General features: G+C 41.8%; 1 long non-coding RNA gene across 1 annotated transcript; it reads left to right on the top strand.

Annotated features, from left to right (window-relative positions):
• Positions 1 to 38,848: 38,848 nt before the first annotated feature.
• LOC117867718 lies at positions 38,849 to 66,909 on the top strand. The gene is made up of 3 exons (XR_004643482.1): positions 38,849 to 38,976; positions 65,135 to 65,218; positions 66,565 to 66,909. It is a non-coding gene; the product is annotated as an uncharacterized LOC117867718 (long non-coding RNA).
• Positions 66,910 to 72,089: the final 5,180 nt, after the last annotated feature.

Genomic DNA, 72,089 nt, shown 5'->3' with positions numbered 1-72,089 from the left:
ATGTAGGCACCTAACTCCTTCTGTGTATCCAGGCCTTAGTCTCCCTGTCCCTCAGTTCCTAATCTGTAAAATAGGGAATATAGCACTTCCCTTTCTCACAAGGGTGTTGTGAGAATAAATAAGTTAAAGATTGTGATACTATAGGAATGGGGCCATATAAGTAAGTATCTTAGATAGATAGACCATCACAGTCAGAGAGAGTCAACAGACTAGTTGGAGAGGGAACCTAGAAAGGACCCAGAGGATTTGCTCTGAACTTGAAGAAACTTAGTGAAAACTTGCTAGCAAAAAAGTTGAGTATTTTCTCTCTCCTTCCCTCCCAATAAATAAAGTACAATCTATAAATTGTAGCATGAAGTAATTTAACACAGCTTTGCCCAGGACATGTTTTAACCTGTTACCATCTAAAAGATTTAGAGAAACAAAGGATTATTGTTGGGAATGTTAATTTTGGTTTCTGCTAGCCAAGCACAAATCAAAGCTTTCTTTGTTAGGTAGGTCATACCTCTTCATCTGCGAGCAAAGCCAACTGTGCTGTAGAAACAGAAAGCTGCACTTGAACTCAAAGGAGTCCAAAAACAATCAGATTTCCAATGCAAATGTTGAAAACTATGGGTCAGATCCTGAGTGTAACTCAGCGTAGCTCAGCTGAAGTCAATGGAGCGCTGCCAATTTATGCCAGCTGAAGATCTAGCCCCCAGTGATAAGAGTATAAATACAGCCTGATTAACATGATGGCATGGAAAAATAAGCATTCATATGTTCACCAGTGATAATTCCTGTGCATTCTCTACAGTAAATATCAAGGCTATAGAACTAGAAGATCTTGTGTGTCCTACAGTGTTAATTATAGACCTCAACTTTCTGGTAAGGTATTTTTAAGGATTTAAATATCTTTTATATGTTTTCATTTCCATACAGACAATACACATAGGCATCTACTTAGATTCTCCGAAAAATAAGCAGCTATACTATGTTAGTACTGACAACACCAAATATCCCCAAATCATGACGCAGGACCCCCAAAATCATGAGAATGGCTTAAAAATCACGAGACTTAAAATAATAAACATAGTGTACTTTTATTTCAGCTCTTGACTTTGGAGTCATTAGGGCTCATGTTTAAGAGCAAAAGCTGACAGATGACAATTCCATTTTGCAGTTTCAACATTTGTATTTTTTCCACCTCGGAATGAATTCAACCCCCCTGGAATGTTTTTTCCAAAAAACAGAATTGTCCATTTTCAGATCAAAACCATATGTCTGCGTAGGCCTGCGAGACTCCAATTCAAGTCCCTGCTCTACCTGATTCAGAGCACAGTTTTTCCATCAATCTATCTGAATCAGACACAGTAGAAATGTAAGTCTCTCACAGCCCAGTGCCCTAACCACCAGGCTATAGAACACATGTGCATGCAGATACTGTCTCAAAAAATGTCACTGAAACTGACATCTTGTCTAAAATGTTCTGACCAGCTTTATTGCACATGCTAGAAATTCACTATTTTTTTTTAATGAAGCAGAAATCATAATAACACAATCCAACACATAAGGCTTTAAGAAACCAAACATCAAGAGACGTATTATAAAAATGTAAGAGTTGGCAACACTGGAAGTATATTCCTTTAATTTGATTCAAATAACCCTTCATTCACCACCCTGTAATGATAGATTAGTGTTCTTTCAACATCAAGACTCTTTTCCTCATAAGAAACCTTCAGGTGCTGATTGTTTTATTTTTAAAAATAATGGCGATGAAAACCCAGATGTTAAAATAATTGATAAACATAGATATAATAAATATACATTAGGCACACACTGTCACGATCAGAGTTAGAGCACCATTTGTAATGTGCATTTTGAGGCATGTAATTACGAACTGGATATAGTAGATGAAGTGCTTAGAGATAGTTGCTCTACGCTTTACCTAATTACATGCTGTAATCATGGATATTGCTGGGTATCTACTTTAAAAAAAATGATAGTGCACAATTTAATACACCTATGCTACTGCTGCCTTATCACTGTTATATGTGTGAAGCACCAACACATTTTAATTTTAGATATACTGAACAATTCACCACTCTACATTTTAAAAAAAGGAGAGATCTAGGATGTTTTCTAATGTAACAAAATATGCTTCACACTGTTATTCACATGGCTGACACAGAAGCTTTTAATTAGACAATTCATCATGCTATAGTATGAGACTCGTATTTTTGGAAGTTGCTACAGACTCTAAGTGCTAAAATCACAGTCCTATCTGGCCTGCCTCCTATCCCACAGAGGTGGTGAGGCACATGATAAGCCCCACTGGAATGTCATGGCTAATAACAAAATCTCTATTTGAATGAGGGGCATATAATTCCCCCCGTGCTGCTTTAAAAACAGACTTGTTTTAAACAAGGGAAAGGAAGTGGGGATGTCTTCCTCCCAGTACACAGAGTCAGTGTTGTGAAAGGTGTCCCTCATCACATAGAACCTATGATAAGCAAGGGGGCCAAGCAGGGGCTGGCCCATGTGTGGGAGAGGGAGTAGGAGCAGTTTATGGGTTTCAACATTCTTGAGAAAGGAGAGTGTTTCCAGCTGGTTTGATAAGAAGGTGGGACCTATGGTTCAGGTGCTGGTCTGGGACTCCAGCAATCAGGCTTCAAGTTCCAGCTTTGCTACAAGCTTCCTTTATGATTTTGTCAAAGTCATTTAAGTCCTATGCCTGGGTTTCACTGGTAAAATGGGGATAATACTTTTCTCGCTCACAGAGGTGTTGAAGGATACATTCGTTGATTTCTGGGTGGTGCAAAACTCAGCCATTCCAACACACACTGCTGCTAACACTGCAATGTACAGAGCAAACATGGTAGGACAGTAACACTAGCACTAAGCTGGTAAGATGGTCTTACTATGACAAGGCTTTAATATTCAAGATGTACTTCAGGGCAAGAGTTATATCAGATCACCACAGAGTGCAACAAACCTTTTTTTCCTCGGGGGAGTCAAATGTGGCAGCTCTTATTCAGGCACAACTTCTATTTGATTCAATGGAAGTTTTGCCTTACCGAGAAGTGAGTTATCACTGCTGAGTGTGGTTCTATTTCAATGGGATGTGCTGTAATTTTGTCCTGACCGAGAATGAACCCGCACAGGCTATGGAGAAATGGCAGTGATAACATTGAAAATTGGGGAAATGATCATCAGTGCTAGAGAAGCAGAGAAGAATTTGGAAAAAAGCTGAAAATTGCCTCATATGTAGAAATCTAAATGCTTATCTTACCTGTGCACCCTGCCCTGCTCCGATTATCTTCAGTGGGTGCTGGAGCAGGGCATTTGTGTAAGCTAATGGGTCTGGAGTGCATGGTTCACTAAAAGAACTTCCACTAAGCATCTGCCAAAATGGTTGCTATTTTGCTTTTGGATCCCAAAGCAGCACGGCCTTTGCAGGACAGCAAATATCAGTGCTGCGTGCTAATTAGGAGTCCTACAAATAGAGGTCACAAAAACAAAAGCAAAGCTTTTCCGGGGGAAGACAAACTTGTGATTTGTGAATGAAAAGCCAGGAAGTTTGAAAAGTGAAATGGACATAAATTAAATCAGTCTATTCTTACAAACTGGAGCAGTGAAAACTACTTGGTGTGCAGTACTTGAAGTGGAGAGAAGATTTTGTTAACTCTTTGCTCTTCGTTCAGATCTGATAACAACTGCTATGAAAGACTGCTATAAAAGCCTTCTCAAATGCTAAATGCCAGGGAGAAGAATTAGTTTAGATGATGACTGCAATAAATAGGACCAATTGTGGTACAGAAGAACCAGACAAAAGGAGATGTGATAACCTGTTGGTCCTCCATTAGTCATCAAGGCAAACTTTGGTATCTGCCGTAATCTCAGCTTCCTATCCAGTACTATTTATCATTCATACTTCTAACCTTTTCACTTCCTTGACCCTTTTTGCTCAAATGTATTTGCTATTATTATAGGAAAATCATGTTTTCAGTTTAACTGAAGTCTTTCACACTTTCACATCCTTTGTGAATGAATGGTTGGGGTTGGCTTGTAATTTTTCAAACCATTCTGAATCTCCCCACTAAGCAAAATCCAAAGAGGGAATCATTCTCCCTAAGGGTACAGAATAACATACTAATTTTGCTAATAGACCCTTATCAGCAGTAAAAAATTATTCTGGAAAATAATTACCATCCTGTGATACCTTATTTACGCTAGGCAGTGTAGCCCCAATAGGACTATTTACATGCATAAAGTTACACACATGATTTAATATCTTTCCCTAATCAGGGCATAATTTATCATCACAAGATCTCTTGTTACAATTACTGGGTGAAATTTTAATCTCTCCTGTGAAGTCATTGAAAGTTTTCTTTTCTTATTTAAATTGTTCTAAATCTGAAGTCCACTGTGATGTAGTTACTCTGGATTTACACCACTGGAACTAAAATCAGACTCTGGCCCATTGTGTATGTCCATACACTTTTTTAAAAAAAAGAAACTAAAAAATAAATTGTTGACTTTTATCCAAAAGTGAGTAGTGAATGCTGTGGTTAGACAGTAGGGCACAACAGGGTTTGTGGTTATTGTGCAATAACAACATACACTTAGGCTGTAAAGAGGTGTGAGGTGAAGCAAAAGCACCTTTGACCATCAAAGGCATGTGATTATTGCACATTATGCAGTAAGTAGTGCTGTCTGCCAAGTGCACTAAAATCCCGCTGAAAACAATGTGGGTTAAGGGTGCTCAACAAGTCATAGGAACCACTCCTTGAAAGTTCAAGCCCTAGAATGCTATCTTTTATAGTTAATAAAAACCAGCTCTGCTTACTCCTTTCCAAGCAAGCTATCTATCCTCAACCACCACTGAAAATGTCATCAAAAGTCTGCCTCCAGTTCTTCCAAACTTAGTAGTTCCTTGCTTTCATTACTGGTGTAGCAAGATATTCGAGGGAATAAAACCTACAAATACAATTACTTTTTTCACCGTTTACTATATTATAAGATTTGTTTTGCAAAAAATATTGCCCAGATATTAGGTATCACTCTTCTTCCTCTGTCTTTCCTTTCTCTATCTTTTAGTAGCAAAATTAAAATATATTCTAATTGAAACTATAAACATAAAGCCTAGTAACAGACTTGTAAAAAAAATATTTACCTCCCCTCAGCAATAATCCGGTTCTCTCATTGGCATAAAATATTTGGCCTCCAGCCTCATAATATTATCTACTTTATCGCTCTAAAACTGAGAAACTCTCTGACTAGCTCAAACACCTGTCAGGGATGGTCTAGATAATACTTAGTCCTGCCACGAGTGCAGGGGACTGGACTAGATGACCTCTCAAGGTCCTTTCCAGTCTTATGAGTCTATGATTCATTAATACTTAAAATGTCCTCTCAGGGATTGTTTAGTGCCATTTAAAGCATGTGGGGAGCACAGAGTTGCCCATCCCCCACAAGATCCTCTTATCCCCCTCTCAGGCATCCCTAGCAGCCTGACCCTCCCCCCTGGCTCATGAGCCCCTACACCCACCCACCCCCAGGAGCCTCCCTCAGCCCTGAGGAAACTCCCTTACTGTCCCCCTTCAGGAGCCCTTGCTTCTCCCACGCTGGTTTCAGCTCCTTTCACCTCCCTGCTGGTGAGCTTCAGGACTCTCTGTCCCACTTCCTGGTCCTCAGCGCCAAGACCTGGGTGCTATGCCAGCAGTGCTCTCAGTGGCCATCTGACCTTTGTGCAATCAGTGTGTGTCTGTCAGCATCACAGTACATTCACACAATTTATGGGAGCAAAGTGCTGGGGGAGTTCACACAACCCCCCCAGTGCACTACAGCCAGCAAGTAGAAAAAAATGTCCAGGCTGCTTAAAAGATGGCCAGGCCACTCCACATACCTGCTTAAACTGGTTTGGCTGTGGCCTGGGTGCCCCTCCCCTGGGTCCATGGCCTATGCCTCTTAAAATTATTTTGTTTACGTTAAGGAAAATATTACTTAATTAAGGATTACAATTTTCTCTCTTGGGAAAGGAAGGATGGTGCAGTGGTTAGGGTATTTAGAAGACTTGGGTTCAATTTTTGCTCCACCACCAACTTCCTATGTGACATTGTGTAAGTTACTTAGTCTCTCTTTGTCTCAGTTCCCCATCTGTAAAATGGGGAAAATAGCACTTCCTTACCTCACCGGGGTGCTGTGAAGGTTAATACATTCAAATGTGTGGAGTTGTTCCACTACTATGGTAAGAGGAGCCACATTGGTATCTCACAATTTTAAATATTTTTTAAAAATTATATCACAATACTGCTACTCTGCAACCAATATCACGCATACCTGAGGTGCACTGAAGTGTCCCCAGCCAACCAAGACATGTATATATGCATGTACAATTGCTCTACCTGAATCTTGTTATAAAACTAACAATAATAATTAGAAATAAAGAAGGTGGACAAACCCTTCATGTGTAGGTCAGTGTAGGCAACTTGTAGTCATTCTCTTTAAAATTAATACAGATAATTAAATGTGCATGCAAAACAATGTGATCACATCAGTCAAGATATTATTATTATTATAATAAAATAATAATAATAATAATGTGATGACATCAGTCAAGATCTCAGTAAACAGGAATCCACAGCATGATCCCCTTCTCTACCTGCACCATTTTGTGTTTTTAAAGAATCCACCCAGGCAGTCATGCTTCAAACAAAGCTTCCACTGACTTTTCTTTTGGGCCAGATTCTGATCTCAGTTACATGGATGCAAATCTGAAGTAGCTCTGCCAACTTGAGTAGTGTGACTCTATGTTTTATGCTTGTGCAACTGAGATCAGAAACAGAGCTTTTTTGACAGACTCAGTAATGATAACAAAGATCAGCTACTAAGGAAAGCTGCTGTAACTGCCATCTACAGGCATGTGAAGACTGGAAACACCATGGATGGAGAAGAATTTTTAAAATAGAACAAGAGTGCATTACTACTAACTGTGGTACATAACCTTAAATCAGCTTCTGTACCAGATGACTGTAGGATAGCTAATGTGAAGTCAATTTTTAAAAAGGCTCCAGAGGTGATCCTGGCAATTCAGTACAAGGCAAATTGCTTGAAACTATAGTAAAGAACAGAATTATCAGACATCCATGAACATGATTTGTTGGGAAAGAGTCAACATGACTTTTGTAAATGGAAATCATGCCTCACCAGTCTATTATAATTCTTTGAGGGGGATCAACAAACATGTGGACAAGGGTGATCGAGTGGATATAGTAGACTTAGACTTTCAGAAAGCCTTTGACAAGGTCATGCACCAAAGGCTCTTAAGCAAAGAAAGCAATCATGAGATAAGAGAGAAGGTTCTCTCATGGATCAATTGTGAGACTGGAGAGAAGTAAATAGTGATGTCCCTCAGGGATCTGTACTGGGACCAGTGCTGTTCAACATATTCATACATGATCTCGAAAAAGGGGTAAGCAGTGAGGTGGCAAAAATTACAGACAATACAAAATTACTCAAAATAGTTAAGTCCAAAGCAGAGTGGAAAGAGTTTCAAAGAGATCTCACAAAATTTGGTGACTGGGCAACAAAATGGCAGATGAAATTTAATGTTGATAAATGCAGAGCAATGCATATTGGAAAACGTAATCCTAACTATACATATACAATGAAGGGGTCTAAATTATCTGTTACCATTCAAGACAGAGATCTTGGAGTCATTGTAGATAGTTCTCTGAAAACATCCGCTCAATGTGCAGCGGCAGTCAAAAAAGCTAACCAAATGTTAGAAACCATTAGGAAAGGGAGAGATAACAGATAATGCCTCTATATAAACCCATGATATGCCCAAATCTTGAATATTGCGTGCAGATCTGGTCACCCCATCTCAAAATATATATATATTGGAATTGGAAAAGGTACAGAGAAAGGCAACAAAAATGATTAGGGATATGGAACAGCATCCATATGAGGAGAAATTAAAAACACTGGGACTTTTCAGCTTGGAAAAGAGATGACTAAGTAGGGATATGATAGAGGTTTATAAAATCCTGACTGGTGTGAAGAAAGTGAATAAGGAAGTGTTATTTACTCCTTCTCATAACACAAGAACTAGGGGTCACCCAATGAAATTAATAGGCAGCAGGTTTAAAACAAACAAAAGGAAGTACTTCTTCACACAATACAGTCAACCTGTGGAACTCTTTGCCAGGGGAGGTTGTGAAGGCCAAAAACATAGCAATCCCACTCAGAGGAGACAGCTGTCCTTGTACTGGAGAGAAAAAACGTCTCTTCAGAAAAGAATTTATCTTTCTTCCTAATTCCTCTCCATTCTCCATCATCATTGACCACTTCAGCATCCTTCCCATCTCCCACACTCAACGTTGGTGTAATTTTTTGCTTTTCTCTTTCCCCTAATAATCAGTTGTCACTAAAGTCCTGATCCAGGAAAGCACCCCTATTCAGGAAATCTCTTAAACACATGCTTAATACCCATTAGAATTACATGCTTAAGTGCTTTCTTGATTAGGGATGGATTTAAACATGTGAAGGGGACTGTTGGCCCCTTACTAAAACTTAGTGGGGGGGTTTGGTTGGCCCTCTCCCACTACCAAAAGAAAGGGGAAGGGTCAATGGGAAACCAGGACCCTGAGACTGACAGTCCCCACGGGCAATGGGGAGAGACCAACGCTCCAGATCAGCCTGATTGACAGGGCAGGCAGGCTAATGAGGGAGTCAGGAGGCCATGGGGGTCCCGTCCTCGATGTGAGCGGGAGCTGCCTGGGCCAGAGTGGGGCTGAGTTAAGGAGAAAGCAGAAGCCTGAGCTGAGCTGGGGGGCAGAGCTGTGCCAGCCAGAACCAAAGGGGCCAAAGAAGCAGCCCAGGGAGCTGCACTGGAGGCAGAGCAGCAGCAGCAGCACTGAGGTGGGAGCTGGGGCTGGAGCAGTCCGGAGCCAGGTGCGGTGAGCAGCTGAAGAGACAGAGGGGGACACTGGGCAGAGGGCCCAGCTCAGAGAGACGCCCCCAGCCAAGAGGTCATACTTGAAGGGGGATTGTAACCCTGACAGGGGGGTTGACGCTTGGAAGAAGGGTCCTGCCACCTAGAGTCTGAGGGAATGTGCCCACCACCAGAGCAAATGTCCAACCCGCAGCATCCCTGCAGCACAGCCAGGGCCTGGGAGGGAGGCCAGGCATATGTGAGGAACAGACTGAACTTCCCTTACATTCCAGAGACGTCTGTTTGTGATGTCTCTGTGCCATAGGGCGGGGTTATGTGTTTTCCTTTAACCTTTCCCATTTTTCTTTATTTCTTAAATTGATTGCTGTTTAATAAATTGTATTTTCTTGAACTATATGTAATGATCAGTGGGTCAGGGAAGCATCCAGAGCGGAGAGAGTACCCCAGAGTGGGGACAACCTAGCCCTTGTCCTAAGTGACTTTGACAAGATTGGGGTTAAGCCCCCAGGATTCCTGGACCCAGCCTTATCAGGGTTACAAGGACTGCCACACAGGACAGTGGAAGGGGTGTCCTCGAGGCCAGTCAGGTCTCTGGGTAAAGGGAGTGGGAGTGAGGACTCAGATCCTTTCGCTAGCCAATTCCACTGGGGTAGTGTATAAGCCAGAAAAGTTATAGTGGGACCATTCCCCTGCTTACACATGTGCTTAAGTGTATATTCTGAATCAGGACCTAAGCCTGGAAGTTTCTTCCTCTGTTATCACACAGGTTTGCCCTTTCCTCATTTTCCCTTGACATGTAATTTAACTGAATCATCCAGACATAAAAGAAGATTCCTGGCATGGAGCAAATTAAACTAGATGCTTAATTAGAACTAATGGAAACACAGAAAGTAAAATATAAGTACTGGTAAGTGGATTTAAAAAAAAAAACCCAAACCCTAGATCTCCATACAACTGAAAAGGGGAAAAAATGAAAATGAAAGGAAAATAGAAAGCAAGAGTACAACTGCTTTTGATTTAAATGTTAAAAATGGAAAACAGAGAAACAGCTGCCACATTTAGACATGTTTAAAAATAATCCACCTTACCCAGCAGGTATCTTTCTCTGAAATATTTTTCCACCACACACTACAATTTTCTTTCTTTAGATTTTTTAAAAAATGTTGTTTAAGCAGCTCTGAAGTATTTCATGTAAGATACTTCATTTCTTAAACCCTGAAACTGTTGAGAACATTGAACTTGTGAAGGATTTTTTCTCTACTTTCAGCTGAAGATTATGTTGCCAAAACTTTTGGACTGTAATGCTCATATTGACGGCGTCTTGAAAAGCTAGGATTAGAAAGCTTAAAGGATCATTCTTTGAGATCCTACCATTGACCTAACCTTGTGCATATTATTGATTAGAACATTTTTTACTTTTTTATGGCCAATTAGCTTAAACATATTTCATTAAGTGTTCTATCTTTGTGGCAATGTATTGTGAGGCAGCCTTTTGACACAACCATTGAAAGCTGTGCTTTCCAACTGTTCTGAAGTCCCAAAGCAAAACTATTCAATGCCTATACTGTACATGGCTTCCTGCAACATAGAAACTCTTACAGCAGGCTATAGAGCAGGGATCAGCAACATTTGGCACGTGGCCCGCCAGGGTAAGCACCATGGCGGGCTGGGCCGATTTGTTTACCTGCTGCGTCCGCAGGTTCAGCCGATCGCAGCTCCCACTAACCGCAGTTCGCCGTCCCAGGCCAATGGGGTAGCAGCGGTGGGGCTCCAGCAGCAAGTTAAACGGCCTGGGGCGTTTAGTGGCAGCCGAATGCCTGGCCCTTTAAATCACTGCCGGAGCCCCACCACTACTACCCCAGGGCTCTGGAAGGCTCTGGGGATGATTTAAAGGGCCTTAGGCGGTAGGTGCGGCAAGAGCCCTGGACCCTTTAAATCACCGCCTGAGCCCCACCGCCGCTTCCCCAGGGCTCTGGCAGCAATCTAAAGGGCCCAGGGCCCCAGCCGCTGCTGGGAGCCCCAGGCCCTTTAAATTGTCGCTAGGGGAAGCCTATCCGCCCCAGTATGGCACACCGGCTCTTGCCGGTACGCTGTACCGGAGCGTACCGGCTTACTCTCACCTCTGGGTTTGGTGGACAGACAATGTAGTCATTTTTGGTTCTTCAGGTCAGGTTTTCACAGTAGTTGACTATTTTAGCATTAAATGTTAACACATTTCACACTCAATCCTGAGTACACTCATCTGCTGAAGTCAGTAGGAGCTGAGGGCACCCACCTTGCAGGGGATACTCAGCTCCATCAAGGATCAGGACAATTTTTATTTATCAGGTGTTCATCTATGGGCCTTAATCTGCTCCCATGGATTTCAATAAAGAAGAACTGGGCCCTAAAAAGGGCTTCTGTGGCTACTGATCTGGAATGAGGGAGATAACAAATGGAGTGTCCTGGAGATTAATTCAAGCCACCAAGACTGGCCACGGTTCCCAAATAGCATCAGTGGCCCGCAAGAGGATGGTGACCAGCAGCTCTTTCCAATATAGCTATTTACAACAGCTGCCGCAGACAGGTTCACTCTCCAAATAGTTTAAAGCTGCCATACACAATGTTGCCACTATCTCTATGAATAGAAGTCAAAAGGGCCTTTGTAAACCTGCCTGATCACTTGGAGTAGGGTCAGCCAATCAGAGAACCAGAATCAACAACATGTGATTTGTGACCGTTCACAACTCACTGAGCCAATTCAAAATTCCAAAGAAATAATGCAAACATTTGTCAGAGTGTTTCAGCCATCTTAATATAAAGATAGTATTTATTGAACATTTCATTAGAAAACATAGTATAAAATTGTTTCTACTTTACAGAGGTTACCCAAACTGGAGAAGGTAATTTTGGCTAAAAATAGCTGTTACGAATATTTCATCCAGTCTAAGTAAGCTGTTAAGAATCTGCCTTTCTCAGTTTTTACATTCCACATTCCACAAATCCACTCCAATACTGCAAAGATGAATCTTACGCACTGCAGATAGTCTTATTGAAATGAATGGAACTACTCACTGTGTGTAAGGTGAAGCATGTGCTCCAGTCCCTGGAGGATTAGAACCATTGTCAAAGTCAGTATTTCCTAAGACAAATCCGTGGTTTTACATTGTTTTGAAGATAAATATCCTGCTCTGCAAGATTTTCCTCATAGGTTCCCCTCTTCCCCCCCCACACACACACCAATTCCCTTGGGAATAGATTTGACTCCTCTCTGGGATTAAGAATGTATTTCTGGAAAGAGGTTTTAATCCAAACTTGGATCCATAGGGGTAGGTTTTGCCTCAGTCAGTTTTCCAGTGTCCTCAGAAACTCAGGGATATAGCAACAGAGGGTCCTGTGGCACCTTTGAGACTAACAGAAGTACTGGGAGCATAAGATTTTGTGGGTAAGAACCTCACTTCTTCAGATGCAAGTAATGGAAATCTCCAGAGGCAGGTATATATCAGTGTGGAGATAACGAGGTTAGTTCAATCAGGGAGGGTGAAGTGCTCTGCTAGCAGTTGAGGTGTGAACACCAAGGGAGGAGAAACTGTTTCTGTAGTTGGATAGCCATTCACGGTCTTTGTTTAATCCTGATCTGATGGTGTCAAATTTGCAAATGAACTGGAGCTCAGCAGTTTCTCTTTGGAGTCTGGTCCTGAAGTTTTTTTGCTGTAAGATGGCTACCTTTACATCTGCTATTGTGTGGCCAGGGAGGTTGAAGTGTTCTCCTACAGGTTTTTGTATATTGCCATTCCTGATATCTGACTTGTGTCCATTTATCCTCTTGCATAGTGACTGTCCAGTTTGGCCAATGTACATAGCAGAGGGGCATTGCTGGCATATGATGGCATATATAACATTGGTGGACATGCAGGTGAATGAGCCGGTGAGATTTCCATTACTTGCATCTGAAGAAGTGAGGTTCTTACCCACGAAAGCTTATGCTCCCAGTACTTCTGTTAGTCTCAAAGGTGCCACAGGACCCTCTGTTGCTTTTTACAGATTCAGACTAACAAGGCTACCCCTCTGATACTCAGGGATATAGGTCACCTGTGATACTGACTACGATCACTCTTGGACTTGCTTCTGCTCACAAGGAAATCAGTAGTTTTTGCAGGGATTTAAATGGGAGCTGGAGTGGGGCTCTTTGTATCTGTGATTCCCTCTCCATTGTTGGTGTCCTGTACTTGCTGATCTGGGAGGATGGAGGGGGAGTCAGTTCTCTTACTCGGGAGCAGGGTTGATACACATTTTTGAAGATAGGCTATTGATTTACATAGTCTCCCCAGTAATAAGCAATCACACCTTCCTTTGTCCATGGTGGCATATAACCATCTTCATCAGTAGGACTGACATTGAAATGCCAAATGATCCCACTCTTCCCTGTCCCCTTTCAGACGCCACCAGGGTCTACAGCCATAACGCATTGTGTCCTTATTATCCCAATGCAATTGAACAGAGCCAGTATGTGGTCACTACTACTAGCTTTATAAAAAGTAGAAATAAAAACCTCAGCAAAGATCTTCAGAAGTGGGTGCAAAGCTCCAATGCCCATCCATGTTTAGGCACCTAAATCAGCAATGGGATGAAAATGCTGAGCACCCAGCAGCTCCCACTGAAGTGAATGGATGCTTAGCTCTTTTGCAAATCAGGTAGTTTATTCAGGTCTATATGTGGGCTTTAGCTATCCGCTTTGAAAAATCTTGGCCCATCTCTTTCTATACAGGGTTTGGTGGGTGTAAGTGACTTAAAATGCATATGAAAAGTCAGTGGGTAGGCCCATGTCTCATGGACAGCACAACAGATTCCTAATGTAGGCAGAAGGTTCAGTCATATTTATCAGTCCCATTTGCAAAGGGATCATGGTCTCCTGTTGTACCTCTTTTAATGTCTACTGAAGTCAGTGAGACTTAAAGGCATTCAGCATCTCTCGGGTGGTACTCAGCAGCATATGGGCAAAGCAGAATGTAATATATACTTTGCTTATCATCACCCTCTTTCTGTTTGAAGTCCACATGGTTCCAATGTAGCATCAGTTATTTCTCATTTCGTTTTGCAGATTTGTTGGCAGAGAATAAGAAAATAAATGAGAATTAGAAACCTCTCATATTCATACTTAAAGAAAGGGCTTAGATGTGGTCATATCTGAAGCTTGGCATTTGTTCTAGACCTGACTCATTGTGGAGTTACTGCAAGCTTATAGGGATGAGAGTAAATGAATCATTCAGTATTATTTTGTTGATCCAGCTGTGGGGCTGAATTAGACCTCCAGGGAGAGCGAAAATATAATTTTACACCAGACAGAATGACATGCCATTACAAAAAATGTTTAAATCCACCCAGATAACACACATTGTTGAGTGAGAAATTACCTGTGCCTGTGTTGACTGGCTAATTAGTAACCAATAACTAAAATCTAACAAGTAAAGCTGGGTGAATATTGCAAAAAAAAAACAAAACTACCAAAAATATCTGAATGCTCACAGAAAGTGAACTGCAGAGTCACATGTGCAAGTATTTGCAGAAACCACATATTAAATTAATATGGGAGCATTTGTACTAGAAATGTGTCAAAAAGCTAATCATACTGTCTCATTATTACTTTGCGCTCCACCCATCTGTTTTTCATATCCTTCTTTGTCTCTATTCAGTTAGATTGTAATATTTTTGGGGCAAGAACTGTTTTTTCATTATACATCTGTATTGTGTCTTGCACAATGAAGGTACCAATTAGAGATTTAGATCCTACCATAATACACATAATAACCAATGCGTGCAAATCCAAATTGTGTTTAAAAACACTATCATGTGACTTTTTTGGCCAATCAGCACAGCACAGAGAAATTGCCATAATCGATCCATGGAGTTAATAAAACCTGCAAAAAAAATTCATTAAGTAATTTCAGACAAATAAATTCAAGGAAACTGCAATCTGTTCATGGACATTCCATTGGCAGAAAAAGAAGCTAAATTTGTCAGAAAAGTTATGCATTGTGAATTATTCACTCAGCTCTAATCAATAACAAAATAAGTTATCTAATCAATAACAAAATCTAAACAAAATAAGTTGATTTTAGAATGTTTTTTTAAGGGCTGTCAAGAGATTAAATAAATTTATCTCACGATTAATCACACAGTGTAAAAGAATAATAGAATGCCATTTATTTAAATATTTGTTGATGTTTCTACATTTTCAAATATATTGATTTCAATTACAACACAGAATACAAAGTGTACATTGCTCACTTTATATTTATTTTTATTACAAATATTTGCACTGTCAAAACAAAATTTTTCAGTTCACCTAATACAAGTACTACAGTGTAATCTCTTTATCATGAGAGTTGAATTTATAAATGTAGAATTATGTCCAAAAAAAAAAATAACTGCATTCAAAAATAAAACAATGTAAAACTTTGGAGCCTACAAGTCCAGTCAGTCCTACTTCAGTCAATCACTCAGACAAACAAGTTTGGTTACAATTTGCAGGAGATAATGCTACCCACTTCTTGTTTACAATGTCACCTGAAAATGAGAACTGGTGTTCTCATGGCATTTTTGTAGCTGGGGACACAAGATATTTATGTGCTAGATGTGCTAAAGATTCATATGTCCCTTCATGCTTCAACTACCATTCCAGAGGACATGCTTCCATGCTGATGATGGGTTCTGCTAGATAATGATCCAAAGCAGAGTGGACCGACGCATGTTCATTTTCATCATCTGAGTCAGATGCCACCAACAGAAGGTTGATTTTCTTTTTTGGTGGTTTAGGTTCTGTAGTTTCCACATCTGAGTGTTACTCTTTTAAAACTTCTGAAAGCATGCTCCACATCTCATCCCTCTCAGATTTTGGATGGCACTTCAAATTCTTAAACCTTGGATGGAATGCTGTAGCTATTTGTAGAAATCTCACATTGGTATCTTCTTTGTGTTTGTCAAATCTGCTATGAAAGTGTTCTTAACATGAAAATGTGCTGGGTCATTATCTGAGGCTGCTATAACGTGAAATTTATGGCAGAATGTGGGTAAAACAGAACAGGAGACTCACAATTCAGTCACAAATTTAATTAACACATTATTTTTTAATGAGCATCATCATCATGGAAGCATGTCCTCTGTAATGGTGGCCAAAGCATGAAGGGGCTTACAAATGTTTAGCATATCTGGCACATAAATATCTTGCAACGCCAGCTACAAAAGTGCCATGTGAATGTCTGTTCTCATTTTCAGGTGATATTGTAAATAAGAAGCAGGCAGCAGTATCTCCGGTAAATGTAAACAAATGTGTTTGTCTTAGCAATTGGCTGAACAAGAAGTAGGACTGAGGGGACTTGTAGGCTCTAAAGTTTTACATTGTTTTGTTTTTGAGTGCAGTTACATAACAAAAACATCTATATTTGTAAGTTACACTTTCACAATAAAGAGATTTCACTACAGTACTTGTATGAGGTGAATTGAAAAACACTATTTCTTTCATTTATAATTTTTACAGTGCAAATATTTGTAATAAAAATAATAATATAAAGTGAGCACTGTATACTTTGTATTCTGTGTTGTAATAGAAATCAATATATTTGAAAATGTAGAAAAACATCCAAAAATATTTACTAAATTTCAATTGGTATTCTATTGTTTAACAGTGTGATTAATCACAATTAATTTTTTTAATCACAATTAATTTTTTGAGTTAATCACATGAGTTAACTATGATTAATTGACAGCCCTAGGTTTTTTTTTCCTTTTTAGAAATTAAGGATCTCAACATGCAAATACAAGTACTCATGTTAATTGTTCCACTGAATTCAATGGGATTCAGCTACATGTGTAAGAGTTTTCAAGATACATAGATCTCAATCCTGCAATTAGCTTTGCATGGGCAGCTTCCTGCTCCTACATAAAGCCACATAGACTGCAGATAGGTTCATGGGAGTTGGGTCATAGCTAATCAATCAGACTTGAGTAACTAGATATAAGATATTTATCAATAGGGTATGTACTTGTGAACCATATCACACAACCAGGGGAATGCAAGAAAGAAGCTGGCTTTATGATTACTGAAGCTGGAATGTCACTGACTTTGTTTATGCTTACTGTAGTATTTGTGTTGTACTATTACACCATGTAAAGTGACTCTCCCCTTGACTAAGAAAAGCCTTCAGTTTCTCTTATTTTAAGTTCAGAGTCATTTAGAAAATATAAATGATATGCACTGGAAAAGACTTCCTGGATTATTGAGTCTAGTCCTCCACTAACAAAGGCAACCCCATCATATAATCCTGTTCATCATTTTATCAAGCTCTAGCTTAAAACTAGTTAGGTAGATTGTCCCCACTCTTCCTATTGAAAAGCTGTTGTGGAACATCATTTCTCTGATGGTTTGAAACCTTCTTCTAATTTCCAGCCTAAGTTTTTACCCATGGCCAGTTTATAACCATTGTTTTTTGTACTACAAAGTGCTACTCTGGTGGAACTCAACCCCACAACCGTAGCATGCTCGCCCAGCACTGCCCATTCCACTATAAAGCCCAATCCATTCTGCAAAACTGGCAAAACCATTCAGACTTTTGCCAGCACAAGACCCAGAAGATCTCATGAGATATAGGAGAACATTTTCAAAAACACCTACCTGACTTAGAAGCCTAAGTCCCATTTTCAAAAGTCACATAATCACTTAGGGGCCTAAGTCTCATTGAAAGTCAATGGGACTTAGTCTTGTAAACTCTTGGGTTCTTAAATTACATGGGTGCTTTTGAAAATGTAGGCCATCGTCTTCAGATTGGGTCACTGTACCAAGATTCCATACTCCATGTATATGCATGTGTGTGACAGAGACAGACAAGCTGGCTTTGGGGTGGTCACTGACCTCTTGAGAGCATACATTATTACATATCATGTACAGTTATTGCACAAGATATTGTGCATGGTGACAAAGGGACCCACATACTGACGAAGAGGGCTGAGCCCTAAGAAAGGAACAGCAGAGATATAGGCAGGACCTGCGCTTTACATTTATTGTATATATTCAGTTTACCAGACAGTTGAAATGTACAGAGAAGCAGTATGTACCACACATTACATAGGCAAGTACAGCTAGACAGCATAAACAGTGCCTCACATTGTCCTCGTTGTTCTAGAGCATGATAACTGAAGACAAAGCCAGTGAAAAGCTTATGTTCCTTGGACTCAGATCCACTCCCAGTATTGCAAACAACTCAGGGTAGGACTCCAGAGGGACAGTCTTTTATATCAGCCACCAAACTAAGGTTGCAGATGCTTGTCTTGGATGAGTACATCATTCTAAGAAGGTAAAATCCCATGGTCCAAATATTCTGCACGTGTAAATGGATGGAACTTCATTGAAGTCAATGGAACAGTGCCCATTAATACCAGCAGGGAATTTGGCTTCACAGTATGGAAAGAGGAATAGATTACAAGATATTAGAAATATAAAAAAACATCATTTGCTATCAGTGTCTAGCTTTTCAAAATGCATAAGCCTTTCTGAGATGTAAAGTTGTCTCTCCTGATTATGTTCCATTTTGTTCTGTTGAGGTTCTTATACTGCATCCATCAACATAGTACAGAAGTGCCTTCCAACAGTGCGTTGGATGACATAACACTGAGTGACGTATCTGTCATGTGTGGTTCTTTCCCTTTTCCTCTCCCCAAAGGGAGAAATTGCATGTGGATTTATTTTTTTATGTATGCAATACTGTGTATTGTTATTAGTAAAGGCAAGGTTGAAGGAGTGGGTTTTTCACTTGAAATGGAAGGTGGTGACATTTTGGTGTTCATTGATTCTGGGATTTGTGCTACAGTCTTGGATCAAGCCCTGAGAAAGCTTTGTCTCCTGCACAGCCAAGCTTTGCCTGCATGGTGGTCAGCTTCATAGTGTCAGATGAGCAGTGTTGTTGCGCATGGTCATCTTCCCAGAGCTTTAGGTTAACTTTTAGGTACTCTGGGCCTGTATCATTAGGTTCCTTGAAGATCAGAACTGAGATGTTGAATTTGGCATGGCTTTGTATGGGAAGCCAGGGTAGTGAGCAGAGGACAGGTCTGATGTGCTTGCAGAAACCCATGGTACTGAGGAGGTGCACTGCTGCAGTTTGTATGAATTCTAGTTTCCCGAGGGCTGATGGTTTCGGTGCCAAGTAGACTGCATTGTGGTACTCCATTTGGGAGTTAACAGAAGCATGCATTACTGAGGCCCAACCATAATCTCGGAGAATGTGATGCAGTCTCCTAGCAAGCTATAGATGGTAAAATATTTATTATATAAGGTCAAATGCTGAGCTCATTTACACCACCATAAATCTGGAATAAGGCCCGGATTCAGCAAGAGACATAAGTGCTTCTCTAATTTTAAACATGTGAAGCCAATGGGTTGACTTTTGCATAAAGTTAGGGATGTGTTTAAATAATTTGCTGAATCAAGTCCTAACATTGCTGATCACGGAGGAGTTATTCAAGATTTATATTGGTATATCTGAGACCACACTTTGTTCCAAGGTACTAAATAAATACAACTATGAATTAAATAGCGCAGTCAATTTAAAAAAAAATGCTTTTGGTATGAATAGAAAACCACCCCAGACAAAAAATACCTGTGCTCACTGAGGTGCATCAGCTATTCCCAGTGACATAGTCACTAATCATTTCTGGGTAATATGATGCATTGCTAAACAGGGTAGTGCAAAATGATAGCTCCCATCCACATGAATGGATTACTCTGTTAAATTCCTCCCCACCTTCACCGCCCCGCTCCTTACTGAGATTTTGTGTCTAAAAGGAAAATAAGTTTTTCAGGTAAACAGTGACTAAATAATTTAGGGAGAAATGCAGTCTTTCCATATGCAAATCTTAACATTGTATGAGCTTTTACTGGACCCATATAAAAATGTTCTTGGTTTCATGATGATTGTCCAAAAGAAGTAATCTCCAGCACTGCCCAGTTCTGAATAGAGCCATTCCAGGCTGCTTTTGAAAATTCCAGTCAAAGCACATAGTTTTGCAGTAGACTCATCTGAATAGTTTCTTAGCCAAAACAATTTCAGCAAAAAGGCTGGTTCCAGACATACCATATTAAATAACCTCTAAATTGGCAAAGAGTAACGCATACATTCCATTTGAGAGTCTGCCACGGGTCCGGTCAGCTGAGGTAATGTAAGTTTATCTTCACATCTGAAAACTATAAGAGTTTTTCAGAAAATAATTGGCAAAACAGCTCTCTCATAAGATTTTCGGTCAAAGTGTACTTGCAAACATATATATAGATAGATATTTTTAAACAGGAGCAATGTACTTATGACTTTTTAAAGTGAAGATAATAATGAAAAGTGGAATGGATGGTTACACTAAAAAGAGAAAGAAATACTACTAGTTAATTTAATTGGACAGACGAGTTTATACTCATCTTTATAAACATATTCTATGTGTTTAAGCCAACGATCCAAATCTCCTCTCACGTACATTGCCATTTACATCAATGTAACTCCACTGACTCCTGGAGAGTTACTCCTGATTAAGATTTAAATTACCATAAAGACTTATCTACCTGAGGAAATGACTGTGTTTTAAAGCCTGGTGACTAACATGATATTGAGCATGAGTTAGCACTCGGTGCGGACAAGAATTTTTATGTTTAAAATTATATCAGCCAGTTGTGGTTAACCTCAGAGGGGAGAATCAGACCCCAAAGTAATGATAGTCACTGAAAATAAGGAGATTGGTTGTGTTTACTTTAGTTTCAAGTCAGCTGCTAGCAGTGGCACCAGAACAGGGGAGGGCAGGGGGTCATTTTTTGAAAGTGGACAGGCCTGGCCCGTCCACTTTGCACTACAGCGGACCCCTTCCCCTCCTCTTTCCCCTGTGTCCCCATCTCTGGGCTCTCAGCCCAGGGCAGGTGGAGGTGGAGGTTCCGCGCCAGCTCCCCACAGTTGCCAATGCTGCTCTGACCATGGCCAGGCTGTGGCTTCGAGACCCCACCCCCTGGCCCGAGCCAGGTCACGGAGAGCCACGTGGGCAATTGTGGGGAGGCTGGGTGCCTCCACCTTCCCTGACTGGGAGGCCCAGGGGGCAGGGACATGAGCAGGGGCTGCTTTCCCGCTCTGGCTTCTGGCTTGGCCGGGTGCAGAGCCTCCAGGGGAAGAGGAGGGGTGGGGCTTCAGGGGAAGAGGGGGATCTCAGGGGGAAGAGGAGGGGCAGGGCCACAATGGGGGCCTCAGGCCCCCTCACTTTAGGGAAGGCTCTGCTGCCCCAGCAGCTAGTCAGTTTCACTTTCTCTTTCCCTAGCAAAATGTTGTGTTGTTTTTGGTTCAACACAGCAACAATGGGGATATTTCATTCCATATATCCTATGTTTTTATTTCAAAATAAGAACAAAATTCATATTGGGATTGGAAAGCACCCTTGCCTCACCTCCCTTCCCCAGACTATTTCTCTTACCAAAATCGTAGCTTGTCTTCAGAGGGTTTTGCTTTATTACAAAAAATGTAGCCAAGAAACGGGTTAACACTATTGTTATCTAAGATTTTTTAATGAAATTCTAAACTTTCAGTGGTTCATAATAACTTCCAGCCAAGATCCGGGAGACTCATTGAGCACTTAGTCAAATCCCTCCCAGCACACATTGCTTTTCCCCAACATGCCTCAGGGTCATCCCACCTATTACCTAACCGTCCTGAGTGCCATCGTATTCTGGGACTGTCAAAGAAGGGGATGACAGAACCTTAAATATGAATCAATCTTCAAAATGATTATTCTAATCTATTTTACATATTTTGCCTCTGCCTATCAGTACAGTTGTGTGTAAACAACCTAGGATCTTTCCTGTACACAGATACACTGACACATGCACAGAACACACCTTAAGTTGACTAGTAGTGTTCTGCAGTATGTATTCCCCTTCTAATATCTGCAGAAGTAATCAGATGGTTTGATCCTTCTCTGGATCTTTTGAGGAGAAGGCACAGCACCCTCTTCCCAATCCACCTGAAAGCTCTTTGGTTGAACTAAACTTTCCTATAACAGTTTTTTTCCTGGGGTATATCAGGCTCCATAATAATGTTAAAAACCTTTTAAGCAGTAAAAGCAGAATGGACTTGGTACCACTGCTGCTCAATGGAGGGTCTAAAAGTATAGGTCCAGGAACAGATAGGCTGCCTACTCTCAATAAGATTTTTATAGTGGATTTTGGGCGTGGGGCAGAGTGCAGCAAGAGGCTTGCTGGCCAGAGTTCATATGGGGTGCATGGGTCTCAAGAAGACTTTAAAGTCCAAGGGAACCTCAATGGCCATGAACCAAACACACTGTGTGAACACAAACTAGTTTCAGTGAATTCAAACTAGCAAGTCTTGCATAGCACAAGTTAACACACCTACTCCTGAGAAATGTATAATTGTATCTAGGGATGTCAAGTGATTAAAAAAATTAATCGCAATTAATCATGTTGTTAAACAATAGAATACAATTTATTTAAATATTTTTGGGTGTTTTCTACATTTTCAAATATGTTGATTTCAATTACAACACAGATTACAAAATGTACAGTGCTCACTTTACATTTATTTTTATTACAAATATTTGCACTGTAAAAAACAAAAGAAATGGTATTTTTCAATTCACCTAACACAAGTACTGTAGTGCAATCTCTTTATCATGAAAGTTGAACTTACAAATGTAGAATATAGTACAAAAAATAACTGCATTCAAAAATAAAACAATGTAAACATTAGAGCCTACAAGTCCACTCAGTCCTACTTCAGCCAATCACTCAGACAAACAAGTTTGGTTACAATTTGCAGGAGATAATGCTGCCCACCTGAAAGTGAGAACAGGTGTTCGCATGGCACTGTTGTAGCCGGCATCACAAGATATTTACGTGCCAGATGCACTAAAGATTCATATGTCCTTTGATACTTCAATCACCATTCCAGAGGACATGCGTCCATGGTTAGATGGATTCTACTCGATAATGATCCAAAGCAGAGCGGACCAACGTATGTTCATTTTCATCATCTGAGTCAGATGCCACCAGCAGAAGGTTGATTTTCTTTTTTTGGTGGTTCAGGTTCTGTAGTTTCTGCATCTGAGTGTTGCTCTTTTAAGACTTCTGAAAGCATGCTCCACATCTCATCCCTCTCAGATTTTGGACAGCACTTCAGTTTCTTAAACCTTGGGTCAAGTGATGTAGCTATTTTTAGAAATCTCACATTGGTAAATTCTTTGCATTTTGTCGAATATGTTGTGAAAGTGTTCTTAAAACGAACCTGTGTTGGGTCATCATCCGAGACTGCTATAATATGAAATATATGGCAGAATGTGAGTAAAACAGAACAGGAGACATACAATTATCCCCAAGGAGTTCAGTCACAAATTTAATAAACACATTATATTTTTTAACGAGCATCATCAGCAGGGAAGCATGTCCTCTGGAATGGTGGCCAAAGCATGAAGGGGCATACGAATGTTTAGCATATCAGGCACCTAAATACCTTGATACCTTGCAACGCCGGCTACAAATGTGCCATGCGAATGCCTATTCTCACTTGCAAGTGACATTGTAAATAAGAAGCAGGCAGCAGTATCTCCCGTAAATGTAAACAAACTTGTTTGTCTTAGCGATTGGCTGAAAAAGAAGTAGGACTGAGTGAACATATAGGCTCTAAAGTTTTACATTGTTTTTGAGTGCTGTTATGTAACAAAAAAATCTATATTTGTAAGTTATACTTTCACAGTAAAGAGATTGCACTACAGTACTTGTATGAGGTGAATTGAAAAATACTATTTATCACTTTTACAGTGCAAATATTTGTAATAAAAATAATAATATGAAGTGAGCACTGCACATTTTGTTGTCTGTGTTGTAATTTAAATCAATATATTTGAAAATGTAGAAAACAGCCACAAATCTTTAATAAATTTCAATTGGTATTCTATTGTTTAACAATGCAATTAATTGCAATTAATTTTTTATCACAATTTTTTTTTTAGTTAAAAGCATGAGTTAACGGCGATTAATTGATAGCCCTAATTGTATCTTTAAACGCAAAGTGGAGGGCGCTTTAGTCTACCTCTCCTATTCCATATCCCCACCTAACTGTATCATGGGGCATTAACACAGATATGACCCTTAATGGTCCACCGAGATCACCTAGTGCAGCAACAGGTCCTTCAAATATCTGAACGGAGTCAATCCTAACTGTCTTGTGAGATCTGATTAAAAAACAAGAGCAGAAGATGACATGATTGGAAATTACAATGCACAGCTGCTAAAAGCAACTCATGTTTGTTGTTTAAGGTCAGAATCTGAGTATCAGGTGCCCACACAATAGATGTCATTAATCAAAATTACCATCCACAAGTGCCAGTACCTTAAGCCAGGAAGCAGATATTTTATTGCTCGCTGCAGATTGAAGATAGCAATGAGTTTTGGCTAACCTGTACATCTTTCACCGCAATATGTAATATAGCTTAATTCGTGCACCTCATTTTTACTTTGTTTTTATTCCTAAAATAATAATTTCAATACTTCAGAAGTGTAATTTTAATGGTTTTTTTTTTTCAGAAATAAAATCTGACTTATAATTATATGGCAGCAATATTGTCAGATAACATGCCTTAACTGGTAATATCCATATAGCCCTTCGACATCATAGAAAATCAACTAATAGACAGACATAAAGAACACAATATTCTAAACACCATCTAACTCCCATGTCAGATCCACATTAAGGCCAATATTTTCAAACCTATTTTCCCAGAGTTAAGCTGTTAATTACATAGTTAGATCCCTAACTAATGAAGAGGAATGATGATCTGTCAGAGCCTACCTCTGACTTGCTCCAGAAGAGGGAATGAAGGAGCTCAGGTTCACCTGGGAGTAGTTAACTCACTGAGTAACTGGGAGACAATTAAATAGTATGGGAAGCACCTGGATGTGATAAAAGGTCAAGGACCTCAGTAAGAGAGAAACATTTCTGAGGAGAAAGGTGGCTCCTGCCACTGTTGGAGAGAGGTTTTGCAGAGAGAGCAGCCCTCCAGCAGACTGGTGAGAAGCTACCAGACAAAACAAACACACCAAAGAGGGAGAAACAGGGCAGGAGGCTGGGGAAGACTTCAGAGATAGGAAATAGCTCAGGGAACAGCAAGGAACTGATAAGGACTGGATCTAGCTGTCCCAAACAATGGTTCTGAGTTGGAATCCAGTGGACTGGGTGGGCCTGGGTTCTGCTACCTACCCCAGCCAGGTACAGAAGAAACTCCTAAACCCAGGAGACCTAGAGCTGTTTAGCCCCTACTAGAGCCACACTCATTTGCAAGGGAGTGCTCAGGGGGCAATGGGGCCCCTTCTGCGTGGTTAATGTACTGGACTGGGACTCAAGAGATCCAAGTCCAGTACCTGGCTCAGCCACAGACTTCCTGTGTGACTATAGGCAAATCACATAGGGTGTGTCTACATGGGAGCTGGAGGTTTAACTGCCTGCTCAAGGAGACATACTTGTGCCAGCTCTGATCGGGCCAGGATGCTAAAAATAGAAGTGTAGTTGCAGTGACACGAGGGGCTAGTATGTACAGCAAAGTACATACATAGCATCTCAGACACATACGGACTTGAGGCAGTTAGCCCCTCTTGCAGCTTATGCTGCCATTGCTAAACTTCTATTTTTAGCATACTAGTTCGATGAAAGCTAGAGCAGGTATATCTCCTTTGGTGGAAAATTACACCTCCAGCTCCAAGTGTAGATGCATCCCTGTCTCTCTGGCCCAGATCTTCAATGGTTTTTAGGCTCCTTACTTACATTGAAATCAGTGGAAGTTAGGAGCCTAAACACCTTTGAGGATCTGAGCCTTTGTGCCTCAGTTCCCCATCTGTAAAATGGGGATAACAGTATTTCCTTTCTCCTATCCTTTGTCTCATCTGTTTAGATGGTAAGCTCTTTGGAACTGTCTCGTACTATGTGTGTGTATTCAATCTAGCATCATGGAGCTCTAATTTTCATTGGGATCTTTAGATTCTACTGTAATACAAATAATAAATACATGTGACCTAATTTTCAGTGGGGCATGTTAGCTGCAGCTCCCATTGACTTCAGTGGGAACAGGGATTTGTTGAAATAGTGCAGCATTTCAGAGCCTAATTTTAGAAACTAATATTTTAAAATTTTGGCCTAAGGGCTTAAGGCCTTGAATGAGCAAGGTACTTAAGCATATGCCTGATTTTAAATATATGAGCAGTCCTATTGAAGTCAATGGATGGGATTCCTCATGTGCCTAAGTACCTGCCTGAATTGGGGTCTTTGAATTGGGCCCTCTGGTTTTCAACCTCAGGTGCAGCCATCTTCTGCTACCAATACATTTGTGGTAAAATTTGTTTTGAATTTAGTTAAGCTAGAAGTTAAAAAGATTCAAATGCTAGGACAAATTAATACACAGAAGATCATATTTGAATTACAATGACATGAGAAATATTTTCAAAGTTAACCTTTGGCATAGCATACATGAAATACCTTTTCAGTCTATACAAAGCACCACATGGATTTGTGTCTAACATACACAGCATTTTCTAAATGGAGATAGAGATTCAAGTCATTCTCAAAAATGGTTGTGTTTAAGATTGCTTTCTATAATGGTACTGATGTGGTGTCAGAGCTTATGCCATTTGATCAAACTTCCAAAATAGCTCGTCTGGTAACAGCTTATTTGGAATTAAAATGGGCACTTAGATGTTGATATAAAATGTAAATTAAATGCACAATATGAGTAAATGAGGCTACTCTCATGATCTATATTTTTTTCTCCTAAGGTTGGTATTTTTGTCCAAATCATAAACATCTTTCTTCTTTTAAAAATATGGTTTTCAATTTCCTTTGTGGCATTGCTTTCAAAGAGAAGAAACATCACCTTCACTACTAATTCACATGAGAATAATATGACTATCAATCACATTGGCTTGGAGTGAACAAGTAAGACTTCAAAGCTAAGGATGAAGATAAAAAATTAAATTAAGTAATGCTAGAATGAAGCAATCAAGATTAAATGTGTTCTCAGCTGCTGACTTAATCAATTCTGAGCTTTTTTATCCAACAAAAAGGTTTTTTAAAAGCCCCACTTCACTGTAACTTTACAATTTAATGTCTTCAAGCTTAGGCACTGAGCATTTGATATTCTTCTGCCACTTTTTAAAAAAATTGTTGTTTCCCCTTAATGGCTCTCAAGAAGTTAATTTAACACTCATGATGATCATGAACTTTAATAGGCTGTGTGATTTTAATTAGAACCAGCAGAGTTTGGGAAATCCTGCATAGTAAGCAAACTCATGGGTAGTTTCCCTTAAAAACTCTCAAAGTTCTTGAGCCTGGGCCAGGGGGAAGTTCTTGAATCTGGTGAGGAGCAGACACCAATGGCTGAGGAGGATGAACCACCTGCCCTCAAGGCTAGGAGGCTCACAGCCACCACACCGAAGAGGGAGAAACATAGGGTGCTGGTGGTCAAGGATTCCCTTCTGAGGGGGGCGGAGGCATCCATCTGCTGACGTGACACGATGTTCCAGGAGGGGTGCTGCCTGCCTGGAGCCTGCACCAAGATGTTATGGAAAGATTGCCAAGGCTCATCCATCCCTCTGGCCACTACCCCATGCTGCTTATCCACGTTGGCACTAATGATACCCTGAACAGGTCAGTAGTGACTACAAGGTTCTATGAGTTAGAGTAAAGGAGTCTGGGGTATGGGTAGTGTTCTTGTCCATCCTCCAAGTTGAGAGTAAGGACATAGGCAGGGACACATACATCCTGGAGACAAAGGTATGGCTATGCAGATGGTGCTGATGAGATGGTTTCGGCTTCCTCAGCCAATGCTGTTCCAGGAAGAAGGTCTGCTGTGAAGAGATGGGGTCCCCCTGACTTAGAAAGGGAAGACCATCTTCATGCACTGACTCACCAACCTAATGAGGAAGACTTTAAACTAGATTCAAAGGGGGCAGATAATAAAAACCCACAGGTAAGCATAAAAAAAGATGACCTTAACGGAGGGATGGACATTTACAATAGGGTCAGAGGAGCAACAAGAGAGAAATGAGTGGGGGATGTCTATATACAAATGCAAGGAGTATGGGGGGAAAACAGGAAGAACTGGAAGTATTAGTACATAAGCTAAATTCTGACTTAGTTGACATTACAGAGACATGGTGGGACAAGTCTCATGACTGGAATATTGGTAGATAGGGGAATGGCTTGTCCAGGAAGAACAGGCAGGAAAAAAAGGGAAGAGGTATATTACACATCAATAATACATATATACTTGTTCTGAGGTCCAAAAGGAGGTATTAAAAGGAGTGTTATATCTAAGTCCTGGCAGGTAATTGTTCTGCTCTACTTGGCACTAGTGAAGCCTCAATTGGAGTACTATGTCCAGTGCTGGGTATCACACTTTAGGAAATGTGGATCAATTGGAGAAAGTCCAGAGGAGAGCAACAAAAATGATAAAAGGTTTAGAAACCCTGACCTATGAGGAAAGGTTAAAAAAACTGGGCATGTTTTGTCATGGGACAAGAAGACAAGGAGGACCTGATAATATTTTTCAAATATGGTAAGGGCTGTTATAAAAAGGATGATGATCAATTGTTCTGCATGTCCACTGGAGGTAGGTCTTAATCTGCAGCAAGGGAGATTTAGGTTAGATATTAGGAAAAACTTTCTAACTATAAGGATATTTAAGGTCTGAAACAGGTTTCCAAGAGAGGCAGTGGAATCCCCATCAATGTAGGTTTTTAAGAACAGGTTAGACAAACACCTCTCAGGGATGGTCTAGGTTTACTTGGTCCTGACCCAGAGCAGAGGGATGAACTTTATGATTTCTTGAAGTCCCTTCCAGCCCTAGATTTCTAAGATTCTATTAATTTAATTAAAATAGTTAAAATAATTTTTAAAATAGTAAGAAATTACAAATAGTAGCCACTACACTCATCCAGGGGAAGACTCAATGGAGGTCATGAGGTTACTTTTGACAGTTACTGGAATAAGTTGTGGCTATGGAATGTATTGTACTGGGGGTACTTCCATGAGGAAAAAGAGGAGTAGAGGCCCAGACACACAACTTCTAATAAAAAAACTCCATCCTTATTCATCTATTTGCAGCCTTATATTGCTTTGCTAACTTGCTGTTTGGCATTTCTGCCCTCTTTGTTATTGTTCTCCTTAGATACCCACAACCACTACCCAGAGGAACTTATGGTGCATCTGGAAATGAGATGCATCTAATGAATGTAAGAAGCAATAGGAGGGAAGTAGGGAGAGAGAACGAGTGTAACAATAATAAGAAATTACACATCTTTATAGTCCCAAAGGAGTTATGACCACTTATGCCATGAATTTTGCCTTATGTACTTTGATCTGATTTTGAAAGTTTAGTTACAGGTTTAGGGATTCCTTAATATCTCCGTACGCTCCCATTCTTAGAGAAGATATATGAATTCTGTCAGGTGCACAGCAGCATGACATAAAGCACTGTTTTCATGCTTGGTGTTCACAGTGGATGAAATTCACTCCAGTGCCCAACAGAAGTCCCATTTAAGCCCTTTGGGGACCATCACAGATCACAGGGAGCAAGGTGTCTCATGCAGCAAGCCCCTTTGCTAGTCCTGTAACAGCTGACTGAAATTCCACTCAAAAATAGCCACCTGGGCTTTTAAATACCACAAAATATAAACATTTTCTTGCATGGTTAAACTAAATATTCAGTCCAATTGTTATGCCTTGACCTAGGTTTGGGGTTTTAGGTTAGGACAAGGAGCACCTCTCCTATCCTGGCTTCATTGAACATTTCGCTGTAAAAAAAGCAGGTGAGCCTTCTTCTCACCTGGTGGATCCTGATCAGCTACTGCCACCTCATGGCTCTTCTAGCCACTGGAGGACCAAGCCTTGTTGGTTCCACTGGTACCAGAGCTTGAGTGGCTTCTCTAGGCAGTTCTTGGAAGTGTAAACTCATTGTCCCTCTTTCCCAGGTGGTCCTGTCCCCTCAGGCCAGGCTCGGTGACATCTCCATTAGGGGGCTACCTGGCACACCTCATCACAGGAACCTAACAACTTTGCACTGTACCACTGCACTTTGGGTGAAGAATTCTATGGGAAAAATAGGAGAATTCAAAGAAATCTGATAACTGGTACTGTACACAATAATTTCTATATATTTTTAAAGGGAAAAGGGGACATTTCTTCCTGAATTCTCCTACTCCATCCATTTACTTCAGTCCCATTTACTCAAAGGCCTGGATCATTATGACTATTTTTCAGAGGACAATATAGAGCTCCATGTGGTGCCCAAAACTCCATTCTGTGTTCTAGCTGGCTGTGTGGAGGAGTAATTCCAGGATAGTGTCCTGGTGTCCCTTTCCTTGTGCATTCTGCTTCTCTGGTAATTTCAGTCCCTACCAGCTCAAGGACTGAGGTGTTTCCCCTTTTTGACCTGAGCAGTTAGTCAAGGTTCGGGGCCTTGGGAAAGTTCCAGTTGGAAGTAGAAATTGATGGAGTCTGGTATTTTCTTTGATACAATCTTATTTTCAAGGAATGTACAAAGTCACATCTCTCTGAATTCTGAAGGAACCAAGTACAAAAGGAGCAGTTTCTATGTCTACACTATAGCTTATGTCAGCATAACTTATGCCACTCAGGGGTCTGAATAAACCACCGCCCTGAACGACATAAGTTACACCGACATATGCGCCGGTGTGGACAGCGCTATGTTGGCAGGAAAGCTTCTCCCACTGACATAGCTTCTGCAGTTCGTGGAGGTTCTTTTTTTGCGCCAAAGGCAGAGCTCTCTCCTGTTGGCATAGAGCATCTTCACCAGATGTGCTGTAATGGTGCAGCTGCATTGGTTCAACTGTACTGCTGCATCACTGTATATGTAGACATGTCCTTAGTTTACAGACTGTAATCCTCTTGAGCCAACTGCAGACCCAAAAGTTCTCTCTTTCTAGCCTCTTCCAAGGTTCATTGTGCTTTCAGACTGCTGCTTGGCTTTCTTGCCTCTGCCTCGCTCTCTGTTCTTGTCTGTTCTCAGTTCCTGTGTGCTCTCTCTCTTCCCACACACCTACCCAAAGCAATATTTAGCCAAAAGCTTCTGGGTAGGTTCATATACGCCTCTTATCTTAGGAGGGGGCTTGTGCATGCAGTTATATTAACTGACGGTGCGTTCATACCTATCAATCTCAATGGGGCTTTAACTCAACCCATCACAAGTCTTCACCCAGATCATAAGAGGATATGAGTAAAGAACCTCAGACAGTTTCCTTATGTAGTAGCACATTCCTCTGCAATAGACTGCTGGACTTGCTGTCAGAATCCAAACCTCTTGCAAGTTTCTCACTATAACTGATTTTAATGCTTCCAAGGAGTATTTTCAATACAAATCAATGCCACAACCAATTTGCTTAGTGGCTGCAAACTTAGGCTTCAGGATCACCCAGTGTAACAACTTAGTCTCACAGGAAAATCCTTACTGACAGAGAAAAAAGAATAGTGATTCCTGAGCTAAACAATTGTGCATTAGAGAGACAAATTAATTTCAAACAACCTTTTATGTGCTTGAGCAACCAAGAATTTAATTATAAGCAACCAAACATTTTAGTCTGATGAAGACAAAGAATCCTGGTGCTATCAAATGCAGCAATGGTACTATGATGCCAGGCTCCGTAAATCGATGGCAATGAAATTTTGTAAGCATGGGAGTAAGAATCATCACTGAGAAAACTGACACCCCTCTAGGAGTGTGAACTTAAAAATATTATTTGACCTCCTGGAAAAAGAATATCTGCTTAAACATGAGACTGTGGGTAAAATCAGAAGTTCTTATGTGTATGTCTACACAGCCCATGGAAACAAGCCTCCTAGCTCAGGTCGGCAGATTTGGATTTGTGGAGATCACTCTAGTGCTTTAAAAATAGCTGTGTAGACAGTGCTTTGAAGTTGCAGTTAGGGCTGTAGCGTGGGCTCTGAAACCCAGGAAGGAGAGTGGGCATTTGCCCAATCAGTGACTGGCAAACTGAATGTCCACTTTATGAGATATGGCACTCTGGACAATGTATTCACATATCTCCCCTTGTAAGTACTCTCACACTTCTTATCACACTGTCTGTACTCGGCTAGCTTGATTATCACTTCAAAAGTTTTTTTTTTTTCCTCTTAATTAATTGGCCTCTCAGAGTTGGTAAGACAACTCCCACCTGTTTATGCTCTCTGTATGTGTGTATATATATCTCCTCATTATATGTTCCATTCTATATGCATCCGAAGAAGTGGGCTGTAGTCCACGAAAGCTTATGCTCTAATAAATTTGTTAGTCTCTAAGGTGCCACAAGTACTCCTGTTCTTCTTTTTGCGGATACAGACTAACACGGCTGTTACTCTGAAACTTCACATATTAATGGATCCTAAATTGCCTCAGACGAATTCAAGGAATTTGCTTGCAAATGGGAGTTCAACCACACCTCTTTCCCAGCATGCCCACGTAGTAATAGTAAGGTGGCCTCAGCTGTGAAAACAGTCAAGAGAGTGTTACACAAAGCTGTTTCTTCTGGTTCAGACCCCTTGTTAGCATTTTTGGTACAAAAGAATATTTCAACCTGGGGTGCCAAAACAGTCCATTGCGAACACTGATGGGACAAGGGACCAAAATCCTACTGCTGATGAGGGGAGAACTGTTGCAGGCAGAAGAATGTAGAAACCACCAAGAGCAGATGGCCAGCAATCAGCAAAAGCAGGCACTAGACTCTGACAAGTCAACCAAGGACTCACTGTCCATGGAGACAGGCATTCCTGTGATGATCCAGGCATCAGTGAGACACCAAAAGAAGTGGACTAATGGAGTCATGATGGGTGCAGTAACACACGGATCATATGAGGTGACTATGCAAGAGGGACAGCCAGCAGAAACAATACCTTTGAGAACCTACTAAAGCAATAGAGATAATCACAGAACAAAAAGATATGGAACCGTCGGAGGCCAACCCAACAGAAAGGGATGAGACTCTTCAGAGAGATAATTGACTAGACTCGGAAACAGGTGATAGGGAGACAGAGATTGGTCACACTTTCTGTGGTTGCCTGTTGAGGAGACCAAACTATCTCAAAGACTATGTAACCAGCTGAGTCTGTGGTAATGACAAGACTCCAACTTGGCTATATGCTAGCAATCTCTGTCTGAAGGATAGGACTCTGGATGTCAATTATTTGTTTTCAATGGATACATTAAAATGTTGGTAAAACAGGCAAGATGTATCAGGATCAGTGGAATTGGACTCAGAGGGCCCATGTTCCCTGGAGGGATTGTTATTGAAAGGAGACTTGGTGACAGGGAACATGGTAAGTTAGGTTTGAAGCAACTCAAGCCACATGGACAGAGCAGTCTACAGGGTTTAATAAAATTCACTTGTTCAACTTATCATGCATTCAGCTTCTCTCTTGGCTAATGAAACGTACCCTAACTTCAACTGAAGTTGATGATCCTCGGTGCCTCTGAAATCAGGCCCTGTGACCTGATCTGCAGGATCAAGTAATGGAGACACTGGGCAGATAGGAAATAAATTATTATTTGAGCAAGGAATATGCTTTTGTATACACATCTCAAGTTTGTCCTGGGTGGAAGTCCCTCTTTAACCTACAATATCATGTTGTTCAACTCAATATATTGCTCTCATATAGGGCCTGAAGTCAATTGGAGTGTTTCCACTGACTTCAATGGGCTTTGGATCAGACTCAGATCACTTAATTAATCTATGGAATATCACATTAGAAAGTTTTTACTCATGAGAAATATTTATTGTAATGTTTTTCTAACTTGAATAGGTATTAAAAAGATCATTTGATTTTACTGGCAGGTAGAATCAAATAATCTCCTTAACCATAGGAATCCCATTGCTATTTTACACAGCTATGGCTAAACTATCCCTCCAAGCAATTAGATTATAGGTAAGGCTAAGATTTTGTCATGGTTATTTTTAGTAAAAGTCATGGACAGGTCATGGGTAATAAACAAAAAATTAACAGAAGCCGTGACCTGTCTGTGACTTTTGCTGCTGTGGCTCCATGATTTCCCCTGCCACCGTAGTGGCTGGGAGTTGTGGGGTTCCCCCTCCACCCACAGTGGCTGGGAGCTGCAGGGTGACCATATTTCCCAAAAAGAAAATGGGACACCCCCAGTCACTCACCTGAGGCGTCCTCCTTCCCCCTTTGTGAGGCTGTCACCCATCTCTGGAACGCTGAAGAAGGCCCCCTCAGGAGTCTGTTACCTGTTGCTGGAACCTTGCAGGGGGCCCCCTGTCACTGCTGTCGCCTGTCACTGGAACCCTGTCTGGGCCCCACTGGCTGCCAGTTCGAGTCCCGCAGTACCTGGCGCTGAAATAGAGAATGTCATGGAAGTCATGGATTCCGTGACCTCCATGACATAAACATAGCCTTAATTATAGGGCAAAGCCATGCTTTTCCAGAGGGTGCACTGGAGTTCCTCAGTGCCTGGAGGAACAAGTGGATATTGTTTCTATATGCCCTTTCTAGAGCTACATCTTACTCCCTGCAGCCTAGCCAACGTATTCCAGACTTACAAGGGCTGTATGATGGGGAAAGACTCTTTGCTCTTCACAATCTAGCCCACCATATGTAAGGACTCAGATGAGAAACAGTTGCAGGAATGGGCCCTAAATCCCAGCTAACTTGTTCTTTTAATGTCTAATCCCACCATTTTGGAAGACAGAAATAACAATCTATTTTTTCCTGGTATGGTGCCCAAATTGTGCCCTCAAATGAACAGTTCCATTGGAGCTCCACTTACCCTTCCAAGAGCAGAACTGGGCCATCATTGTACAAACCAGATTACATTTTTTAAAAGTCTGCTAGCTTTTGGTGCAAGGCACCGAATCTACAGCTACTCAGTATTTTCAGGCATTCTAGTTTTCTGGAGAAACCCAATAAAGTGTTTTATTTGTTCTGATCTTGCCAAGTTACAGTAGATTTTTTTAGGTGGTTATGTGTTTGTCACATACAATAGAAGCCCAGTTATTTCTTTTTGATATTTACCTTTAAGATCAGTCTGATAAATTTTAGGTTGAAAAACAAATATTGTAAATAAGAATGCATCAGAATTTCCTTCTCTTCACTTCTAAAAGGATCTTCTACTTTGTTCAGTACATCTTTGTATGTATTATGCTGATTATTGTATTTGTTTTGATTAGATGTTTCAACTCCTGCTGAAGCACACTGGCTAAATAATATTCTTCATTGACCTGGAAAGTTCATAAAGGAAGATGATTAATTCATATCTTTATTGTTTATGCTGCTCTTGCTACAGAAAGCATTCCAATCAAATATAAATAATGGAACTTGATTCTGATATGGACCAAATATGAAGATATTAATGTGCTGCTGTTCTGAGCTAAAATTGGGCCAAATTCTGCTCTCATTTAAATGTAAATACAGAGTAGCTCCACTTAATGTAATAAAACTACTTGGATTTACACCAAAAGACAAATTAATTTGACCCATTGTGTTTAGTATTTTAAGCAAATGTTCACATCCTAGCTTTGAAAAATATTTTTACTTATTACCTGGAAGGAATTATATAAATCCCAACTTCGTGGCATTTGTTTTTTGGATTGTTGCATTTCCTGTAAATAACTCTGCCTTTGAAGAAACTGTCATCTATTTCAAATAGCACTGAACACTGGAATTGCAGTGATGTAGAAAGTGGAGGTTACTTACTGTAAATGGTGGTTCTTTGAAATGTGTGGTCCCTATCTGTATTCCACAGGGAGTATGCATGCGCACCATGCACCCAAGTCCAGAAATTCTTCAAAGCAGTGTCGGTTGACCCATAGTGCACAGTAGCTTCCCTCATGCTCCCAACTGAGGGCGTGTAGGTTCACACCTCTCCAGTCTCTCTTCAGACAGGGTGAAAGTAATATTAAACATTTTCTGGTACAGGGGCCCGACTCCGGGCCCCCGGAAGGGCCAGGGCCTTGGGGAGAAGAGGTAGTGCTGGGGTCAGTATGTATGTAAAGACAGAATGTCACTCCAACAGAGAGAGGAAGGCACTAATCACTGCTAGGTGAACCTATAACAAACTAAAGGCCAGATCTGAAGTCTTTAAGGAGAGGAGATAGTCTAGGATAACTGGGATGCCCACCGTAACAAACGAATGTTGGTAGCAATGTTCCCAGGCTGAAAAGCTGCACCATTTACCCAAGTAGCAGGCTGTAGTAGAATCTTTTCTACTTTGGTTAAGTATTTCCTGAACAGAGACAAGCATAATCATTCTATTTCTGATGCCCATCCAAACACCAGGCCATGAGGTGGAGTGGTGACTGATTTTCTCTCTATCCTGGGTTAGTAGATCCTGAAATGGGCGGAGCCGCATAGGTGGGTGCACAAACATCATTAGGAGTTCCATCAACCAGAATTGTCTGGGCCAGTAGGATGCTAAAAGGATGATGATGGCTTTGTTGCTCTGGACCTTGTGTACAAGGTTTGGTAGCAGGGGGATGGGATGGGAGGAAAGGCATGTCTGAGGTCATCCGTCCAGGAAAGCATGAGAGCATCACCATGGGAATCCCCATAGCCTAGAGCTCCACTGAAGCAATACATGGGAAGCTTTCTGTTCGTCTGGAATGCAAAGAGGTCCCATAGCAGAGTGCCCCCTTGTGCAAATATGTCAATTAGAACTGTGTCATGGATTGCCCATTCGTCGTCTCCAGAGAAGCTTCTGTTTAACCTGTTGGTCAGAAAGTTGTGAACACCCAGGAGGTATGCAGCCTGTATCTTAATGTGATTTCTGATACACCAGTTCCAAAGTCTGACTGCTTTCAGGAAGAAGGGATGAAATTTCACACCTCACTGTTTGTTTATATAGACCACTGTGGTGATATTATCTGATATTAACTGTACATGGAGTCGGCATATGAGAGGTAGAAAGGCCTTGTATGCAAGGCAGACTGCTCTTGGTTCCAGTAAGTTTATGTGTAGCCTGGCCTCCTTTGGGGTCCAGTTACCCTGAGCAGGGTGGTAGTCCAGCTGAGCACCCCACCCTGAAAGAGAGGTGTCTGTCAGGATGGTGGCCCTTGGTAAGGGAACGCTGAAGGGAGCCCCTACCATGACTTTGTATGAGTTGGACCACCAAGTGAGGGAGGTGAGAACTCTTATGGGAACAGTGATGTTGGAGTCGATGAGATCCCTGTGTGGTCGGTAGGTCAAGTGGAGCCAAGCTTGCAGATGACATAAGGCAAAGTAGTAGTACCCAGGTCTTGACCTGTATGTCAAAAATGGCCCTTGGCCTATGGTTGGGAGTAAGTGGAGGCTGTGGCAGTAGAGAGAGCTGAGAAATGGGATTTCTGAATCCTCTGTCATTTATATGGGAGCTCAGGTGGATGCTGCAAAGGGGGTGGTCATGGTCCAAAGGACTGTCTCTGGTGTCTCCTCTTGGAGGTTGGATTGTAAATCCCCAAGGATTGTAGAGTGGATCTTGAGTCATTTAGAGAGTGCAGGGATTTGTCCATCTTTTCATTACAAAGGTTGGTCTCATTGAAGGGGAAGGTCTTGGAATGGTGTTTTGCACCTCTGTAGGAAAGCCCGACAACTGGAGCCATGAGTCCCTTTGCATGATCAGTCCTATAGCCAAACTTCTAGATGCTGTACCTATGGCATATACCACAGCCTGGAGAGCCATCTTTGCTACTACCCACCCCTCATCCAGGAAGGAACGGAACTGGGCTCCTGACCAATGGGTTGAGATGGAACTGCCTCTGAGACATTGGTAACATTTCCTCCTCTGGAGTAAGGATGTCTCTCAGGAAGGCAATACCTGAAAGGAGTGGAGATTGCAGGTAGGGGAGGAATATATCCTCTGGTGTTACAAATGTCTCCATACAGCCTGGAGTTCAGGGAGTTCCAGAAATGCCTGAAGGACCCAGCTCATCTGTCACAGCCAATTGCTCTTTGAATAAACAAGGTGGTACCAATGATGAGGCCAAACCTGCACTCATAACTGGTGAATGTCTGTCTTTCCACTTAGGTCCCACAGTCACTGTTGGAATCGCAGATCCTTCTTTTTTGATTGTCTTGTTCTCCAGTCTGGGGATCTTTGGTGGAGCTGGTTCCATGGGCTCCATACATGACATTTCACCCAACATGAACATGCTTGGGGAGGAAACATGTTTCTTATGGACAGTCCTCTGATGGGATCTATCCTTATGCCCATGATAGTGCCCCTTACTCTTATGGGAATTGTAGGAGGAATCCTTGAGCTTCAGTGGTAAAGGCTCCTCTCCTATGCTGTTTCTTGGAAGGGAACTGCTGGTTGGTTCAGGACAATGTACGGGGGGTCTCCAGGCCTGGGTCAGAGCCTCTTCTATCAGGAACTTTTTTAGTTGGAGCTCTCAAGCCTTTCTAATTTTGAGTGGGAAGTATTAACAGGGATACTGCACTTCACAGATATATGTGCCTCACCCAGGCAGTACAGGCACCGTTGATGCTCATCACTGATGGAGGAGAGAGGGCAGGAGAAGCAATTCTTGAATCCTGGGATTCTAGGGATAGTCCCAGGACAGGGGAGGATTTCCAAAGAATGGGGGAACGGAATCGAGGGAACTATCCTATGCCGACTATATACTATACTAACTATAACTATTAAGCTAACGTATAAAACTATTTACAAAGATTTTACTTAACAGGTTATGCACGGAGTAAAGGAGGACACAATTCCGGCTCAGGACATGCGGTGATAAGAAGGAACTGGAGAGGTGTCAACCGGTACTGTCTCTTATACCCTTGGCTGGGAGCATGAGGGAAGCTACTGTGCATGTGTCAACAGTGGCAACAGACACTGCTGTGAAGCATTTCCAGGCTTGGGTGCCTGGTGTGCATGTGTACCCAGGTATGGAATACACAGAAGGACCATCACTCAAAGAAGCATTAATGGATTACACGGAAGATAAACCAGTCAAAAGTGTGTGCACGCATATACACCCAAAATCTGTAAGTAAACTAAAGGAAGTGCTGCAAGCTCAGCAATTCAATATTTTGTTTTTCCTTAAGCTGTGTGGTCACATATTAATAATGGCTGTTTGGGGGAGCTTGTTAACTCTGAAGGAATTCTTGATGTTTTCAGTATTGCTGGGCAAATTACTCTTGAAAAGCAAGCATCTCTTTCATGCATAGATCGAGTGAACTTGGCAGAAGCAATGTCATTGATGCTAACAGCGTGTGACAGGAAACAAGCTCATGTGACTGCTGTGTTTTGTAAGCCTAGCTGTTGTGTAAGATTATGGTACATTCTTTTCCAGCTCCTCTCTCAAAAATTTGAACTTTTAATTAAAAGGCAACATTGAAGCATTTCTAGTATTTAGAATCTTAATGCTGTTCCTTTCCTATTTTAACATTTAAACCAGTTTGAGTCAGCATGTGAGAAGATACTTGTATAATTAGCCTCATTGTCCATTATGTACAAATATGTGTTTTGATAACAGAAAGAATGTACCAGTGTTTTCTAATCAAACAATCAGGAATTGGGATTTTCAGCTTTTAGTGGCTGTGTCATTAGACAGCCTCAGTGAGGCTAATTAATTACCACGTTATGTTATCAGTGGGAGTAAAGTACTTATGCCTGCTTCAGGTACCTTGTGACTAAATTTAATGGTGAACTGAATTCATGTTACTCAGTGTCAGAAGCCTTGTTTTATTTTCAATTCACATCAGCAAAAAATCATAAGAAATGCTGTAGCACTTATTAGAATCCATATGAATCTAAGACCATGTCTACACTATCACGCATGCTGGCAAAACTTTTATCACTAAGGAGTGTGAAAAAAACACCCAGGAGCAACTTACGTTTTGTCAGCATAAGTGGTAGTGTGCACAGCGCTATGTCAGCAGGAGAGCTTCTCCCACCACTGTAGCTACCACCGCTCATTGGGGGTGGTTTAATTATGTTGACGGGAGAGCTCTCTCCGGTCAGCATAGAGCAGCTGCATGGAGATCTTATAGCGGCACAGTTGCATTGGTATAGCTGTCCTGCTATAAACTCTCTAGTGTAGACATAGCCTATATACTCAGATGGAGCCATTCCTGCTAAGACTGGCTACCATGTGTAGTTTTCACTACCATTTTAACTCAGTGGGATTCATCACAGTAAGGTGCACTGTGCCTGGTACTGTTTGTATATTACCAGAACCATCAGTCAGTCAGAGTAATACACTATATAAATCCTTTGTTTTCTATCTGAAAAAAATAAAAGCATAATAATAATAATTAATAATAATAATACCACTAGGTGGTGGCTCCGGAGTTAGGGTTCTAAGATTAATTTTGGACGGCAGTTGTGGTATTGTTAAAGTGTGAGCCTGCAAGTAGAGAAGTAAAGGTTGTGTGCTGTTAGGTTTAACTTTTCACTTCCTTGCTTTTTGTGGGTTTGTGTTAGATACGTTACGAGTAGCAATCCAAAGTGTTTCACAGTTAAGTTTTGTGTGTGTGTGTGTGTGTGTGTGTGTGAGAGAGAGAGAGAGAGAGAGAGAGAATTAATTATGTTGTAGATAAAAAAAATTACAGTGACAGCAACATTATAATTTAGGGCCAGGTTCTGATACCTATACACATGCTGAGTAGCAGTTACATCCTTGATTTCAATGGGACTACTTGTGGAACAAGGTATTGTGAGTAAGGGCATTGGAATCTGGTGCTTAGCACAGAAAATAATTAAATATTAATTCTTCACCGCAAAAGACTATTGCAGGATATAGAGGAAAATCAGCATAGACATGTGCAAAGCAATAATTTAAACTACTGACACACCCACTGATAGGTCCTGAATTAGCTGTAACCCCCTAGGAAAAAGATCTACCTTTTGGCAGCATTGCGGTCAGCTCAGTAAACACCTCTGCTCAGTGGACAGAAGAAGTCAAAAAGAGAGAGAGACAGAGAGAGACAGATAAGGAGAGAGAGAGAATTCATGGGTGAATCTCATAAGATGAAGAGCTCCTATTCAGTTTAGATAAGCATCTTAACATTCAGGTACTTGTCTAAACTAACTTCCCTGCCTGGTGCCAGGTGTGTTGTGAGGGGCCTCACAGCTTGCTATTCCTTTCCAGATCCAATCTGATCTATTCTGATGTGTAGTAGGGGCCCATCCGATAAACTTGTCCCTAATTCTCTTTCTGAAGTCTACCAGCTGGCCCATTCCCCCCTCCAGAGTCATAAAAATTATGCATAAAATTACGTAGGGGTCAGCTTTTCAGAGGAACCTAATGAAATTAGGTGCTCAACTCCAGTTGAATTCCAATGGCACTCATGTGCCTAACTTCCTCAGGATCATTTGAAAATCCAGCCTACACATTTACAGGATAGGAGCTAAGGACTTTGTCAACCAGGGTTGAAATTCCACCAGAGAAAAGGGTACTCTCCTTGCTTTATCCAAAGTCCATTCAGGTCAAGGGCAGGCTTTCCACTGACTTCAGCTGGCTGGTATTGGATCAGATCCTATATGTCTGCAACTTGAGGAAGAGCGCTTGATTCAGGTTTGTCTGTCTGCAGTTGCTATTTCTCTGTTATTTTAATTCCCAGTAGAACAGTTTCATACAATTAGAGAAGTCAGAGATGGAAAAGACCAGTTAGAACATCCAGATCATTTTCTTGCCAATGTTTTAGTAGATTCATAGATTATTAATAAAGTATTCAGACTACTTTATAACATAATTACTTCATCTATCTACTTACTATCATTAACCTAGGTAGCTGTAGGAGAAAATGCAGGCAGAAGCCCAGCAGCAGAGTGGGGGCTATCGTGTTTTTTATGCTCAATGTAGCATGTATGATTACCTGCCCTTTGGGCAGGTGGCGTATGTGTGCATTAGGTGCAAGGAGCTCCTGGCCCTCAGAGACTGCATATGGGCTTTGGAGGCCAGGGTGGCAGAACTGGAGGAGCTAAGGGATGCAGAGAGGTATGTTGATGAGGCTTTCTGGGACACTGTAGATTTGTCCCACCTCTGGTCAGACTGCCCCTGTGCTGTTAAAGAGGATGAAAAGCTCAGGGAAGGAGAGCAGTCAATGGGAGCAGAGGGAAACCTTCCCATAGTTGGGACCCTCCTTCCAGATGATGTTGGGGTATCCTCTCGCACTGAGGTTATCTCTCTAGGGAAGGAAACTCCAGTCATTGGGAAAAGGCAGGTATTAGTAATGGGAGATTCGATCATTAGAAACATAGATAGTTGGGTTTGTGATGACCGGGAGAACCGTATGGTGATTTGCCTGCCTGGCGCGAAGGTTGCAAATCTGTCGAGGCATCTAGATAGACTTATGTGTAGTGCTGGGGAGGTACATGTAGGTACCAATGACATAGGGAAGGGTAGGAGAGACATCCTGGAGGCCAAATTTAGGCTGCTAGGAAAGAGATTGAAATCCAGGACCTCTATGGTGGCATTCTCAGAAATGCTTCCAGTTCCACATGCAGGGCCAGGTAGGCAGGCAGAGTTTCAGACTCTCAATGCGTGGATGAGACGATAGTTTAGGGAGGAGGGGTTTAGATTTATTAGGAACTGGGGAAACTTTTGGGATAGGGGGAACCTATACAGGAAGGATCATAGAATCCTAGAATACTCAAGGAGCTAATAGAGGAGGTATCTGAGCCTCTAGCTATTATCTTTGGAAAATCATGGGAGATGGGAGAGATTCCAGAAGACTGGAAAAGGGCAAATATAGTGTCCATCTATAAAAAGGGAAATAAAAACAACCCAAGAAACTACAGACCAGTTAGTTTAACTTCTGTGCCAGGAAGATAATGGAGCAAGTAATTAAGGAAATCATCTGCAAACACTTGGAAGGTGGTAAGGTGATAGGGAACAGCCAGCATGGATTTGTAAAGAATAAATCATGTCAAACCAATCTGATAGCTTTCTTCGATAGGATAACGAGTCTTGTGGATAAGGGAGAAGCTGTGGATGTGGTATACCTAGACTTTAGTAAGGCATTTGATAAGGTCTCACATGATATTCTTATTGATAAACTAGGCAAATACAATTTAGATGGGGCTACTATAAGGTGGGTGCATAACTGGCTGGATAACCGTACTAAGAGAGTTGTTATTAATGGTTCCCAATCCTGCTGGAAAGGCATAACAAGTGCGGTTCCGCAGGGGTCTGTTTTGGGACCGGCTCTGTTCAATATCTTCATTAACGACTTAGATATTGGCATAGAAAGTACGCTTATTAAGTTTGCGGATGATACCAAACTGGGAGGGATTGCAACTGCTTTGGAGGACAGGATCATAATTCAAAATGATCTGGACAAATTGGAGAAATGGTCTGAGTTAAACAGGATGAAGTTTAACAAAGATAAATGCAAAGTGCTCCACTTAGGAAGAAAAAATCAGTTTCACACATACAGAATGGGAAGAGACTGTCTAGGAAGGAGTACGGCAGAAAGGGATCTAGGGGTTATAGTGGACCACAAGCCAAATATGAGTCAACAGTGTGATGCTGTTGCAAAAAAAGCAAACGTGATTCTGGGATGTATTAACAGGTGTGTTGTGAGCAAGACACGAGAAGTCATTCTTCCGCTCTACTCTGCTCTGGTTAGGCCTCAGCTGGAGTATTGTGTCCAGTTCTGGTCACCGCATTTCAAGAAAGATGTGGAGAAATTGGAAAGGGTCCAGAGAAGAGCAACAAGAATGATTAAAGGTCTTGAGAACATGACCTATGAAGGAAGGCTGAAAGAATTGGGTTTGTTTAGTTTGGAAAAGAGAAGACTGAGAGGGGACATGACAGCAGTTTTCAGGTATCTAAAAGGGTGTCATAAGGAGGAGGGAGAAAACTTGTTCACCTTAGCCTCTAAGGATAGAACAAGAAGCAACGGGCTTAAACTGCAGCAAGGGAGGTCTAGGTTGGACCTTAGGAAAAAGTTCCTAACATTCAGGGTGGTTAAACACTGGAATAAATTGCCTAGGGAGGTTGTGGAATCTCCATCTCTGGAGATATTTAAGAGTAGGTTAGATAAATGTCTATCAGGGATGGTCTAGACAGTATTTGGTCCTGCCATGCGGGCAGGGGACTGGACTCGATGACCTCTCGAGGTCCCTTCCAGTCCTAGAATCTAAGAATCTATGAATCTATGAATATGAATAGAATCATAGAATATCAGGGTTGGAAGGGACCTCAGGAGGTCATCTAGTCCAACCCCCTGCTCAAAGCAGGACCAGTCCCCAACTAAATCATCCCAGCCAGGGTTTTGTCAAGCCTGACCTTAGAGGTTTTTAAGGAAGGAGATTCCACCACCTCCCTAGGTAACCTATTCCAGTGTTTCACCACCCTCCTAGTGAAAAAGTTTTCCTAATATCCAACCTAAACCTCCCCCACTGCAACTTGAGACCATTACTCCTTGTTCTGTCACCTGCTACCACTGAGAACAGTCTAGATCCATCCTTTTTGGAACCCCCTTTCAGGTAGTTGAAAGCATCTATCAAATCCCCCCTCATTCTTCTCTTCTGCAGACTAAACAATCCCAGTTCCCTCAGCCTCTCCTCATAAATCATGTGCTCCAGCCCCCTAATCATTTTTGTTGCCCTCCACTGGACTGTTTCCAATTTTGCCACATCCTTCTTGTAGTGTGAGGCCCAAAACTGGACACAGTACTCCAGATGAGGCCTCACCAATGTTGAACAGAGGGGAATGATCACGTCCCTCAATCTGCTGGCAATGCCCCTACTTATACAGCCCAAAATGCCGTTAGCCTTCTTAGCAACAAGGGCACACTGTCGACTCATATCCAGGATAGGCTCCACCTAAACCAAAGTAGATTTGTCCAGACTGCTGGCACTTAACATTAAAAAGGTTGCAGACAGTTTTTAAACTAAGAGATGGGGGAAAGCCGATTGCTGCGAGGAGCAAGTGGATCGGACAGAGACTTCTCTTAGAGGAGATATTGAGAGGTTTTAGTCAGGAGGAGAGGAAGGAAGAGGATAAAGTATGGGACAGATCGGACGAGAAACATTCACATAAAAATAAATCTGACACATCAGAAAAGGGCAGACAAATAAACAGTGACAAGTTTTTAAAGTGCTTGTACACAAAGGCTAGAAGTCTAAATAATAAGATGGGAGAACTAGAGTGCCTCGTGATAAAGAAGGATATTGCTATAATAGGCATCACAGAAATCTGGTGGAGTGGGGACAATCAGTGGGACACTAATTCTGGGGTACAAAATATATCGGAAGGACAGAACAGGTCGTGCGGGGGAGAGGAGTGGAGGAGTGGCACTGTATATGAAAGAAAATGTAGAATCAAATGAACTAAAAATCTTAAATGAATCCACATGTTCCATAGAATCTCTATGGATAGTAATTCCATGCTCTAATAAGAATATAACATTAGGGATCTATTATCGACCACCTGACAGGATAGTGATAGTGACTATGAAATGCTTAGGGAGATTAGAGAGGCTATCAAAATAAAGAACTCAATAATAGTGGGGGATTTCAATTATCCCCATATTGACTGGGTACATGTCACCTCAGGATGAAATGCAAAGACAAAATTTCTCGATACTTTCAATGACTGCTTCTTGGAGCAGCTGATACAGGAACCCACAAGGGGAGAGGCAATTCTCGATTTAGTCCTGAGTGGAGCGCAGGATCTGAGGTACAAGAGGTAACTATAACAGGACCGCTTGGAAATAGTGACCATAATATAATAACATTTAGCATTCCTGTGGTGGGAAGAAAACCTCAACAGCCCAACACTGTGGCATTTAATTTCAGGAACTATGCAAAAATGAGGAGGTTAGTTAAACAGAAATTAAAAGGTACAGTTCCTGGAGTGAAATCCCTGCAAGCTGCATGGACACTTTTCAAAGACACCATAATAGAGGCCCAATTTGAATGTATACCCCAAATTAAAAAACACAGTAAAAGAACAAAAAAGAGCCACCATGGCTTAACAACCATGTAAAAGAAGCAGTGAGAGATAAAAAGGCATCTTTTAAAAAGTGGAAGTCAAATCCTAGTGAGGTAAATAGAAAGGAGCATAAACACTGACAAATTAAGTGTAAAAATGTAATAAGAAAAGCCAAAAAGGAGTTTGAAGAACAGCTAGTCATAAACTCAAAAGGTAATAACAAAATGTTTTTTAAGTACATCAGAAGCAGGAAGCCTGCTAAACAACCAGTGGGGCCCCATGACGATTGAGATACAAAAGGAGCACTTAAAGACGATAAAGTCATTGCGGAGAAACTAAATGAATTCTTTGCTTCAGTCTTCACGGCTGAGGATGTTAGGGAGATTCCCAAACCTGAGCTGTCCTTTGTAGGTGACAAATCTGAGGAATTGTCACAGATTGAAATGTCATTAGAGGAGGTTTTGGAATTAATTGATAAACTTAACAGTAACAAGTCACCGGGACCAGATGTCATTCACCCAAGAGTTCTGAAAGAACTCAAATGTGAAATTGTGGAACTATTAACTATGGTTTGTAACCTGTCCTTTAAATCAGCTTCTGTACCCAATGACTGGAAGATAGCTAATGTAACGCCAATATTTAAAATGGGTTCTAGAGGTGATCCCGGCAATTACAGACCGATAAGTCTAATGTCAGTACCGGGCAAATTAGTTGAAACAATAGTAAAGAATAAAATTGTCAGACACACAGAAGAACATAAATTGTTGGGCAAAAGTCAACATGGTTTCTGTAAAGGGAAATCATGTCTTACTAATCTATTAGAGTTCTTTGAAGGGGTCAACAAACATGTGGACAGGGGGGATCCAGTGGACATAGTGTACTTAGATTTCCAGAAAGCCTTTGACAAGGTCCCTCTTACATAAATTAAGTTGTCATGGGATAAGAGGGAAGATCCTTTCATGGATTGAGAACTGGTTAAAAGACAGGGAACAAAGGGTAGGAATAAATTCTAAATTTTCAGAATGGAGAGGGGTAACTAGTGGTGTTCCCCAAGGGTCAGTCCTAGGACCAATCCTATTCAACTTATTCATAAATGATCTGGAGAAAGGGGTAAAAAGTGAGGTGGCAAAGTTTGCAGATGATACTAAACTGCTCAATATAGTTAAGACCAAAGCAGACAGTGAAGAACTTCAAAAAGATCTCACAAAACTAAGTGACTGGACAACAAAATGGCAAATGAAATTTAATGTGGATAAATGTAAAGTAATGCACATTGGAAAAAAGAACCCCAACTATACATACAATATGATGGAGGCTAATTTAGCTACAACTAATCAGGAAAGAGATCTTGGAGTCATTGTGGATAGTTCTCTAAAGACGTCCACACAGTGTGTAGCGCAGTCAAAAAAGCAAACAGGATGTTAGGAATCATTAAAAAAGTGATAGAGAATAAGACGGAGAATATCTTATTGCCCTTATATAAATCCATGGTATGCCCACATCTTGAATACTGCATACAGATGTGGTCTCCTCATCTCAAAAAAGATATACTGGCATTAGAAAAGGTTCAGAGAAAGGCAACTAAAATGATTAGGGGTTTGGAACGGGTCCCATATGAGGAGAGATTAAAGAGATTAGGACTTTTCATCTTGGAAAAGAGGAGACTAAGGGGGGATATGATAGAGGTATATAAAATCATGAGTGATGTGGAGAAAGTGAATAAGGAAAAGTAATTTACTTGTTCCCATAATATAAGAACTAGGGGCCACCAAATGAAATTAATGGGCAGCAGGTTTAAAACAAATAAAAGGAAGTTCTTCTTCACACAGCACACAGTCAACCTGTGGAACTCCTGGCCTGAGGAGGTTGTGAAGAGTAGGACTATAACAGGGTTTAAAAGAGAACTGGATAAATTCATGATGGTTAAGTCCATTAATGGATATTAGCCAGGATGGGTAAGGAATGGTGTCCCTAGCCTCTATTTGTCAGAGGGTGGAGATGGATGACAAGAGAGAGATCACTTGATCATTACCTGTTAGGTTCACTCCCTCTGGGACACCTGGCATTGGTCACTGTCAGCAGACAGGATACTGGGCTGGATGGACTTTTGATCTGACCCACTATGGCCATTCTTATGTTCTTATATGTACATGTAAAGCTGACAAGATTTCCAACAGGAAGGATTTTTTGTTATTACTATTACTGTGTTTTTGTTTGGCTAGTTTTTACAAAGACTGAGGGCCTGATAATTGCATGTGTTCAGCATGTTGCAAGATCAGTTCCTATCGGACTGATCCATGGCCCACTGAAATCAATAGAAAGACTCTGCCTTTGTGGACTTTGGTTTGACTCTAAATGAAGAAACTCTGATTTTTTTTCATTTCAGAAAATTCTCCCCCCTCCCTTTTAATACAGAGGAAAAGAAACTTTCTCTTTTTTTCAGTTAAACTAATCACTCACCCAAAAATGCCATGCGTAATTAGGAATAACTTACTGTTTCTTCCAAAAGCAAAGCCAGGGGAGTCCTGACCTCGATCTGGTGCTGAACTTACAGTTTTCAATGGAAACTGAAATATTTATGATTTTTCTATTTTTTTCCTTAGAACTGGCATCACTTCTGCTTTCTCCAAGACTACACAGTAACTTCACTACCATAAAGCACAGAGCCAACAACACATGTATGTTTTCCAAGTTATGAAACACTGGTATTTGCATTCATGTGGATCTGTCTTGGAGAGTGCTTGCATTGTACATGGACTGCCTACATAAACGAAAGATTTTGATCAAGACATGTTTGAGATTAACTCTATTACCTCTTAAAAGCTGAGCATCTTATTAACTATAGTTGAATGCTTTCTCAAACTCCTAATACATGAAGCAAGACAGGGACTACCCCCTAGAATCTTGATCAGTAGACTGGAATAGCTGGTGTTAACTATTGACAGGTGAACCCAGAGTATTTGGGGATCCCCTAAGCCTTTTGGCTTTAAGTCTTTGTTTTCTTTGTCTTTAATATGAATTATATTTTTTTGATAATCAAGACCCTAAGTTATTATTAACTCGAACTTAGTGTGATCAGCATTTAATTGAAATTTACCATTATGGCAGCTTTCTTATTTCAGCTCTTGGGGACCATTCCTAATAAGCCCTCCTGACAAAAATAAAATGATTAAATGACATGCTAATGATTAAATTACATGCTAAGTCACAGTTTTATGCTGACTTTATGTAGTTTCAGGTACTTCTTACTGATGTTCAAACTTCATAAATAAGCACTAGGCATGACCGCCCATGTCCTGGTCACTGACAGTTTGAGCAGTCCCAACCCAAACAATAAGAGAACTAGAGCTGATAGGGTGAGATGTCCTACAAAGGCCAACACCTCTTTGACAGGGATAGTGGAAACCCTACAGACCTTGCAGGCCCAAGTTGCCCTGTAGGCATAGAAAGCAGTCCTGCAAGCTCAAGTTCTGAGGTGCCTCTTTCACCTCTGACCCCAGCTCCCAGAAAGCTCAAGCTCCCACTGCTTGACAAGTTTAATAGCCAGTGAGACAATTTCATTAGTTCCAAAATCAGAATCTGTTCCTATTTCTGCCACACCCACAGTTGTACCCAACTGACCAAGCCCAAGTGGGATTGCTTATCAGCCTGCTTACCAGGGAAGCCATTTCTTGAGCAACTGTGCTCCTGGAAAAAACAAGTCCACTTCTGGGACAATTTGATGACTTCATTAGAGCTATGGTGGTGATCTTCAATAACCCAGGTAGAGGGCAAAGCTGAACTTCAGGTGTTGTGGCAGGGATGCTAGCCAGTTGCTAAATATGCAACAGCGTTCCAATGCTTGGTAATAGACACCAAGTGGAATGAGGCTGCCAGTGATATTGTTTCTGACTTGGCCTAAATGATGATACTAAAGATGAACTGGCATGGGTGGAACCCCCATCTGGCCTTGATGCCTTAGTTGAGCTATGCATCAAGATTGATGATCACCTGGCTGAATTCTGTGAAGAAAAAAGATGGTCCTTCCAGATCCTGCCAGCCCTACCAGCTCTGGTGTTCTCACATCACCCACCAGTCCCTTCTCCATCACCCAAATCCATGTAAGTCGATCAGGTCCAGCCCCGCCTCTCCGGCATGGAGAAAACCTATGCTTGGCATTGTGCCTCTGGCTATACTTCGGGTAACCAGGACATTGCATCAAGCTGCCTTGCTAAGGTCTGATCTGTGCCCGGGTTGGGAAATGCCAAGCCCCAACCCTGATAGGGAAGTCCTGGATGGGTTGGTCCCCTTCCCCCTTTCCAGAAGCCCAGGCCAACATTTATCCATCAGTAGCTTAGTGATGTCCAATCAGTGCTCAAAACCTCTCCAACTCCCTCTTCAGGTCCGGAACCCTGTGATGCCCAATACCAACCTACAGACTCTGGTGGACTCAGGTGCCTCAAGCAATTTCATAGAGCTGGAGTTTGCCCAGACATACAATATCCCTACCTAGCACAAGGACTCCCCTGAATTAGTGTAGTCCATAGATGGAGTCATTCCTTCCATCAGGATTACTCATCCAGCAGACAGCTCTCTTAGAAGTAAATACCCTTCGAGACCACCAACGAACCTCTCCAGTTTGGGTTAATTCATGCACCACATTCACCAGTTGTTCTTGACACTCCCTGACTCATTGCCAATGACCTGACTGATGGTCAGGTATGATACACTCTGACTTCCTGCCTTGCCAACAGTTCTGTTTCCTGAGAGCCAATCTGGGACTAGAAACCTGTTACGAATTACTCAGTCCTCCATGAATTTCCCAACGGCTCCAGGGATTCCTGTTAAATATCAACACTATGCTGATGTGTTTAACAAAAAGAAAGCCAACACCCTACTGCCTCATTGCAGCTATGACTGCCCCATCAACTTCCAGTCGGGAGCACAGGTTCCCTTTGGGTGCTGTGCTATCTCAACATGTGGGCCGACGTAAGCACTCCACCTCTGTGCTTTTTATTCTCAGAAGCTAACCCCAGCAAAGAAAAATTACAGTATTTGGGAAAAGAAGCTAGTGGCTATCAAGATGGCTTTCAAGGAATGGCACAATCTCCTAGAAGGAGCCCAGTTGCCAGTTCAAGTCCTGACAGACCATGAAAACCTGGAATACTTATGAACTGCTAGACTCCTTTACTAATGTCAAATCGACTAGTCCCTTTTCTTCGCTCACTTTGATTTTGTTGTAACCCTATCCCACAAAGATGAATAGCTCGAATCTGTTAAAGAGCTTTCTGCCGATGTGCGCAAGGCATCCAACTTTGTCAATGGAATGATTGTCAGTAGTCTGATGTCCTCCGTCCACTTCCTGCTCCCCAACGACCCCTTTGAGACCCAGATCTGCCGGATCCTGAACAATACGGAGAACTGACTCAACTCCAAGTTCTGACTACAGAGTGGCCTCCTCTGTTGCAAGAGTTGTTTTTACGTTCCAGAGGGACAACTTAGGCCTCAGGTTGGGCCAGCCTTAGGGGAGGGTGATGTGATAGACTGTCCATGGCACCATCGTTAAAGGGGCACCATGGTCAGGAAGCAAGAAGCCGGACACAGACCTGGCCCCCACATTGCCTCCAGCCTTGCCCCTCGCTGTGCTTCAGCTGAATGACACTGAAGGCTGCACAGCACAGGCAGTGCTGGGACACCAAGCAGGACCGCCTGGCCGGGGCAGAGCTGGGGGTGTCCCGGTAAGGGGGAGAGCATGGTTTTTCCCAGATCTGGCCCCTCCCAGCACAATCTCCAACAGCTAACCACATGGCACACATGGGTGGCGCATGGGGTTGACGCCTTTACACTCTTGCCTGTTCAGAGCCCTGTTCACAAGAGGGAGGGCCATAAAAGGCCACGCACTTGTGGCAGAGCGCTATCTTCCTCTTCCCTCCAACCTCCTTCCCCTATATGACCACCTCTGCCCTCCACCTCCCTCAACTCCCAACCCCTCCTACACTCTCCCACTCCTTCCCACCCTTCCTCAACTTGACTCCATGCTCCTTTCCTAGGGTTCCCAAAGGGCAAGAGTGCAGGGCTGTCACAGAAGAACAAGAGACACTGGCTGAGGTGGGATGGGAGTTGAGGAAGGCTGGATGCTGGGGTAGGATGAAGAGGATCCATCCACAGCCCCAACCTTCCGCAGCAATGGGGGAAGGGGGAGGCTGTGGGGATGGGGGTGATATGGGTGGGGGAAGAGCCAATGGAGGCAGCAGGGGCCAGGGGGGATAGGTGGGGATCAGCAGGGGTCAGGGGGGATAGGTGGGGAGGCCGCAGGGGGCTATGGCCAATGGGTGGGGTGGGGTGGAGAGACAGCAGGGTCCAAGGGCAATGGGGGGGAGCCCAGAGAAGCAGTGGGAGCCAGGGACACCAAAATACAAGTTTGCCCAGGGCACCATTTTCCCTAAGGCCAGTCCAGGCCTCAGGTATTGAACTATGTCACAATTCACTGATTGCAGACCATTTTGGCTAATTTAAGACCTGGAATCTGGTCTTGAGGAGTTTCTGCTGTCCAGCCTATGAGCTTACATCGAAGATTGCACAAAGTCCTGCAACCTCTGTGTCCATATCAAGAACACATGATCAAAGCCCCTAGGTGCCCTCCAGCCTCTTCCCATACTGCCTTTTCCTTGGTTTGCTATCTCAATGGACTTTGTTTTAGAACTGTCACACTCTCAGGGACACTCAGTAATCCTGGTTGCTGTCCACCTTTTAACAAAGATGGCACACTTCATCCCATGCTGTACTGTGCCTACCATAGATCTTCCTGGAAAATGTCTTCTGCTACCATTGTATTTGATTTGGGGCCCCTGTTCATCTCCTAATTCCTGAGGGAATATCTCAGACTCCTTGGCATTGAGTCCCTCACTTTCTCCACCTATCATCTGCAGACTAATGGGCAAACAAAGAGAGTCAATCAAATCGTGGAGAAGTATCTTCGCTGCTTTCTGAGTTACCACCAGGCTGTCTGGTTCCCCCTGCTGTGCTATGCTGAATTCACATATAACAATGCAATCCATGCCTCAACCCAAGATAGTCCATTCTTTGCAAACTATGGCTTTCACCTTCCTCTTCCACCCAGACTTACCTGTGATTTCCCCAGTATTGGTTGCTGCAGATTCAACCTCCCACCTACCAGATGCACCAGAAGCTCAAGGGACACTTGCAGTTTTCCAAAGAAGCCTATAAGTACCATGTGTATCAAGAGCGACAGGCTGCCCACAATCTGGCCATAGAGGACAAGGTGTGACACTCTGCCCAGAACCTTAGATCAAGCTGCCCATCTGCCAAACTAGACTACCAATAACTGGCCCCCTCAAGATAACAGGTGAAGCCAGTGGCCTTCAGGCTACAGCTGTCTGAATCCTAAAAGATCCACTCATTTTCACACCTCACTGTTAAAGACCTACACTGAGAACCTGTACCCAAACCACTCCAACCCACCACTACTGCCCATAACAGTCCTTGGACACGAGGAGTGCTTGAACCACAGAATTCTCAATTCTCAGCAAGTTAGGGGAAGGCTCCAGAACCTGGTGGACTGGGAAGGCTTCTGTCTGGACAAGTGATCTTGGAAACCAGTAGAAAACATTCATGCTCCAGACCTATTGCGAGAATTCCAAGGGGAGAATGCCAAGAAACTGAGGTGCCCTTGGGCAAAGCTGGGGAGGGAAATACTGTCAGGAAGCAGGGCCTGCAGCACAGCCAGTCTCCAGGCAATCTTACCAGCACAGCTGGCCTGTAGTAGGCTGCTTAATTGGTATATCGCCTGATTGGGTGGAAAAATCAGCAGACCAGCTCTTAAGCCCAGCAGCAGCTCAACAACTGCTCAAAGCTTTCACCCATGGTTGTAATACTCCTGCCTTGGACCCAAGTCTGCCTGTTCTTTTCCTTTCTCTGGGTAAGTTCTGACCCTCAGCTCTGATTTCTGACTTTAGCTCTGGCCTTGGACGCCAGTTCTGACCCTGGGCAGGGACTCCTGGCTAGTGACACCTGCTCCAACCACTAGGCCTGATGCCTGATCCATCCACTAGGCATAATTTGTCCCAGTCACTGACAACTAGCAAATGTTTAAGTTAGTAAAAGAAAGGAAATTCTGTATTAGTTGTGGTATTAATTTCTCTTGTATAGCCCCAGATTTCGGTGTGTTTTATTATTGTAGTTGCTGTTATCTATCTTTCTAAGATACTTATATGGCTCCTATTGCTGTAGTAGCTGAGAGACTCTTGGTTTTTAAAGAATTTATCTTCATAATACCATTGTGAGGTGGGAAAGTACTGTTATCCCACTTTTACAGACGAGGAACTCAGGCACAGAAAGAGACTAAGTGACTGCCAATGCGGTCATACAGAAAGTGTGTGGCACAGTATGAAACCGAACACAGGCATATGAACTGATGGCTGTTAGGCACAGTGCTTTGTAAGGAGCAGAGCTAGATGATTTGCAATAAGCCATTTTTTCACATAAAATGGCTTTTCTATTAAGTGGAGAATTTTGTGAAGAGATTTGTTTTCATCAAAAAAATGTCAGGTTTCCTTCAGAAAATCAAAAAGTGTGAAATGTGTTCAGCTGTGTCATTAAAGACATGAACATGCCAGCATGCCTTCCTAGTCCTGCTATATCCACTGACCCTAGCACCTAAGAGTGCAGGGCAGATGACCCAGCAGATCAGCAGCCTAGGCAATGTGGTAGATACTATCATCTCACTGTCCTTCAGGACTCAGTCCCAGCTGTTCCTTGGTGCACACTCAAGATAAAACTGCCTTGAACTGCATGACATTATATGCCTCCGGACTGTTCACAATGTGGTTTTCCTGAAGGAGCATATGAGGGCGGGGAGGGGGGAGTTCAGCTTCTTCTGGCTGTGCCCCCACACAAAGCCATGCTCTGTAGGTGGTGTGTGTTGCTAATGTGCATTGCTGTCCAAAAGGCATGCTCACGGGCAGCACAACAGCATATCTTTTCCAGGGCACACAGTGCAGGCATCACCTCTAACTGTTGCAGCCCCTGGAAACAATGCAGCATGCCCTCACCAATGTATATGTTCATAAACCATTGCTATTCGTGTATTTAGTTAAGTATCTCCTCATGGTAACATCTATTGTTGTCCTGCTATGAAATGATATGTCTAAAACATTTTTTTGGGGGGAAAGGCAAAAGCACACCTTGATTTAAGGCTTGCTATGTCACATGAAGATGAGGAAAGGGAGTTTCATCAGTTCAGAAAAACTGTGTCCATCCTGTGCCTTAGGGAATGGAGGTCTTGTGACCCAATCACCTCTCAGGTATTTCCCAACTAGCAAAAAAATAAAAATGATAATCAATGTTAGGATCATCACAAGCTCATAACTTCATGCCCAGCCAAGTTAATGTGCATCAGTTGTTTTTGTTTTCTGGCTGCCTGTGCATTGCATTATTCCTTGCTTCTGTTAGCACCTTTAAAATGAGCCTTAATTATATTTATGAATAGAGACTTTTCAAGCATTAGAGGGTTTTGTTGCCTTAGGACCTAATCTGGCATATTTCTCAAATACTCCTTTAATCACAAGTGCAGTTCCATTAACTTCAATGAAATCATGTTTTCACCAGAGTTGAATTTTGCTCAAGACGATATCACTGGTGGTCAGTAACTGTTGGCCCAGTATGTGTGATTATGTGTCTGTGGCACATGTGAGAAGAGAGTTAGTTAGACTTTTAACAAATATAAAGCCTGATCCTATACCCATTAAAGTCAACAGGAGCTTTGCAACTGATTTCAACGGGTGCTTCACTAGACCCACCAAGACTGGTAAAAAGCTGTGTTTCTGTGTGGTGATATTGCCTACATTGAATTAAATTATGTTATTGTCAGGGACCAAAATTTAACAGCAATTCTGTACTCCCATAAATGGCCAAAATTCCTCATCTGTTATTGAATCTGGACCACTTAAAAATTACAGGTTTTGTTTTAATTACTACTGGCTCCATACAAAAGTACGAGGTCATGAGGAATAGATTTCTGCTTGCTATTACTCAAAAGATCCAGACATTCTACTCCATTCTGCAGGCAATTACATTTGTCAGATCATTTATTTTATTGCTTGAAGCTATATTTTTTCTAGATTTCCCTTGTTTTATGCTGTCTCATTTAAAGGGATAAAGAATCAATTCCTTTTTTGTCTATATTGGGAAAAATAAGTTACAAACAGCTTCCATGATGTTGTTCTATTCATATCCCTGGAATGATTAAATTTGGCACAAACATACATGAGGAGAAATGCAAAACCAGAAGAGGAGGCCTTATAATTTATTTTCTGTAGGCTCTAATTAGACATATATGCCAAACTGCCAACTGTAGTCTTTCAAATAAAAACCATATACTGAGGCCAGATATAGAGTTTTATCTTTTAAATATAGCTTCTAAAGAATTCTAGGAGTAGCTCGCATCATATAATCACAATTTCACAATAACTCTTTTTAAAATATGGCAGGTTTGGTTTACACTAAAACCTAACTTTGAATTCTTTCATAACAATAAATGCCAGTTACCCTGTATAAGTGTCCTCTGCTATCAATGATCCCACTGATAGCACTCCATTCAAACCAGTCTGCTGCTCCAGATACACAGACACCACCACCTAGAAGCAAGGATTTAAATGACTTCTTAGAAGTGAAATGTGTAAAATGACTTCAGACAATAGTAGATCTTTATTAATTCCATTTAAAGACAAGTCATTTGAGAGTTTAAATATTACAAACATGCTTTTTATAGCTATGGACTTGATATTATTTATTATTTATTGAGCACCAACAATATGCTCAGCACTATATGAGATGAAGCAAATGAAGATATTCCCTGCTCCACCTATCTTATTATCTGAATTGGAATCCTTTCTGCGCCATCAGAAATTGCATGGAGCACCAACAAGGCTCCTCCATCCTTGTCTATCCTGGGCCACTCTTTGCACGTTCTCTATGTTAAGTTCAATAAGTTTTCCCTCTCCAATAGCATTTGACAGATCCTTTCAATTGGCCCCTTTTGCGTGTTCCTCCAGCTGACCAGTGGCACACCTGCCATGGCAGACACAATTTGGCTTCATTCTTAATACATGTCCCAGAAATTTTCATCTTCTTTTCTGGATCACTTTGATGAACTCTCTGATGAATCTTGGTGTTCGTTATAAATTCATTCCATTTAATACTTAGTATTTTCTAAGGTATTTACTTACACGGTCATTCAGATGACTGTCTTTACTTTGGGTGGATTTTCAGCTTTCACATCTGTATGTTAAGATGGAAATAACATTTGAATTGAAGATTTGGGATAGCTTGGTGATTTGAGCATTAGCCTGCTAAACCCAGGGTTGTGAGTTTAATCCTTGAGGGGCCACTTAGTGTTCTGGAGCAAAGTCAGTACTTGGTCCTGCAAGTGAGGGAAGGTGTGGAACTGGACTCAATGACCTTTTGGGGGCCTTTCCAGCTGTATGTGATAGATAGGTATATTAAGACAGAAATGGAGAAGACAGGATCCATCAGGAAGACTAGAGGAAAGAATAAGCGGCTCAGCTAGTGCAAATCAATTGCTCCATTGAAATCAACACATGGTTAATATATGGTTGCATTCACTCCTGGAAGGCATCACACAGGAAGCAAGCCATTAGGTAGGATCTGAATGTAGTAGCTTGACACCCCAGGATGGGGCTGGTAGATTGAGGTGATGGGAACACTGAGGATCTCTTCCTGGAAATGTTTAAAGTGAATGGAACAATACTACAATTCTAAAATTAAATGTTTAAAACATATTAGTATATTACAGGAATAATTTTTGTGATTGTTACATGCAAGTATAGCTGCACACCTCTTCTCCTAAAAGTGTCTCATCACACATCCATACAGGGCATGAACTTCCTAGCATTGTTTTCTGATTTTCCTTCTTTAATACATAAAAAGAGATTTTATAACCACAGCCCTACCCACTCATGTTTGTAAATATATACGGGATTATGAAATCATAGAATCATAGTAATATAGGACTGGAAGACACCTTGATAGGTCATCTAGTTCAATCCCCTGCACTGACGCAAGAATAAGTATTATCTAGACCGTCCCTGACAGGAGTTTGTCTAATCTATTCATAAAAAAACCCAATGAGAGAGATTCCACAAACTCCCTAGGTCAGCATTTCTCAAACTGGGGTCCACAGACCCCTAGGGATTCCTGAGGGTACTCCAGAGAGTCTGCCAGCCCCGCTGATCAACTCCTCCCCCTCCCTTGCTCAACTCCTCCCCCTCCCTCCCAGCACCTACTTCACGCCGGGGAACAGCTCCGTGCCACTCCCGGAAGTGGCCAGCACATCCCTGTGGCCTGGGGAAGGGCACAGGGGAGTTCTCCACGTGCTGCCCCCACCCCAAGCACTGACTCTGCAGCTCCCATTAGCCGGGAACTGCGGCCAATGGGAGCTGTGGGGGCGGTGCCTGTGGGTAGGAGCACAGAGGGGGCAGGAGCATGGAGATCCCCTGGCCCCCCACCTAGGAGCCACTGCCAGAGGGATGTGCTGGTCACCTTTGAGAGCCACCTGAGGTAAGTGCTGCCCCCCCGTCCCCCTCCTGCATCCCAGCTGGGATAGTTTGCTCTTGCGCCCTTATAATGTCTCTTTACAAAACTGCTAGCTCACCTGAACTTTTTCCCCTTTGACTTGCTTCCCATGGCATCTTACTGACCAATTCTCTGAGATTGCTAAAGTCTGCCTTCTTGAAGTCCATTTTATTTATCTGCTGCTTTCCCTTCTACCATTCCTTAGAATCAAGAACTGTATAATTTCATGATCACTTTCACCCAAGCGGCCTTCTGCCTTCAAATTCTCTACTAGTTCCTCCCTGTTTGTCAGAATCAAATCTAGAATAGCCTCTCCCCTACTTTCTTTCTCTACCCTCTGTAATAAAAAGTTGTCTTCAATGCATTCCAGTGCATTCCAACACTCTGTTCATGTCACAAAGTGTTTACTTATGGTTTACAATGTGGGTGGGGGGGAAATGAAATGTAAGGACACAAGTCTGCATTCTTGCCTAGGGAATTAACCACAGTTTGTTCACAGTTCAAGAAACAGAGCCCCTAAAACTCTATGTATCACTAATTCAGGTCATAGATCTCATTTTCTTTACAGTTAGAATGGTCCAATGGTCAAGCATGGCTGTGAAAGATGTTTGTGGCCAAATCACATTATAAAATATTTTTTCTTACCTGTGCTAATAAGCAATTTGTTGTCTGACTTTCTCATCATGATATGCCCATTTGAGAATATAGTGAAACATGACTGAGGAAACCTAGTGTAAAATCATCAGGCCATATTCTCCGCTAGTGTAAATCAGTGTAGTCCCAAATTATACCAGCTGAGGACCTGGCCCTTAGGACTTTTAGGAGTGAGAGAAACTAAAGCATCAGATCTAGTCACCTGCTTTTATCAAGTGAACTTGGATAAATTCTGTTGTGGGAAGAGAGGTAAATATAGGTAAATGTGCAGCGTTTCTAAATGTAGTGCTTGTGAAATATACCAGATCTTTCTGCTAAGACATGGCCTTTTTTCAAAAATGAAAATTTTCACCTCATTGGTTTTCAAACTTTCAATTTTTTGATGAAACCCAAAAAGAGGAAAAAAATGTTTTTTTGGTTTTCCCTTTTCCTCTTTCTCATTCTCCTCTTTCCCCTCCTCCCTTGCTTTGGAGATGAAATAGAAAAAGGAAAAAGAGGAGACAAAAGCAAACCCAGAAAGAAGGAAGAGAAAGGGGGGGGGGGGAACCGAGAAAGGAAAACCTGAAAAAATTGTGGTTAAAATTTGTGATTAAAATGTTCACAAAAATATTTCACCAAAAAAATGCAAAACCCGAAGAACAAACATTATTTTGGATTTTTAAAGAAAAATCTGTTCAATTTTTCACTTAGTTATATTTATTTGTATAGATAAGAAGCAGGAAGGTGAGGACTTGAGAGAGGAGGAAAGACTGTGGGATGAAACAAGGGAGAGGCAAGGAGGGAGGTGGGAGCTGGAGAAAAGGATGGGCTGAAGAGTGACAGGAGCAAGGAAGGTTTCAGAATAGCAGCCGTGTTAGTCTGTATACACAAAAAGAACAGGAGTACTTGTGGCACCTTAGAGACTAACACATTTATTTGAGCATAAGCTTTCGTGGGCTACAGCCCACTTCATCGGATGCATAGAATGGAACACACAATAAGAAGATATTTATACATTCAGAGAACATGAAAAGGTGGTAGTAACCATACCAACTGTAAGAGGCCAATCTATTGAGATGAGCTATCATCAGCAGGAGAGGGAAAAATACCTTTGAAGTGATAATCGAGATGACCCATAGAAGGTGTGAGGATACTTAACATGGGGAAATAGATTCAATTAGTGTAATGACCCAACCATTCCCAGTCTCTGTTCAAACCTAAGTTAATTGTATCAAATTTGCATATTAATTCAAGTTCAGCAGTCTCTCTTTGGAGTCTGTTTCTGAAGTTTTTTTATTGCAAAATTGCCATCTTCAAGTCTGTCACTGAGTGGTTAGTGAGGTTGAAGTGTTTTCCCACTGGTTTTTGAATGTTATGATTCCTGATGTCAGATTTGTGTCCATTAATTCTTTTGTGTAGAGACTGTCGGTTTGGCCAATGTATATGACAGACAGGCATTGCTGGCACATGATGGCATATATCACGTTGGTACATGTGGAGGTGAACGAGCCCCTGATGGCGTGGCTGATGTGATTAGGTCCTATGATGGTGTCACTTGACTAGATATGTGGACAGAGTTGGCATCAGGCTTTGTTGCAAGGATAGGTTCCTGGGTTAGTGTTTATGTTATATGGTGTGCAGTTGCTGGTGAGTATTTGCTTCAGTTTGGGGGGCTGTCTGTAAGCGAGGACTGCTCTGTCTCCCAAGATCTGTGAGAGTGAGGGATCATCTTTCAGGATAGGTTGTAGATCTTTGATGATGCACTGGAGAAGTTTTAGTTGGGGGCTGAAGGTGACAGCTAGTGGCGTTCTGTTATTTTCTTTTTTGGGTCCTGTAGTAGGTGACTTCTTGGTACTCTTCTGGCTCTGTCAATCTGTGTTTTCACTTCAGCAGGTGGGTATTGCAGTTTTAAGAATGCTTGATAGAGATCTTGTAGGTGTTTGTCTCTGTCTGAGGGATTGGAGCAAATGTGGTTGTATCTTAGAGCTTGGCTGTAGACAATGGATCATGTGGTGTGTCCTGGATGGAAGCTGGAGGCATTTAGGTAAGTATAGTGGTCAGTAGGTTTCCAGTATAGGATGGTGTTTATGTGACCATCACATATTAGCACAATAGTGTCTAGGAAATGGACCGCTTGTGTGGACTGGTCTAGGCTGAGGTTGATGGTGGGATGGAAATTGTTAAAATCATGGTGGAATTCCTTGAGGGCTTCTTTCCATGGGTCCAGATGATGAAGATGTCATCAATGTAGCGCAAGTAGAGTAGAGGCGTTAGGGGACGAGAGCTAAGGAAGCGTTGTTCTAAGTCAGCCATAAAAATGTTGGCATACTGTGGGGCCATGCGGGTACCCATAGCAGTGCCGCTGACTTGAAGGTATATATTGTCCCCAAATGTGAAATAGTTGTGGGTAAGGACAAAGTCACAAAGTTCAGCCACCAGGTTAGCCGTGATATTATTGTGGATACTGTTCCTGATGGCTTGTAGTCCTTCTTTGTGTGGAATGTTGGTGTAGAGGGCTTCTACATCTATAGTGGCCAGGATGGTGTTTTCTGGAAGATCACTGATGGACTGTAGTTTCCTCAGGAAGTCAGTGGTGTCTCGAAGATAGCTGGGAGTGCTGGTAGCGTAGTGCCTGAGAAGAGAGTCCACATAGCCAGACAATACTGCTGTTAGGGTGCCAATGCTTGAGATAATGGGGTGTCCAGGATTTCCAGGTTTATGGATCTTGGGTAGCAAATAAAATACCCCTCGTCGGGGTTCTAGGCATGTCTCTGTAAAGATCTGTTCATGTGCTATAGCTGGGAGTTTCTTGAGCAGATGGTGTAGTTTCTTTTGGTAATCATCAGTGGGATTAGAGGATAATGTAGAATGTGGAGTTAGAGAGCTGCCTAGCAGCCTCTTGTTCATATTCCAACTTATTCATGATGACGACAGCACCTCCTTTGTCAGCCTTTTTGATTATGATGTCAGTTGTTCCTGAGGCTGTTGATGGCGTTATGTTCAGCACGGCTGAGGTTATTGGGCAAGTGATGCTGCTTTTCCACAATTTCAGCCCGTGAACATCAACGGAAGCAATCTATGTAGAAGTCCAGTCTGTTGTTTCGACCTTCAGGAGGAGTCCATGCAGAATCCGTCTTTTTGTAGTGTTGGTAGCAAGGATTCTGTGGGTTAGTATGATGTTCAGGGGTGTGTTAATGGAAGTATTCTTTGAGTCGGAGACGGCGAAAGTAGGATTCTAGGTCACCGCAGAACTGTATCATGTTCGTGGGCCTGGAGAGACAAAAGGAGAGGTCCCGAGCTAGGACAGATTCTTCTGCTGGGCTAAGAGAATAGCTGGAAAGATTAACAGTATTGTTGGGTGGGTTAAGGGAGCTACTATTGTGGCTCCTCGTGACATGTAGCAGTTTAGACAGTTTAGTGTCCTTTTTCTTTTGTAGAGAAGCAAAGTTTGTGTTGTAAATGGCTTGTCTAGTTTTTGTAAAGTCTATCCATGAGGAAGTTTGTGTGGAAGGTTGGTTTTTCATGAGAGTATCCAGTTTTGAGAGCTCAGTCTTAATCTTTCCTTGTTTGCTGTATAGGATGTTGATCAGGAGCAAGGAAGGTGGGCAAAGCTGGGTGAGCTACATAAAGTAGGGAAGTGTAGTCATAACATGAGCCAGTGGGTGGTGAGAGCTCATAAATAGTTCTGTGTTGTCAAAACCAAATCTAATATGATGAACCCTATGCACATAGGCACATTCAAGAGCTTTGACCGTAGGTATTTTGGTAACAAATATATTTGGATAAAGCAAATTAAGCTGGGAGATTGACACTCCTTTGTCAAACCATGTTTTCCCTATTAACGTGCTGATGTGGAGAGAACTACTTCTTTCTCAGGCCCATTGTCCAACTCTCAGCACTTGCAGTGATGGCTGAGGAAGGAATTGCCTTGAGGTAAACTGGAAGAGCTGGGTGTGAAACTTGCACTCCTGCTCATTCTGCTTACATTCCTGCTACTGCTGGTTCATTCACTTTCTTGAGTACTGGATTCATTCACAAATTGGAAGCATCCCATCCGGCCACTATCTAGCATATTTGGTAATTGATGGAACCCAAATTAGTGTTGTAGTGTTGCAGAGCTTTGGTCAGTGTGCCTCTGGCTACATTGCAGGGGAAATATAAAATGTTTTATTGACCAAAGCTCCATCAATCAAGGAGCAAAATACAGTTTGATAATCAAATATTAAAGAAAATATATTGTTACGGTGTATTTTGTATGCTTGTAAATACCGCAACTCCATTTGAAGAACAATGTTCACCATTACACACTGATAATATTTAGGAATTTTGTTTAGTTAACCTAAAAATACTTCCTGAGGGGACTGAAAAATTAACATATGTATTACTGGATATCTGCCATTAATGAATGTCAGAAAGAAGTCAAAGACTAATATGGACCTTCCCTGTTAAGAGCATAAATACCTGGGGATCAAAGCTATCACTCTGACAGCAATTGAATTGGTGACTTAATTGACCATAAGAAGCATTTTCCTTTCTCACTAATCTGGATTTCCCTGTGCTACCAGAATTGCAGATGAAAGTGAAACCCATCCCTGACCTTCCTTGATGAGCAAAATGCTTTCCCCTCTCATGTACAGAAATGACAATATTTTTGGATGCAGTGTAGTTGCAGCCGTGTCCATCACATATTACCTCACCCACCTAATCTCTCTAATATTTTGGAGAGATTTACAAGCTTTGGGAACTACAAAGAGAAGGTGTCAGTAAAGTCGTGTTCAAGCTCCCATTCATTCTGCTGTGCCCTGACCCATAAAGAGATGTTAGAGAACATTTCAAAACTTGTCAGTTTATATCCTCCCAGTCAACTACATTTCCTGATTCTAAATTCAGTGGTGCAGCTGTATAGTTACATTTGTCAACATATAATGTGTGCTAGAAATAAGACTGTGTAGTTATTTACGTTTGATTTGATTAGAGCAGTAGTTCTCAAACTGTGGGTTGGGACCCCAAAGTGGGTTGCAACCCCATTTTAATGGGGTCACCACGGCTGACTTAGACTTGCTGGGGCTTGGGGCCAAAGCCCCACCGCCCGACGCCAAAGCTGAAGCCCGAGGGATTCAGCCCTGGGTGGCAGGGTTCAGGTTACAGGCCCCCTGGCTGGGGCTGCCTTTGGGCTTTGGGTTTGATCCCTTCCCCGCCTGGGGCTGTGTGGGGCTCAGGCTTTGGCCTCCCTACCCGGGGCAGTGGGACTCGGATGGGCTCAGGCTTCGGTCCCTGCTTCTGGGGTCGTGTAGTAATTTTTGTTGTCAGAAGGGGGTTGTGGTGCAATGAAGTTTGAAAACCCCTGGATTAGAGCATGGGACTGAGAGACGGGTAATCTTTGCTCCAATCCTGTCTCTGCCCTGACTCCCTGTGTAGCCTTGGACATGTCCCTTAGACTTAGAGCCCGATTTTTCAAGATATCCAGGCCCCTAATTCCCAATGAAATCACTAGGAGTTAGGTGCCTAAATACTTCAAAAAATCTGGTTGTTAAGCTCTCTGTGACTTGGTTTCCCCATCTATAAACTAGGAGTAATTATAATACCTACCTCACAGTACAGTCATAAGACTTCATCAATTAGGCCCAGTTTCAGGAAAGTACTTCAGCAGGTGCTTATGTTCATTCATATTCAGGAAAACATGCTTACATGTTTTCCTTAATAGGGATGCTTACTTGAATCAAAGCTTAATATTTACAAAGTGCTTCAAGATCTCCAGATAGAAGCTGGTATGTAAGTGTTAAGTGCTATTAGTTATTTCTAGTTGGTGCCTAAATATGTACTTCATGTAAATTAGCCAAGGGATTTTATTGCAATATATGACATCTCTTATGCACACTGATTTTACAATTTCACATGTAATTTTAAACTATGTAGAGCTACGTTAAGATTTCTCCACATGCTATTAAACATTAGATGAAGCTGATCACTTCACAGCACATTAGCTTGTTTACATTTATCCTGATCGTGCGCACTGTCTCTTTTATTCACAGAGTCTTTGGATGAATTATATTTTGTTGACAGAGTTTGAAGAAGAAGCAAATGAAATCAGGTCATAATGCCACTTTCAAGAGCAGGTAAGTTCATTGTGAAGCTCAGTGAATGAAATGGAATTTACTGCCGTAATTACAGATGGAGAACAATGATTTTTTTTCTCCCCTCAGAAGGCTTTTTGTTCTAGTTCTTAATTTAACTAAACATTATTTTATTGACAAAGTCTGAACAAGAAGCAAATGAAATTAATTCAAACCATTCAAAAGTAAGTTGCTATGAATACAGAGCTGGGATTTTCTATTTTAGTTCCAGCTTTTTGCTTTATGACCCCAGTGGGCTAGCACAGAGACCAGAGGCTCAATGGTAAAACAATGAGATCATATTTCCTTTTGTGCCAAAATTTAAATAGCATTTACTTCCCAGCTAATTTCAGTTACTACTTTTCAAGCAGATACCAAAATAGATACTGTGCTTTTCTTTTGGCTGGTAAATTACAGACAGGCTTTATCTCATCCTGGTGAGATTGATATGTAATCAGGGAAATAATTTTATAGTATATAATTTTCTCACATGATAAGAAGGGTAGGCACTTTTCCGATAAAGTGGATGAATATGAAATCTCCTGGCTTATTTAAGTAATAATAAATATTTGGTCCTTTGGGAGTACCCTAGGAATTCTCACACACATACACACACATACTTCCCAACTTCACAGGGGTATTGTGAGGATACATTTCTTAGTGCGTGTCAGGTGATAAGTGCCACAGAAATGCCTATAAATAAGTCTCACACATACCCACACTCTTTTGCTCGCGTTTCTCACGTTTTGGTTATCACTCCTCCACTTTTCTGTCTTATGGCTGCCATTATTGTCATAAGGTCAAACATTCTGTATAGAGAGGTAATCACAAATGACAAACTAAGATATTTCCCTGCATATTTAGGACCCTATTTCTGGATGAGGGTGCGTTGCATGAGCAGCATGCAGTGAAGACTGTATTAATAGCCCTTTTTGGAGAGCTGTGTTTGAAGGTGCCTGGGACTTGAGATCAGAGAGTTCAGTCAGTGTCTGGAGACTAAAAGCAGAACCTTACCAATAAACTCTCCCTTACAAAGTCAGGCGAGAGCTATTGCCACTGGAGAATGGGGCCTGTGGAGGCAGGTATTCCAACAGAACTGATTGGTCTAGCTTCTCTGTACTTACTGCCAGGGCCGACGAGAGTGGGTTCGGGTGCCGGTGAAAAAAAATTTTCGGGCCCCCCAGCAAGGGCGGACCGGCTAAACAGGGCCGACGAGAGGTGGGGGGGAGCCGGGGAAGCCTGGCCCCCTTCCGGACCGCCAGGCCCAGTAATTTGTACCGGCTTCGCCTCCCTCTCGTCGGCCCGCTTACTGCACCATTTATATGTAACTTCTGTTCTTCCAATTTCAGTTAAAAACCAAATCAAACAATGGAAGCACATTGAACGTATAGGAATGAAGCCTCACACCCTGAAACAACTTCAACTGATACAAAACACAGCAGCCCACATGCTTAGCAACATGAAAACACCACTCCAGTGCTCTGCTCTGTTCTCTACACTGGCTCCTTATAGAATACAAAGTGGAGTTCAAGATCTCTTTCTCTTCCAAGGTCTCAAGTTCAAGGTCTCAAAAATATTCAAAGCTGTCCATGAGATAGCCTTCACCTCTACAACCATGGAAATAAAGCTGTCAGCCATTTAAAGGAGGCTCTTGAGTGCAAGAGACAGAACTTCCAAAAAGCCCATGAAAGCTTATGCCCAAATAAATTTGTTAGTCTCTAAGGTGCCACAAGGACTCCTTGTTGTTTTTGCAGAACTTCCAAAGGAACTGAATCTAGACAATGGAAGTCACACTTGCAAGAGGTAAGAATGGCCATGGAGCCAACCACTACCAGAGCTAAATACAAAACTCACTTACACACCCACACCCACAGCTATTTCTCATACTGGCTTGGAAGGAAGAAAAACAATATATTAAGAAAGAGACTATTATTGTGATTTTTATTTTTAAATACTTAGGAGGCACTCAGATATAATGGTGATGCAGGCCACATAATAACCAAAATATCTGAATTGAGATAGAAGAGATAGAAGCACTTTGATACAGTTTTTCCTGTTTACATACAATAAGAAGTGGATGTGGTTAAGTGAGAAATCAAAATATTTATTTCCATCTGAGAGACGGAACATCTAAAGCTCTGGGGAAGAAAGTATTAAATAAAAATGATAAAGTTTTGGATCCAGGTACCCAAAGAAATATAATTGAATAACTAGGATTGTGATAAATGCTAATCAGAGCTGCCAAAGAAAAGAGCTGAAGATAAAGTAATGGAAATTCCCTTTGTTACCTAAATGTCTGCTTAAAAAACTGTAAGCAGTCAATAACACATAAGGTGAGAGCCTGCCACATGAAGATCAGTGACAAAACTTCTCGGGGTCCAGGATTTCAGCCATAATGTTGTCTCTTTTTTGTTGACAGATGTGACTAAGGGCCCAGTGCTGCAACCCAAGGTGAAGTATGAAGGGGAGCAAAAAGAGTAAATAGGGACAGAAAGTCCTCACAATCTGTAAAAGGGAGTGAGAGAACACAATGAAGTATTTGGAAAAGAGGATGGCAGCTCCTCTATACTAATAACTTGTGATTAAAACATAGGACTTAGAATCAGAAGATCTGGGTTTAATTCTTGGCTCTGGTATAGACTTGCTGTATAACCTTAGGAAAGTCTCTTAAAATCTGTGCCTCAGTTTTCCTATGTGTAAAATAGGGATAATAATAGTTCCCAAACCCTTAGAGGAGGGTTTGCTCAATGTTTATGAGATGTTCGGAAATTTAGCACCACAGAAATGTCAATGAAAAAACAAATAAAATATTAAATAAACGAATCCAGTGTCACTGGAATTAATTGGGTCTGAAGGGGCATGTTGGTTTAGAAGAAGGTAGGACAGGTGATCAGTTGCTCTTAATGACATGCCCTCTTCAGTAACAAGAGGTAACACTGGATAATCCACCTGTAAATTCTTCTCCATTCTGTCCATTCTCCACAGGAATACTGAAGCCTACTGAAATCAATAGAAGTCTTTTCTTTAACTTCAGTGGGCTTCAGATCAGGCCCAGAGGAAGTAAGATGCAGGAATGACTGCCTTGTGTGAAGATATGAAGGAGATGAGCTTTCAGGGGGCAGAGGAAGTTTAGGGAAGTTTATAGTCTCCTGCTCTTACAGACTGTGATTATTTATATTATTTATATTCTGTTCAGTAGCTGTTCAGTGCAATTGCAGCTCACTTTTCCATAGGTCATAAAGGTTTGGAACTCACACCCATGCATTCTCTCCATCTCTCCAAAATCCTTCCCTCACTGAGAGGAGCCAAAGTCATAAACTGGCAGGTGAGCCCGAGTGTCCAAAGCAGTCTGTCCCCCTTACAGGATTTCCTCATTAATATTTTGCCTTTATCACAAGCAAACAAGTCTATACAGCGAGTCATTTAATGTAGAAAAGGTGCCTGGTGATGTGTCTTTTGTAAGTCATGGCTTTGCATGAATCTCCATAGCACAGAAATTTGACAGATTTATTCTATTAACCCTAGCACCAGCCTGGAAAAAAAGAAGTCTCTACATAAGGAAATATAAAAGGATCTAAAAGATATTTTTGGACAGGAAATGATATTTATCTCAATTATTTCATTGACTGTTGTACCTTGAAGGAAAATACAGACACTCCCCAAGTTACATAAATCCAATGTATGCAAATCCAAGCTTATGGAAAAAATTGCATAAGCTAGAAATAGGAAAGAGGGGTTTTTTTTTGTTTTTTTTTTACGTTTCCGACTTACGCAAAATTGAAGTTACGCAAGGTGCTCCGGAACGGAACGCTTGCGTAAGTCGGGGAGCATCTGTAAGTCTGTTGTACTCCAGTTGTCTGTAATATTGGAAATGTGATTCATTTGTTCAGATCCATATTGTTCTAGGTGAAGCCCTGATTAAAAGTGAGCTTAGCTCATCTCATGACTGAGCAAAATCAGGGCTTATATAAATAAGATTATTATACAACTGGCTTTCATTTCAGTGGGTAGTTTTCCAGTTAAGTGGACAGCTTACTGGTTATTAGTTGTTGACAGGAAATACATCTCACCAATTTTTAACATAGCTCTTTAAAATTTGCCTCTTTTGAAAATTAAAAATGCATTGGCATAATGTATTAGGCATCACAGATGCTATTTGCTTTTAATGCAGCTAAGGGTCGCAGCAAACTGGTTATAACTAGATGACACATAAGTACATGACTCACATGCTGTTAATTAAAGTTGCTAATAACACTCAAAGATTTAATGTATAACTGGCAGCTACCTGGATACTTCATGCATATATAACCTGTACCTGTAAATGTGACTCAGCCATCACGTGATACTGAAGACCATCTGGAGAGGAGAAAAAAGGAACTTAAACAAAAGCACAAATGGAGAACAAGGACAGCACGCTGATGGGGAAAAAACACTCACTGCCTAAAAAGCTGTACTATACAGACTACTTTCTATGTTTAAAATACTAAGAATTCCTTTTAAAGCAAATACAGTGTTGAGAAAGGTTTACTAGCATATAAATCAACAAATAAAATATCCTTTTACAAACTTGATCACAGGCAATGTGATAAACAAGAAACAATTTAAGCCTGATTGCATCTAGTGATGAGCAAATTAGAGAAAAAGACGTACATGAAAACACTGCAAAAATTTTATTGTCTGATCAATTTTAATCCTGAAGGGAAACCAGAAATTTGGATAATATGCAGGGATATATTGTACCATAACAAAGCTGAAAGATAAATACTGCGGTTCAGTGTGAGAGAGGCAGATACACCTAATAAACATGCTCTAAACTTAGGCCAATAACCCCCAAAATCCTCTCCCCCAAGTAAAAATAAAGTAGGCAGAAATCCAGCAGCAGAGCGGGGCTATCCAGTTTATTACTCTGAATGCATCATTCACAATTACCTGCCTTGTGTGCCTATGTGCATATGGTACAAGCAGCTCACAAGCCTCAGAGACCCAGTATGGGCTCTTGAAGCCAGAGTGGCTGAACTGAAGAAGCTAAGGGAGACAGAGAGGTACCTATACGAGAGTTTCAGGGACACAACAGGGTGATCCCACCTCCAGTCTGACAGCCTATCTGCCGTTAAGGAGGATGAATGTCTCAGGAAAGGAGAACATTAAGCTAGAGTGGAGGGAAACAATACCGTAGTTGGGACCCTCCTTCCAGATAATGTCATGGTTTCCTCTCACACTGAGGATACCCCCCTGGGGAGGGAACCCCAGTCACTATGATGAGCCAGGTAACAGTAATGGGGATTTGATTATTCAAAATATATATAGTTGGGTTTGTGGTGACCGGGAGAACTGCAAGATAAATTGCCTGCTGGGTGCAAAGGTTGCGAATCTCATAGACATCTAGAGAGACATATGTGCAGTCCTGGGGAGGATCCGGTGGTCGTGGTACATGTAGGTATCAATGCCATAGGGAAAGGTAGGCGAGAGGTTCTGGAAATCAAATTTAGGCTGATAGGTAAGAATTTAAAGACTAGGACCCCCGAAAGACAGGCAGAAATGCAGGGTCCCAATGCATGTAAAGATGATGGTGTTCAGAGGAGGGTGTTAGGTTTACTAGGAACTGGGGAATCTTTTGGGAAAGGAGGAGGTAATACAGGAAGGATGGGCTCCACCTAAAGAAACTAGAACTAGGCTGCTCGCATGTAAAATTAAAAAGATTATAGAGGAGTTTTTAAGCCAAGGGCTGGGGGAAATCCAACAAGTGCAGAGAAGCACACAGTTTGGGCAATCACACAGTTCGGGAAGAGACATCCCTTAGAAATGAATTTATTAAAGGGGGAACTTTATATCCCAGTAAAGAGGATAGGAGAGAAGTTGTTATGGTTCAGGTAGGAGCTAGTGAGGAACAGTCAAAAGTAAAAGAGTCCCATTTAATTATAACACAAAGGAAAGCAACTGAATATTGACAACACATACAAGCGCTTACATAGTGCTTAAATACCAAGATGGGTGGGGTGAATTAGAGTGCCTGGCATTAAATGAGGATATTGGTGGAGGTCAGGTGGCCAGAAGCTGGGGCCAGCCTGGGGGTCAGGCCAGCGCTGGGGCAGCTCGGGACAGCTGGCGCAGTTGGGGTGGGCCAGCCAGGGCTCTTCCAGCCGTGGGCAGGGGGCCACTCAGGCGTCCAGCAGGTGGAGGGCAGGACCTCGGGGAGAAGGGCTGGGGGCTAGCCTCCTTGAAGCGGGGGGGGGGGGGGTTCACCTGCCACCCATGCATCACAGAAATTTGGTGGACTGAAGATAAGCTTGGTAATAGCAGGGTACAAAATATATAGGAATGACAGAGTAGCTCACATGGTAGCGGAGTGGCATTACAGTGAAAGAAAGCACAGGTCCAAATAAAGTAAAATTCTTAAATGACTCCAACAGTATCATAGAATCTCTATGGATAGCATTTCATGCTGGAATAATAAGAGTATAGCACAGGAATATACTACCGACCACCTGACCAGATGGTGAGAGTGATTGTGAAATGCTCAGGGAGATTAAAGAGGCTAAAAAGGCAGAAAACCCAATAGTAATGAAGGATTTCAAGTATCCTCATATTGCCTGAATATATGCAGAGGGATGCAGACATACAATTTTTAGACACCATTAATGACTGCTTCTTAGAGCAGCTTTTCTTGGAACCTACAAGGGAAGAGACAATTCTTGATTTAGTCCTAAGTGAAGCACAGGATCTGGTCCAAGAGGTGAATATGTCTGAACTGCTTGGTAATAGCAGCTGTAATGTAATTAAATTTAACATCCTTGTAGGGGGGGAAATGCCAAAGAAACCCACCACAGTAGCATTTAACTTCAAAAAGGGGAACTACACAAACATGAGGAAGCTA

Source organism: Trachemys scripta, chromosome 1, assembly GCF_013100865.1.
Source record: "Trachemys scripta elegans isolate TJP31775 chromosome 1, CAS_Tse_1.0, whole genome shotgun sequence".
Classification (NCBI taxonomy): domain Eukaryota; kingdom Metazoa; phylum Chordata; order Testudines; family Emydidae; genus Trachemys; species Trachemys scripta.
Note: the sequence above shows the minus strand (reverse complement) of the source record. Positions and strands in the feature narration are given on the sequence as shown.